Source organism: Salvelinus namaycush, unplaced genomic scaffold (assembly GCF_016432855.1).
Source record: "Salvelinus namaycush isolate Seneca unplaced genomic scaffold, SaNama_1.0 Scaffold909, whole genome shotgun sequence".
NCBI classification, from domain to species: Eukaryota; Metazoa; Chordata; class Actinopteri; order Salmoniformes; family Salmonidae; genus Salvelinus; species Salvelinus namaycush.
This window is the reverse complement of record NW_024061652.1, coordinates 32,082-104,170: the sequence shown is the minus strand read 5'-3', so window position 1 is coordinate 104,170 and position 72,089 is coordinate 32,082. Positions and strand designations below refer to the sequence as shown.

General features: G+C 42.9%; 1 protein-coding gene across 1 annotated transcript; it reads right to left on the bottom strand.

The window, feature by feature from the left end:
* Positions 1–27,215: 27,215 nt before the first annotated feature.
* Positions 27,216–70,582, bottom strand: LOC120043427 (collagen alpha-1(IX) chain-like). Its single transcript, XM_038988008.1, has 33 exons — positions 70,414–70,582; positions 67,137–67,269; positions 64,626–65,022; positions 63,794–63,871; positions 63,217–63,237; positions 61,999–62,061; positions 55,783–55,806; positions 55,451–55,504; positions 54,617–54,670; positions 51,334–51,369; positions 51,180–51,236; positions 50,701–50,754; positions 47,010–47,063; positions 46,158–46,211; positions 45,983–46,036; positions 45,735–45,788; positions 45,539–45,592; positions 45,292–45,345; positions 45,032–45,085; positions 44,671–44,687; positions 41,576–41,629; positions 41,472–41,486; positions 41,154–41,207; positions 40,092–40,752; positions 39,401–39,472; positions 36,152–36,187; positions 34,402–34,446; positions 34,247–34,279; positions 32,484–32,630; positions 31,238–31,292; positions 28,811–28,999; positions 28,634–28,711; positions 27,216–27,412 (listed from the first exon to the last, which is right to left on the bottom strand). Exons 1-33 carry the CDS (start codon positions 70,580–70,582, stop codon positions 27,216–27,218), a joined length of 3,171 nt encoding a protein of 1,056 aa, XP_038843936.1.
* Positions 70,583–72,089: the final 1,507 nt, after the last annotated feature.

Below are 72,089 nucleotides of genomic sequence, written 5' to 3'. Positions count from 1 at the left end.
CAGGTTAGAGTCCCGCTCCTTGAAAGTGGCAGCTCTAGCCTTTAGCTCAGTGCGGATGTTGCCTGTAATCCATGGCTTCTGGTTGGGGTATGTACGTACGGTTACTGTGGGGACGACGTCGTCGATGCACTTATTGATGAAGCAAATGACTGATGTGGTATTCTCCTCAATTCCATCGGAGGAATCCCGGAACATATTCCAGTCTGTGCTAGCAAAACAGTCCTGTATCTTAGCATCTGCTTCATCTAACCACTTTTTTATTGATCTAGTCACTGGTGGTTCCTGCTTTAATTTTTGATTGTAGGCAGGAATCAGGAGGATAGAATTATGGTCAGATTTGCCAAATGGAGGGTTAGGGAGAGCTTTGTATGCGTCTCTTTGTGTGGAGTCAAGGTGGTCCAGAGTTGTTTTCCCTGGTTGTACATTTAACATGCTGATCGAAATTTTTGAAAACGGATTCAAGTTTCCCTGCGTTAAAGTCGCCGGGTATTAGGAGCGCTGCCTCTGGGTGAGCGTTTTCTTGTTTGCTTATGGCGGAATACAGCTCATTCAACGCTGTCTTAGTGCCAGCGTCAGTCTGTGGTGGTATGTAAACAGCTACAAAAAATACAGATAAACTCTCTAGGTAGGTAGTGTGGTCTACGGCTTATCATGAGATACACTTCCTCAGGCGAGCAATAGCTCGAGACTTCCTTAGATATTGTGCACCAGCTGTTATTTATAACCTGCCAGCTGTATGTTGATAGTGTCATCTTTCAGCCACGGCTCGGTGAAGCATAAGATATTACAGTTTTGAATGTCCCGTTGGTAGCTTAATCTTTCACGTAGGTCATCTATTTTATTCTCCAAAGATTGCACGTTTGCTATCAGAATGGAAGGAAGTGCAGGTTTATTAGATTGCCTACACATTCTCAGAAGGCAGCCCGCCCTTTAGCCCCTTTTTCTCTGCCTTTTCTTCACGCAAATCACGGGGATCTGGGCCTGTTCCCGAGAAGCAGTATATCGTTCACGTCGGGCTCGTCAGACTCGTTAAAGCAAAAAAAAGATTCTGCCAGTCCGTGGTGAGTAATCACGGTCCTGATGTCCAGAAGTTATTTTTCAGTCGTAAGAGACGGTAGCGGTACTTATTATGTACAAAATATGTAAAAAATTAAGTTACAAACAACGCAAATAAACAAACAAAAAAACACAATCGGTTGGGGACACGTAAAACGCCAGCCTTCTTCCCCGGCACCATTGTCACGTTCTGACCTTAGTTCCTTTTTTATGTCTTTATTTTAGTTTGGTCAGGGCGTGAGTTGGGGTGGGCATTCTATGTTGTTTTTTCTATGTTTTGTTCTGTACGTTATATTTCTATGTGTTTGGCCTAGTATGGTTCTCAATCAGAGGCAGGTGTCGATCGTTGTCTCTGATTGAGAATCATACTTAGGTAGCCTGTTTTCCCACTATGGGTTGTGGGTAGTTGTTTTCCGTTTTAGTGTTTTCACCATTCGGGACTGTTTCGGTTTTCATTTTGATTCTCTTGTTCTTTTTGTATTTTGTTTCATTCTCATTAAAAGTTATTATGGATACGTACCACGCTGCATTTTGGTCCTCCTCTCCTTCCACCAACGAAAGCCGTTACAACCATTGTTACAATGATACAGAATGTGAATTGTCTATCACTTGCAGAGAGTGTTGGTATTATTATGATACAGAATGTGAATTGTCTATCACTTGCAGACATTGTTGGTATTATTATGATACAGAATGTGAATTGTCTATCACTTGCAGACATTGTTGGTATTATTGTAATACAGAAATGTTATGTCACTCACCAGAGAGACTATCAAGCCATGCCATGCAGAAGACGCCGGCGGCATTTAGCGGCCGCAGGTTCGACAGGGTTTCTCCCGGTCCCCCTTGGCAACGACGGATCCCCAGGGCCTCCAGGGGAAGAAGGCCCCCCCGGCCCTCAGGTAAGAACCCACAGGCTGCTAAAACCACTGGAGACATAAAGTAATGCTCCTCCACACTCTGTCTCACACCAGCATAATAGATCTACATCTGAATAGAATATAAGAAACTAAGTTCTACTCTACTCTACTCTATTCTTATTTTCTCTTCTCTTTTATACCCTTCTCTTCAATTGTCATCTCTTCTGCTCTACCCTAATCTACTCTGCTCTACTCTACTGTGCTCTACTCTATTCTGTTCTATCTACTCTATTCTGTTCTATTCTACTCTAGTCTTTCTACTCTATTCTACTCTATTCTTCTTTTCTTTTCTTGTTTTCTTTTATACTTACTCTTCTATTTTCATCTCATCTGCTCTGCTCTATTCTACTCTGCTCTGCTCTGCTCTACTCTACTGTGCTCTACTCTACTCTACTCTACTTTATTCTACTCTGTTCTACTCTACTCTATTCTACTCTATTCTATTCTACTCTACTCTACTCCTCTCCACTTCTCTCCACTCCACTTCTTTCCACTCCTATTCTCTCCTCTCCTCTCTTCTCCTCTCCACAACTCTCTACCACCTCTCTCCCACTCCTCTCTACTCCTCTCCACTTCTCTCCACTCCTATTCTCTCCTCTCCTCTCTTCTCCTCTCTACCACCTCTCTCCACTCCTCTCCACTTCTCTCCACTCCTCTCTTCTCCACTCCACTCCTATCTTCTCCTCTCCACTCCTCTCTACCACCCCTCTCCTCTCCACTCCTCTCCACTCCTCTCCACTTCTCTCCACTCCTCTCCTCTCCACTTCCCTCCACTTCTCTCCACTCCACTCCTCTCCACTTCCCTCCACTCCACTTCGCTCCTCTCCACTCCTCTCTACTCTGACCACATCTGCTACACTATAACCTGACCTGAAGTAATACATAACAGCCTTTAATACAGGTCAAAGCTACTTTTTGAATGAAGGGAAGTTGTGTATGTGTGCAGGTGTATTCGTGGGTTATTACTGAGTTTGGTGGTGTACTTTAGCTCACCTGAGTACCTGCCTTCAAGCCAGTAGCAGGGGAGCTCAGGTCACTGAGTTGAAACAAAAAGGATCTTACAATCTAAATTGAATAAACAATGTAGCAGTCCAATACAGGCCCCGTAGTTCTGTGTTGTGATGGAGACAGAAGGAAGAGAAAAGTACTACTCTTTTAGGGAAGATGTGTTGCTGAAAACAAGAGAGTGAAATAAAAAGTACTACTCTTTTAGGGAAGATGTGTTGCTGAAACAAGAGAGTGAGGAGAATTGGAAAATATATTTGCTTTCTTTCAGAGGTTGTTTGTGTGGATGTCTGGGGGATTCAATGAAAGTGAATGGACATTTCTGTGTTGTAAGGATTCGTAGGTATTTCTCTCCTGCTAGCCAGATATATCAATACAGACTGAAGGGACGAGATGGAGGGAAGGGGGTAAGGAAAGGAGGAGTGTGGTGCTGTTGGTGAACAACATAGCTGAGCCGTCTCTCTCTCTTTTGTCTTTCTTTCTTTTTTTCTCTCTCTCTCTCGCTCTTTCTCTCTGTGATAATATGAAGACAAATGAAGAATTGGGCGGAGAATAAGAGAAAGTAATATCAGTTTGGACAGAAAAGAGCACCACGATTGATACCTCACTCCCCTCAACTCCACAAAAAAACAAAGCTCTGGTAAAATGTAAAAGGAAAGGAGCGAGGGAGAGAGGGTGGACATCCTTTATCAAACCCTGGGCAACTCTCTGACTGCTCAGCTCACACAAACAACCTCCTTCATCAATAACGACTCTCTGACTGCTCAGCTCACACAAACCCACTCCTACATCAATAACAATTTGATTTGCTACCTCTATAAGACATTGAATAGAATTACCTAGCATGCTGCGCCCACTATGCAATCTCTTCTAGTTCCTCTTGTAAGAGCCATGCAGGTTCTAGTGATGAATTATATTGCTAAACATATAGGTGCTTTGCGGTTCCAATTAGATCCCGTTTGAGAGCCATGTTTATGAAGAGAGTCATCGATTGAACCCTTTTTGGTTCAATATAGTACCATCTCTTCTAGCAGTGTCATGTGTCCTAATGTGTTGGTCCTTATGTCTTAGAGGAGGGGGTGGGCAGCTCCAGTCCTCCAGGGCCTGATTGGTCTCACACTTCTTCTCCATCCCTGGCAAACACAGCTGATTAATCAACTTGCACTCTAAACTGAAGATCATGATTAGGTGATTATTGGAGTCAGGTGTGTTAGCTGGAGCTGGAGCGAAAACTGTGACACCGATCAGGCCCTCGAGGACTGGAATTGCCCCCCCCCCATCTTAGAGCAGGGGCGTCTAGCTACCTCACAGTGTTCCGTTTATCTAACTACCAGTGTTAACGTTGATACAGTGTAACTGACTACGAGTAAGATAATATGCGGCTGTCAACAATTACAATGTAACTACCAAGTGAATGTATTTAATCTACTGTGTCTAGACCATGTTTCCCAAACTCGGTCCTGGGGACCCAGCTGATTCAAATATTCAACTCATCATCAAGCTTTGATTATTTGTTTCAGCTGTGTAGTGCTTAGGGCATAAACCAAAACATGCCCCCCTTAGGGTCCCCAGGACCGAGTTTGGGAAACACTGGTCTAGGCTAATCGTATTCATCATATTAAGTAACACTCAGAATTCAACTGACCTGTTTCTATTGCTTTTATGGTTTTCCCTGTTTATTTGATATGATTCAATGTCCTGTCTGTTTGATGTGATATGATTCAATGTCCTGTCTGTTTTATGTGATATGCTTCAATGTCCTGTCTGTTTTATTTGATATGATTCAATGTCCTGTCTGTTTTATGTGATATGCTTCAATGTCCTGTCTGTTTTATGTGATATGCTTCAATGTCCTGTCTGTTTGATGTGATATGATTCAATGTCCTGTCTGTTTTATTTGATATGATTCAATGTCCTGTCTGTTTTATGTGATATGCTTAAATGTCCTGTCTGTTTGATGTGATATGATTCAATGTCCTGTCTGTTTTATTTGATATGATTCAATGTCCTGTCTGTTTTATTTGATAAGCTTCAATGCTTCAAAGTGGTTATAATCAAAAAGCAAATAATTATTATTTGTTGGGAAAATCAAGAGGAAAATGTTTGTCTCTTGGGGTAAATCGGAAAGAAATTCAACAACTTTTTAAGTCTGCCATTGTTGACTTGTGCCTCCTCTCCTCCACGCAACTGGGGAGAGAGAGAGAGGGAGGTAGAGAGGGAGGTAGAGAGGGAGCGAGAGAGGGAGAGAGAGAGGGAGAGAGTGAGGGAAGGAGAGAGAGAGAGAGGGAGAGAGAGAGGGAGAGAGTGAGGGAGAGAGAGAGAGAGGGAGGTAGAGAGGGAGGGAAGGAGAGAGAGGGAGGGAGGGAGGGAGGTAGAGAGGGAGGGAGAGAGAGAGGGAGAGAGTGAGAGAGAGGGAGAGAGGGAGAGAGAGAGTTTGGGCTAATATTTTCTCATTATGTCTGTCATCCTCCACTGGAGAGCATCTCTCCTCTGGAATATCCAATTTGACTTCCTCTCAAATGTGCCAAAATGAAGAGTTTATGAAGAAAAATAACCCCTCTGCTGGATTCACACTCTCTTCTTGACTCATGGTTTTGATATGACTTGGGGCTATGATCTGTCAAACTATTGAAGTACATCCATAGACATAGACCCATGGATACAGTCTCCAAATGATGTTAATTGTGGGGATGGGGGATTAGGGGGGTTGTAGATGTTCTTACATAACTTGCTCACTGTTTGATGTTATCGTTATTGGGTCATCTTTGCCATTTATTTCACATTTTTTGACTTATGTCACTATTTTTCTTGACCTCTGTCAATGCATTTTTAACTTTCATTGTATTTTATAAGACATTATTGGCTTTCTTCCCGTACACATGTACCATATTCAAGATTTATAAATCCATCATGCTTGTTTTACGTTGACATTTATTTGGCCGGTTTGCCATATTCCGATTGTGTATTACACCTTGCCATACATCTTGGGTTTGTTCATTGTTTTGTTTTGTTTTGTTTTATCTAATATATTCGATGCACTAAGCATTTGCACCTGCTATTTCAGAGAGAGTAAAAAAACACATAAAAGCTAATAAAACGAATACAGTCAGTAGCCAGCAGGTATGAATGCATTGATTGTATTGTAAAGCCGGTGTGAGGCAGGTGTGGATGCTTAGTGAATCAGCCACTAAGTACAGTCTACAGTTCCCTTTCCAGCATCTATGCAGTTTCTTAATCACTGTCATTTACACAGCAGTGTCCCCCTGGCTCTCTGTGCTGCTTTCTGTCGGTCAATGAAGCTGGGAAACACAATGCTGCTTGTCAATATATCTGTTGGATGTCAGTCCCCTCAGTGGATCAATACTTCATATCCTCTTCATTTCCCGTGGGCCTATGCAGTGGTTTGATGTTTTAAAGGTGAAATCTGTGATTTGTACAGCAATTATTATTTTTTTTACTTTAAAATTTATAATTTATAGCCATTGATTGCTAAAGAATATAAGTTATGAATGCCTCATGAGCTTAGTAGAACGTCTTACACCGTCAGTGTAATTGTAAACAAACACAGTGTAGCTTCAGAAGGTGGTTAAAACTATCATGTTGATCTCCTGGCTGGTCAGTTCCTGCATCCATAACTCGTCTAGGAATTTAAGAGTGGTTACATGTATTCAGCCACATCTCTCAGCTGTTATACCAACAAAAGTGGCGGGGCTGGAGCATCTGCTTTGTTGTTGTTTGAATTACGGACTACAGCTTTAAGGTACAGTGCTATTCTTTCCCATGGAATGCTACAGTATGCCAGCTCCCTGAGTGAGGGTTGGAGGTGCCGTGCGTGTCTGAAAGGAGACTCATTATAATCTGCTCTGTGTGGAATGTCTCTCACCAGGAATCCATTTCAGGGCATTCACAAGCCCTTTCTCTCTGAGATGTTCTCTGCCTTGTAAACAGCAGAGCATTTCACAGTTTCCCCTTTGGGCTTGGCTGGACGGCAGTGTACACACTGCTTGATACTTCTCTCAGTCAGTGTTTCTGATAGTTTCCCAACCAGCTCTCTGGACCTGAGACTCAGTTACTTTAAGGTGCATTTTGGGAGGAAATGGTGTGCGTCCCAAATGGCATCCTATTCCCTATATAGTGCACCACTTTTGACCAGAGCCCTATCAAAAGTAGTTCACTATATAGGGAATATGGGTGCCATTTTGGAGGCAGACCCTGTCTCCCTCCCTCCCCTCCAACCAACCAACCAACCAACCAGCTCTCTGGTTCTGGGGCTAAATTACTTTAAGATGCCTTTTGGATAAACCAGTCATCTAGCTCCTCAGCCCCTCTCACGTTTTGATATTGTTTGTGATCTACATTTGCTATTGCAGTGCTGTTCTATAGACTAGTTGTCCTATTCTCTCCAGTGCTTGTCATATTATGAACCTGTCTGCATGGAGAGATGACAGTTGCATTTGTGTACTGTATGTGTTTGTGAATTTGAGAATAGAGTACAAAACTTACCTGCCAGACTCTGGAATATGCTTTAATGTCTCTGTCCTGCTTGACCGGCCTCTGTCCTGCTGCATAATGTGCATGGGCTTGCTTTTACTGTGTTAAAAATCATCTGTTCAGAATTTAAAATGTAATAATGTATTGAGTATATGTCTAGTTATTCGTTCCCCGTCCCGTTGAAAGGATTTGAAGTAGACAGTGTTTGAGGGTGTAAATGGTTGGATGGCTTTTAGTTGGTTAAGGAGTTAGAATTGCTTGTTCAATTCATTACATTTTGGGGTCTACCTTTTTAAAGTGTGATGTGAAATTCCAGGCAGTGGAAGAAGCTACAGTACCACTTCTAGAGGCAGTTACAGTTCCACTTCTTCTAAACGGACCAAACGGTTTTCATGAAATACTGGCAGAAGGTTCAGGAAGTCAACTTCATCCCTTTTAACAAGGCTTCATGCTGATGCTTCTCAGAGCAAGCTTCTTCGTCAGAGCACTTTGTTGATATTAAATGATTGTTTCTCTCTTCCCGTTTCTCTACTAAGAACGTGATTGATCACACAGTGATCACCTTGTTCTGTTGATTCTCCTTCAGGAGGATCTCTGTTTGACTCCTGACTTTGACCCTCTTTGATTAAAACAGCATCTGCATTCCAAATGGTATCCTATTCCTTTTATAGTGCACTACTGTTGGCCATAGGGCTCTGGTCAAAACTAGTGCACTACTGTTGGCCATAGGGCTCTGGTCAAAACTAGTGTTCTACTGTTGGCCATAGGGCTCTGGTCAAAACTAGTGCACTACTGTTGGCCATAGGGCTCTGGTCAAAACTAGTGCACTACTGTTGGCCATAGGGCTCTGGTCAAAACTAGTGTTCTACTGTTGGCCATAGGGCTCTGGTCAAAACTAGTGCACTACTGTTGGCCATAGGGCTCTGGTCAAAACTAGTGTTCTACTGTTGGCCATAGGGCTCTGGTCAAAACTAGTGTTCTACTGTTGGCCATAGGGCTCTGGTCAAAACTAGTGTTCTACTGTTGGCCATAGGGCTCTGGTCAAAACTAGTGTTCTACTGTTGGCCATAGGGCTCTGGTCAAAACTAGTGTTCTACTGTTGGCCATAGGGCTCTGGTCAAAACTAGTGTTCTACTGTTGGCCATAGGGCTCTGGTCAAAACTAGTGTTCTACTGTTGGGCATATGGCTCTGGTCAAAACTAGTGCACTACTGTTGGCCATAGGGCTCTGGTCAAAACTAGTGTTCTACTGTTGGCCATAGGGCTCTGGTCAAAACTAGTGTTCTACTGTTGGCCATAGGGCTCTGGTCAAAACTAGTGTTCTACTGTTGGCCATAGGGCTCTGGTCAAAACTAGTGCACTACTGTTGGGCATATGGCTCTGGTCAAAACTAGTGTTCTACTGTTGGCCATAGGGCTCTGGTCAAAACTAGTGTTCTACTGTTGGCCATAGGGCTCTGGTCAAAACTAGTGTTCTACTGTTGGCCATAGGGCTCTGGTCAAAACTAGTGCACTACTGTTGGCCATAGGGCTCTGGTCAAAACTAGTGCACTACTGTTGGGCATAGGGCTCTGGTCAAAACTAGTGCACTACTGTTGGGCATATGGCTCTGGTCAAAACTAGTGCATTACTGTTGGCCATATGGCTCTGGTCAAAACTAGTGCACTACTGTTGGCCATATGGCTCTGGTCAAAACTAGTGCACTACTGTTGGCCATATGGCTCTGGTCAAAACTAGTGCACTACTGTTGGCCATATGGCTCTGGTCAAAACTAGTGTTCTACTGTTGGCCATATGGCTCTGGTCAAAACTAGTGTTCTACTGTTGGCCATAGGGCTCTGGTCAAAACTAGTGTTCTACTGTTGGCCATAGGGCTCTGGTCAAAACTAGTGTTCTACTGTTGGCCATAGGGCTCTGGTCAAAACTAGTGTTCTACTGTTGGCCATATGGCTCTGGTCAAAACTAGTGCACTCCTGTTAGCCATAGGGCTCTGGTCAAAACTAGTGCACTACTGTTGGCCATAGGGCTCTGGTCAAAACTAGTGCACTCCTGTTGGCCATAGGGCTCTGGTCAAAACTAGTGCACTCCTGTTGGCCATAGGGCTCTGGTCAAAACTAGTGCACTACTGTTGGCCATAGGGCTCTGGTCAAAACTAGTGCACTCCTGTTGGCCATAGGGCTCTGGTCAAAACTAGTGCACTACTGTTGGCCATAGGGCTCTGGTCAAAACTAGTGCACTACTGTTGGCCATAGGGCTCTGGTCAAAACTAGTGCACTACTGTTGGGCATATGGCTCTGGTCAAAACTAGTGTTCTACTGTTGGGCATATGGCTCTGGTCAAAACTAGTGCACTCCTGTTGGCCATAGGGCTCTGGTCAAAACTAGTGCACTACTGTTGGCCATAGGGCTCTGGTCAAAACTAGTGCACTACTGTTGGGCATATGGCTCTGGTCAAAACTAGTGTTCTACTGTTGGGCATATGGCTCTGGTCAAAACTAGTGTTCTACTGTTGGCCATAGGGCTCTGGTCAAAACTAGTGCACTACTGTTGGCCATAGGGCTCTGGTCAAAACTAGTGTTCTACTGTTGGCCATAGGGCTCTGGTCAAAACTAGTGCACTCCTGTTGGCCATAGGGCTCTGGTCAAAACTAGTGCACTACTGTTGGCCATAGGGCTCTGGTCAAAACTAGTGTTCTACTTCTGGGAATATGGTGCCATCTGGGATGCAGACAGCATCTTTGCTCTGTTTTGAATTCTTCAGAGTCTCTCGCTTGCAGTCAGGCAGGCAGCTCTCTTGCTGTCAGAAAGAGCCATGTCACCCCATGATGCCACACACTTCCAACACACACACACTTCCAACACACACACACACTTCCAACACACACACACTTCCAACACACACACACACTTCCAACACACACACACTTCCAACACACACACACACTTCCAACACACACACACTTCCAACACACACACACACTTCCAACACACACACACTTCCAACACACACACACACACTTCCAACACACACACACTTCCAACACACACACACACTTCCAACACACACACACTTCCAACACAAACATACTTCCAACACACACACATCCAACACACACACACTTCCAACACAAACATACTTCCAACACACACACACATCCAACACAAACACACTTCCAACACAAACACACTTCCAACACAAACACACACTTCCAACACACACACACTTCCAACACAAACATACTTCCAACACACACACACATCCAACACACACACACTTCCAACACAAACATACTTCCAACACACACACACATCCAACACACACACACTTCCAACACAAACATACTTCCAACACACACACACATCCAACACAAACACACTTCCAACACAAACACACTTCCAACACAAACACACTTCCAACACACACACACATCCAACACACACACACACTTCCAACACACACACACTTCCAACACAAACATACTTCCAACACACACACACATCCAACACACACACACTTCCAACACAAACATACTTCCAACACACACACACATCCAACACAAACACACTTCCAACACAAACACACTTCCAACACAAACACACTTCCAATACACACACACATCCAATACACACACACATCCAACACAAACATACTTCCAACACACACACACATCCAACACACACACACTTCCAACACAAACACACTTCCAACACAAACACACTTCCAACACAAACACACTTCCAACACACACACACATCCAACACACACACACTTCCAACACAAACACACTTCCAACACAAACACACTTCCAACACACACACACATCCAACACACACACACTTCCAACACAAACACACTTCCAACACAAACACACTTCCAACACACACACACTTCCAACACACACACACTTCCAACACAAACACACTTCCAACACAAACACACTTCCAACACACACACACTTCCAACACACACACACTTCCAACACACACACACTTCCAACACAAACACACTTCCAACACAAACACACTTCCAACACAAACATACTTCCAACACAAACAAACTTCCAACACAAACACACTTCCAACACAAACACACTTCCAACACAAACACACTTCCAACACACACACACTTCCAACACACACACACTTCCAACACAAACACACTTCCAACACAAACACACTTCCAACACACACACACTTCCAACACACACACACTTCCAACACACACACACTTCCAACACAAACACACTTCCAACACAAACACACTTCCAACACAAACATACTTCCAACACAAACACACTTCCAACACAAACACACTTCCAACACAAACACACTTCCAACACAAACACACTTCCAACACAAACATACTTCCAACACAAACACACTTCCAACACAAACACACTTCCAACACACACACACTTCCAACACACACACACTTCCAACACACACACACACTTCCAACACACACACACTTCCAACACACACACACACTTCCAACACACACACACTTCCAACACACACACACACTTCCAACACACACACACACTTCCAACACACACACACTTCCAACACACACACACTTCCAACACACACACACTTCCAACACACACACACTTCCAACACAAACATACTTCCAACACACACACACATCCAACACACACACACTTCCAACACAAACATACTTCCAACACACACACACATCCAACACAAACACACTTCCAACACAAACACACTTCCAACACAAACACACTTCCAACACACACACACATCCAACACACACACACTTCCAACACACACACACACTTCCAACACAAACATACTTCCAACACACACACACATCCAACACACACACACTTCCAACACAAACATACTTCCAACACACACACACATCCAACACAAACACACTTCCAACACAAACACACTTCCAACACACACACACTTCCAATACACACACACATCCAATACACACACACATCCAACACAAACATACTTCCAACACACACACACATCCAACACACACACACTTCCAACACAAACACACTTCCAACACAAACACACTTCCAACACAAACACACTTCCAACACACACACACATCCAACACACACACACTTCCAACACAAACACACTTCCAACACAAACACACTTCCAACACACACACACTTCCAACACACACACACTTCCAACACAAACACACTTCCAACACAAACACACTTCCAACACACACACACTTCCAACACACACACACTTCCAACACACACACACTTCCAACACAAACACACTTCCAACACAAACACACTTCCAACACAAACATACTTCCAACACAAACACACTTCCAACACAAACACACTTCCAACACAAACACACTTCCAACACAAACACACTTCCAACACAAACATACTTCCAACACAAACACACTTCCAACACAAACACACTTCCAACACACACACACTTCCAACACACACACACTTCCAACACAAACACACTTCCAACACAAACACACTTCCAACACACACACACTTCCAACACACACACACTTCCAACACACACACACTTCCAACACAAACACACTTCCAACACAAACACACTTCCAACACAAACATACTTCCAACACAAACACACTTCCAACACAAACACACTTCCAACACAAACACACTTCCAACACACACACACTTCCAACACACACACACTTCCAACACAAACACACTTCCAACACAAACACACTTCCAACACAAACACACTTCCAACACACACACACTTCCAACACAAACACACTTCCAACACACACACACTTCCAACACAAACACACATCCAACACAAACACACTTCCAACACAAACACACTTCCAACACACACACACTTCCAACACAGCCTCCGTTGGCTCGGTGTGATGATGCGTGTTTTGACAGCATGCCAGAAGACAGAGGCTGTATCTCAAACGGCACCCTAATCACTATATAGTATAATACTTTTGACCAGGACTCATCGGGGGGATCCAGTCAGAAGTAGTGCACTATGTAGGAGAATAGGGTGTCATTTGGGATACAGCGAGTGTATTATTATTTAATGACCTGGGATTTCTTTCTGAGCAACATATTTCTACATAAGCTGCAACTACTGTAGTAGTGGATACACCTCACATGAACAGTTACAGTAACTACTGTAGTAGTGGATACACCTCACCTGAACAGTTACAGTAACTACTGTAGTAGTGGATACACCTCACATGAACAGTTACAGTAACTACTGTAGTAGTGGATACACCTCACATGAACAGTTACAGTAACTACTGTAGTAGTGGATACACCTCACATGAACAGTTACAGTAACTACTGTAGTAGTGGATACACCTCACCTGAACAGTTACAGTAACTACTGTAGTAGTGGATACACCTCACATGAACAGTTACAGTAACTACTGTAGTAGTGGATACACCTCACATGAACAGTTACAGTAACTACTGTAGTAGTGGATACACCTCACATGAACAGTTACAGTAACTACTGTAGTAGTGGATACACCTCACATGAACAGTTACAATAACTACTGTAGTAGTGGATACACCTCACATGAACAGTTACAGTAACTACTGTAGTAGTGGATACACCTCACATGAACAGTTACAGTAACTACTGTAGTAGTGGATACGCCTCACATGAACAGTTACAGTAACTACTGTAGTAGTGGATACACCTCACATGAACAGTTACAATAACTACTGTAGTAGTGGATACACCTCACATGAACAGTTACAGTAACTACTGTAGTAGTGGATACACCTCACATGAACAGTTACAGTAACTACTGTAGTAGTGGATACGCCTCACATGAACAGTTACAGTAACTACTGTAGTAGTGGATACGCCTCACCTGAACAGTTACAGTAACTACTGTAGTAGTGGATACACCTCACATGAACAGTTACAGTAACTACTGTAGTAGTGGATACACCTCACATGAACAGTTACAGTAACTACTGTAGTAGTGGATACACCTCACATGAACAGTTACAGTAACTACTGTAGTAGTGGATACACCTCACATGAACAGTTACAATAACTACTGTAGTAGTGGATACACCTCACATGAACAGTTACAGTAACTACTGTAGTAGTGGATACACCTCACATGAACAGTTACAATAACTACTGTAGTAGTGGATACACCTCACATGAACAGTTACAGTAACTACTGTAGTAGTGGATACACCTCACATGAACAGTTACAGTAACTACTGTAGTAGTGGATACACCTCACATGAACAGTTACAATAACTACTGTAGTAGTGGATACACCTCACATGAACAGTTACAGTAACTACTGTAGTAGTGGATACACCTCACATGAACAGTTACAATAACTACTGTAGTAGTGGATACACCTCACATGAACAGTTACAGTAACTACTGTAGTAGTGGATACACCTCACATGAACAGTTACAGTAACTACTGTAGTAGTGGATACACCTCACATGAACAGTTACAGTAACTACTGTAGTAGTGGATACACCTCACATGAACAGTTACAGTAACTACTGTAGTAGTGGATACACCTCACATGAACAGTTACAGTAACTACTGTAGTAGTGGATACACCTCACATGAACAGTTACAGTAACTACTGTAGTAGTGGATACACCTCACATGAACAGTTACAGTAACTACTGTAGTAGTGGATACACCTCACATGAACAGTTACAGTAACTACTGTAGTAGTGGATACACCTCACATGAACAGTTACAATAACTACTGTAGTAGTGGATACACCTCACATGAACAGTTACAGTAACTACTGTAGTAGTGGATACATCTCACATGAACAGTTACAGTAACTACTGTAGTAGTGGATACACCTCACATGAACAGTTACAGTAACTACTGTAGTAGTGGATACACCTCACATGAACAGTTACAGTATTCAGATCTCCTGACATCAGTTGCCTTGATGAAATAGGCCATCGGGCTTCCTGGAAACCACATAGAGAGGAGTTGAAGGCCGTCTACAGGGTTGGGACTATTGTGTTGCTGTGATGTTGACAGGGACAGTCCAGTATTGAGATAGAGAACAGCACTGTTGGTACCAGATGTACACTAGAATATTCCGGCTGCGTAGAGTGGACATGAGATGACTTATTCCTCATCATAAACCACTCATCACAAACTCTTTATGCATAAACACCATGGTATTCATCTACCTCTGGTCCTGTTCTCCTATACCCTGGTCCCAGATCTGTCCATCTCGTTGTATAGCCAACTGGCATGGTGCTGTTTTTGGCATGACAATGACCATAACAGTTGGCAAGGCAACATAAACTGATCTGGAACCAGGCTACCTGTTGCCCTCCTATGGCTGGGAGTGCAGTCCAGTCTGCTGTCTTTGGCTGGGAGTCCAGTCCAGTCTGCTGTCTTAGGCTGGGAATCCAGTCCAGTCTGCTGTCTTTGGCTGGGAGTCCAGTCCAGTCTGTTGTCTTTGGCTGGGAGTCCAGTCCAGTCTGTTGTCTTAGGCTGGGAGTCCAGTCCAGTCTGGTCACTGTCTTGTGTTTCTTTCCAGGGTACAGAGGTCAGAAAGGAGAGAGGGGTCAGCTAGGTCTGGGGATACCAGGAGCTCCAGGTCTGGCAGGTCCACCAGGTAACAGCTAAACACCACACACACACACACACACACACACACACACACACACACACACACACACACACACACACACACACACACACACACACACACACACACACACACACACACACACACACACACACTGCTTTGAAGAAGTGGTGAAATGATGCTAAGCCCTATAGCCATTGAAGGGAAATGGAATGTAAACTTGGAGCAACCCTTACATCATTGTGTTTAGTATGAAGTTATTTCATATTTACACATGAAACTGATGCTTTATGAAAGGGGAAAATACCAGTATACCATCATTGTACGGCTGTAGTTGTAGAATCCTACACTTACGTTGGGTAAAACTTTATTTCTTGAACCCTCCGTTATAAACTTGTTGTCCTCAGAGCACCATCGAAAATGACACCCTGGTCTCAATGGGCTCCCCTGATTAAATACAAGTCAAACATTCATTCAAATAAAAAGCTGACACCAGTGTCATGACTGTTTATAACCTCTGTTATGTCATGTTTATGACAGTGTTATGTCATGTTTATGACAGTGTAATGTCATGTTATGACAGTGTAATGTCATGGTTATGACAGTGTAATGTCATGGTTATGACAGTGTCATGTAGCCCTTATGAAGGAGGGTTCAAGTAAAGTGTAACCGCCAGCTCTAACATGGACATCAGTTCATCCTGAGGTCGTTTGATGTTTTCAGTTTAAAAACACTAGTAATTAGTAAGCCAGCAGAACCAATGAGCAGAGCTACTCATAATGACTGGCTCTCTTACACTGAGGTACCAAGCGGACACAAAACAATTAGTATATCATCACTGATAGGGCGGTTATAAAAGAAACATGCACTTAAATCTCTTATTTCCGTTTGATCAACTCTCTCACTTTTCAGCATGATCTCAGAGAGATTCTTCTCTGCGGGAAGCGAAGCAGCAACATCTTTCATTCTGATCTTCTTGTGCAGAACATGAACGTGTTATTGTGATCTGTATTGAGGAGGGTTTGTGTGTAAAGTATGCACGGCCCTGGGTGTATTCCTCTCCGTTTTAAGAGTTGCAGTTCGGCACATGAAAGCAGTTTTGTTGCTGACTAGATAATACTGTTCCCAGTAACACTGCTCCTCTGGTAACATCCTGTTTTCATTCATGGTTTATTTGATTGATTAAACAATCACCCAAATGGTTGTGTCCCAATAATCTCTACTTCCTACTGAAGTTCACTACTCCCCACAAATGTGAAAGTGTTTTTGTCTGCAGGTGAACCTGGAAGCAGTATCCAGGGGCCACCGGGCCCTTCAGGTTCCCAGGGACCTCATGGTAAATGTGATCCCAGTGACTGTCTCCATCCATCCTCTCACTCCAGACGGAACGGCTAGGGCCCCCCCCCCCTCAACTGATAGGGGACCCTTCAACGAATAAGGGCCCTCTCAATGGCTAGGGCACAGGGGCCCCCTCCACCCATCCAGCCTCCGTCTGAGGGATCAGGGCGTGTGGAGCCTGATCCCTCAGACAGCTCATATCAGACAGACAGTTCCGTCCTTGTGGTCAGTTTTACATTGAAAACACTCATCCTCTGTTACTGCTTTACATGGGAAAGACTCACAACCAGAAATAGATCTCATCACACTGGAGTAGGATGAAATTGCCCATAGATGCTGATCTTGGGTCAGTTTTGCATTTCCCCCACTAATTGTTAAGGTTAGCATTGGGGGAGGGGAAGCTAATCCTAGATCTGTACCTAGTGGAAACTTCACCCTGGAGCGCTTACAACCGCCTTTCGGTTTTCATACGACCATAGAAGCATTGAAATTCAATTATTTGTTACTTTACCTTGATGGTTATTCTATTCATTTTAAATGTGTTATTATTGTCATTATAGCTACGATGATCATATGAAGTACTGTTTAATTTATTTCTTGTTGTCACACAACTCCCCTGCTGTGTCCTGATGCATTCCATATTAATTCACATTAAGTCTTTCGAGGCCGTAAATTAATTTGTTTCTTTAAATAATACTGTCGGGAGAAAACATTTTCTTCATGATTTGATAATGCTTGTTTATGGGGATAGCTATGCACACGTTTGGTCTCATTTGATATTATCGTTGTGTGTGTGTGAGCTGGTAAACAGGCAGTCTGAAATGTGTGTGTTTGTGTATGACTAATCAATATTCTTTGTGTGAACTGTTTATGCATACCAAAGTGAAGGAGGTTCATCTAACATGAAATATATTTATGAATATATATTAATATATGTTTCATCAATGAAGGGGATATTTGTGAAACGTGTTAGAATGAAGCTAGCTACATGATTTGATCCAGTTACATAACATAATGAATATCCTGTAGTGTAATTCATTACTAGAGCTTTGTTAATGAATTTTGTAAAGTTTTGAGAATGCTAAATATTCTGTGTTTCAAAAACTACCAGTCAGATATATTGCATGATACTGTTGTAATTGTAAAGGGATGGTCTGGTATCAAAACAGAATACTGGGTTCCTCTCTCGTCACACCCTACACTCTAGGTACTTTATGTCAGGCGTTACTCAGTGAGATCTCTCCACATACTCTACACCTCAACATGTAGTGTTCATAACAGACTAATTGAGTAGCCTGCTAGATTGGGTTCTGAGTTCTGATATTATTCAACAGGTAACATCGCCTGACTGTTGTCATATCTCAAGACAACCAGCACAACATGATCAAGGGTTAAATACTAGCTTAATGCCAACTGAATGTAGTTTGTGAAGGCTTGGTCAAGTTGACATTTCTTCCATGTACAGTTTGTGTGTAAGTGTGTATATTATGCTAATGTCGTATCACCTCGCGTTCACGTGAAGTTAGCCGCGAAGACTTCAATGTAGATTTCTTGCAGTCATACATATGGCTAACATGAAGTAGGACAGTTTCCTTTTATCCATGGTCTTGTCTCCAAAGAGGGCAGACAAATACATGTCAAATACTACAGCGATTGATTGAAATTGCCCAGTACAATGAAACCAATAGAATATTGTAGGATTGGAGATGTTGTTACACCGCTGCTCTTTTGGCAACATGGTCTCAGTAGAATATGTCATAAAAATTGTGCCATTTAATCATGTCACTTCTGTGGACGTATTACTAATATCTACATGGGAGTATACAGCTGGTTCATACATCAGAACTGTGTGTATGTCAGTCTACATGGGAGTATACAGCTGATTCCTCTATCAGAACTGTGTGTACATCAGTCTACATGGGAGTATACAGCTGATTCCTCCATCAGAACTGTGTGTACATCAGTCTACATGGGAGTATACAGCTGATTCCTCCATCAGAACTGGGTGCTATGTGTATATTTAGATTTTGAAGCCATAAGAGGTGATCTTTCTTATCCAATAAGTACACTGCAATATTTTACTTCTGACTTTTCTTTCTTTGTTTTCTTGGTGGGTCTTTACTTGAACTCTTATTTTCTGAAAGCGTTTTTATTTTGACAATATCTGTACATTACTGTTCAGATAGGTATTTCTCCCTCAACTGTTCGACCATGTAGCATTGTTTGTCACTGTATACATATATATTATGTTGGTGTGTCTTAAGACTGGAGTGGTTTTGTTATGTATTTGTTGTGTTTCTGATTGGAAAGTAATAAGCTAAGAATCACAGACATGAATGAAATATCTCTGTGTTCTTCCTTCACCAATGTTATCAGAATGCTCTCTCTGTCACTCAGGCCTCAATTCAATCTAACCTGCCCTTAGGTGTTTCATTTTGACCCAGTGACCTTTTTGTGAAAAGTCACCGTAAAAACACCCGGTAGACTGTCGTCATAGAGATCGATAAGATGTGTGTTTCCAGACGCATTCAGTAGTTAAACAAAGGTACTATTCAATAACTATATTATTGTCGTCTCCTAAACCCGACCCTAGGCAGTACTGGATACATTGTGGGAGGCAATGCGTCTGCCTTGGGAGACTAATACTAATGTAGGTTTGATTGGATCTGGACCCTCAAAAAGGCAATTATTTAAGTTGGAGAAAGTACGTGGGTGGAGCTGACACTTTGTGATGTTTAAATTGTCTCTTTTGCCTTCTTTTATCGGTCTAAGGCACTGCATCACAGTGCTTGAGGCGTCACTACAGACCCGGTTTTGATCCCAGGCTGTGTCACAGCCGGCCGTGACCGGAAGACCCGTGAGGCGGCGCACAATTTGGCCCAGTGTTTTCTCCGACACATTGGGGTGGCTGGCTTCCGGGTTAAGCGAGCAGTGTGTCAAGAAGCAGTGCAGCTTGGCAGGGTTGTGTTTCGGAGGACACATGGCTCTAGACCTTCACCTCTCCCGAGTCCATACCGGAGTTGCAGTGAAGTGATGGGACAAGCCTGTAACTATCAATTGGATATGACGAAATTGGGGTTAAAAAGGGGTAAAAAATGTAAAACAATGTCACACTGCTGCGCTCCCATTTCTTTGAGTTGGAGATTTTCTCTTAGCATTTCAGAGCCTCAAATTGATTGAGGGTCTTTGAAGATAACTTGGTGACAGTGGAGGCTGCTGAGGGGAAAACGGCTCATAATAATGGCTGGAACGGAACAAATGGAATGGCATCAAACACATGGAAACCATAGAAACCATATGTTTGATGTATTTGATACCGTTCCGCTCCAGTCATTACTATGAGACCGTCCTCCCCAATTAAGTTGCCACCAACCTCCTGTGCTTGGTGATATGTATGGCTCAGGTCATTATATGTCAATGAGGTAACTGCATATTCAACCCTTTGACTTTTACAGAAGAAGCTAATTGGTTAACAACATTGAGGCATTTCTTTATTTCCATGTCACACTGTTACTGCTTGCTCGTTTTGTTGGCATCTCAACGTGAACATTTTATGTGGCTAAATGATACTACCGGAAGTAAGGCACAAAGGCTGCGTTTACTCAGGAAGTCCAATTCTGATTCTTTTGCCCAATTATTGGCAAAAGATCTGATTGGCCCAAAAGACCAATATTACAGCAAAGGATTAGAATTGGCTGCCTGTGTAAACACAGCCATAGGCAGAATGACACAGAATATGGTGAGCTGTGTCTCATGTCCTTACTTCATTTGTGAGTGGACATGGCCCTCTAGTGTTCATTAGAAGATTGTTTGCTATATTGATTAACATTTTATTTAAAATAATGAATCCTCTGATGTGTTGTATTAACTTGTGCTAATTTCCACATTCCAACACCCGTCCTTAGAGGAATGATGATGGCTTGATGTGGTTAGTCTGTTAGCCTTGAAACCAAGCTGAGATGTACCCTTTCACCATTGTGGATTCCAGGCTCGTAGTATGTTTTGGTGTGTGTGTTTTCAGAGCAAACTCTCTTCAAGGAGATTGGTTAAAGGTCCAATGCAGCTGTTCTTATCTAAATATCAAATCACTTTTGGGTAACAATTAAGTACCTTATTGTGATTGTTTTCAATTAAAATGGTCAAAAAGAAACAAAAATTGCTTTTTAGCAAAGAGACATTTCGCAAGGAATAATTTTGCTAGGACTATATATATATATATATATTTGACTGCAGTGGGCCTTTAAGTCATAGTCATGAATGGTGTTTGACTGCAGTGGGCCTTTAAGTCATAGTCATGAATGGTTTTTGACTGCACTGGGCCTTTAAGTCATAGTCATGAATGGTTTTTGACTGCAGTGGGCCTTTAAGTCATAGTCATGAATGGTTTTTGACTGCACTGGGCCTTTAAGTCATAGTCATGAATGGTTTTTGACTGCACTGGGCCTTTAAGTCATAGTCATGAATGGTGTTTGACTGCAGTGGGCCTTTAAGTCATAGTCATGAATGGTTTTTGACTGCAGCGGGCCTTTAAGTCATAGTCATTAATGGTTTTTGACTGCAGTGGGCCTTTAAGTCATAGTCATGAATGGTGTTTGACTGCAGTGGGCCTTTAAGTCATAGTCATGAATGGTGTTTGACTGCAGTGGGCCTTTAAGTTATAGTCATGAATGGTTTTTGACTGCAGCGGGCCTTTAAGTCATAGTCATTAATGGTTTTTGACTGCAGTGGGCCTTTAAGTCATAGTCATGAATGTTTTTTGACTGCAGTGGGCCTTTAAGTCATAGTCATGAATGGTTTTTGACTGCAGTGGGCCTTTAAGTCATAGTCATGAATGTTTTTTGACTGCAGTGGGCCTTTAAGTCATAGTCATGAATGGTTTTTGACTGCAGTGGGCCTTTAAGTCATAGTCATGAATGGTTTTTGACTGCAGTGGGCCTTTAAGTCATAGTCATGAATGGTTTTTGACTGCAGCGGGCCTTTAAGTCATAGTCATGAATGGTTTTTGACTGCAGTGGGCCTTTAAGTCATAGTCATGAATGGTTTTTGACTGCAGTGGGCCTTTAAGTCATAGTCATGAATGGTTTTTACTGCATTGGGCCTTTAAGTCATTGTCATGAATGGTTTTCGACTGCAGTGGGCCTTTAAGTCATAGTCATGAATGTTTTTCCTCTTGTTATGTTGAGTTGCGGAAGCATGTGGTAATAGATGTTGTCATTTGAAAAAGAAATCAGCTTCAATGTTTATCCATTGAAGCTGATTGGTCAAGACAGTCATGAATGTTATTTTTCCTCTTGTAACATCCAAGATGACTGCCTTCGTATTGAAGCTGAAATATCAGTACATTGTTGTACACTTTAAAAGCAGCTTCCAGTCTCAGTACAAGTCCATTTATACTCTGAAACGTTACCATGAGTTCTAGGTTCACCTAATTGTCTGCTTCAGTATGGGTTCACCTCTAGGTTCACCTGCTAGTCTGCTTCACTATGGGTTCACCTCTCGGTTCACCTGCTAGTCTGCTTCACTATGGGTTCACCTCTAGGTTCACCTGCTAGTCTGCTTCACTATGGGTTCACCTCTAGGTTCACCTGCTAGTCTGCTTCACTATGGGTTCACCTCTAGGTTCACCTGATTGTCTACTTCGCTATGGGTTCACCTGATTGTCTGCTTCACTATGGGTTCACCTCTAGGTTCACCTGATTGTCTACTTCGCTGTGGGTTCACCTGATTGTCTGCTTCACTATGGGTTCACTTGATTTATTCTCTATTTTCTCTGCTATTTGTCCATGGTATTCCCTGAACGATAATGAACAATCTGTCCATACTGTAACGACCCTGGGTTTATAAGCGCGGATATCGACTCTGCAGCACGAGCATGCTTTTGCGGCACAGTCGATAGCGTGCTGGACTTCGGGCTAGAAGGTCGAAGACCTGCTCCCTGCCTGTTTCATTACATTGGTGTCAGAAGTGGGATGTGTGACACCAATGTAATGAAACAGGTAGGCAGGTCTCAAACCCTCGACCTTCTAGCCCGAAGTCCAGCGCGCTATCGACTGTGCTACAAAAGCATGCTCGTGCGGCAGAGTCGATATCCACGCTTATAAACCCAGGGTCGTTACACTTCCATAGTAGTAAAGCAAGGGGCCCTAGTTACCATGGCTGCTGCTGTGTAGCAGGGCTTATGAAAGGGATAGAAACAGAACAGCTCTACTAGCACTACCTACCTGGGTTGGGGTCAATTCCATGACAATGCTCTCATTTCAGGAAGTAAACTGAAATGGATTTCAATGACAATACATTTTATTTGTTTACTTCCTGAACTGGGGGGATTTAAATGGGATTAGCCCCAACCCTGCTACCTAACCTTGTTGCCTTCGGGAAAACACCTCTACGGTGTCCATATTAGGACAGCCTCAGTCTCATCGGGAGGTGTGTCTGTCCTAATATGGACACCGTACAAACACTTCAAAAGCTTCATACAGGGAAGTTTGTTCAACTCAACAACCGATTCATTTTCACTGTTCTATTATCTTCATGGTTTTCTGAACTTGTCAGTCAACACTTTGTGGAGAAGAAGACCTCTCCATGTATTTAGTATTTTCTTTTAACAGCGTGTTTTATCTCATTATCTTGGTAATTTATGTACTTTGTTATTTGTGTTTGAGTGTGATAATTGTTATTTTTAATTTGATGGTCTACCTCATCTGAGGCTATACGGCTATACTGTACACATACTAGTTTAGTCAGCGTGATGTTACACTCTAGCCTTACCACTATCCTACTACACTGCTACTTTAAAGCTAACGGTTTAAATTTACCTCAAGACTAAAATGCTAAACGTAATGGATAGAAAATGGTGTTCACTATAGGCCTATTGAATTGGTGCCAAGCTAGTCATCTTTTGTTGATCATTTTTGAAAGCCTATACTTAGAAGTTGTGAACCACTGTTTGACCATATAGTATAGGTTGTACAGCAAGTTGAACATGTATGAAGTGAAATATTTTTCCAACAATTCTTTTGACTTTACAGCATTCTATGAAAACCCTGTTGGTTTTACACTCTGATTACCGATACCTGCCTTAAATCTGTACGACAATAATTTCTTACATTTCATGTGTTTTCTTTGCTTATAATGACCTACTCAGATTACACATTGGTGTGTCACTATCAAAATGTGAATACAATACGATATCTTGCTGAGTTTCTAAATTAGAATATCTGCTTTCTTGGTGCTCCTTATGCATTATTGATAAAGAGACGAAGAAAAGTCAAATTGGTGATTTGGATGATATTGTCATCACATATTTCCAGAAAGGTAGAATTTACTGAATATTTCTATGCATGGTCAATTCCTTAATTAACTGTCACATGTTTGTGTTATATGAAACTATGTTTTGAATACCAGATTGTCTATTATTTATGTCAATAAACTGATTCAAGAGCTTTATAAGATCATTTTTTATATTCTCTTCATCAAGGTTATGTTTTCTGAGAAGATATTGCTTATTCTGGGTATTCCAGCAGTACATTTGAGTACAATGTTTTAAAAACTTCCTGAGAGTTGGAAATACATTTTAAAACTGACCGCGGCATTGCTTTATTAGGAGTGAACAAAGTCACAGAAAAAAATACATTTGAGAATTTATTTGACATTTCTAGATCCTCCTCCTAGATATTTGTACAAACTGTGATGTCACCCTCAAATAGTATCGTTATCATCATCATATAATAAAATAGAAACAACTGACTTCCTTTTCTCCATCTCTCCAAACCCTGTGAGGAATTCACATAGAAATAGAATCGCATTGGAATTGCCATTCTAGTGACTTCATTTCTATGGCTGACATAGTACTCAACAGTGAACAGAATACTGTGAAGGGAATATTCCATTTATATTCAAAATAATAATCTCTCAGAATCCTCCTCACACTCTACAATGAGAACAAGCCTCACATTCAATCATCAGGATAGTTATTTTTGTAGTAAATATAATTAACCACAATTGAAAACAATTTACAGAGATGTACAGCATATATGGAAGGTCAGTCAGTCAGTCAGTGTGGTTTGGTGTCAGTCCTATCTTCTTTCTCTTTATTTAGATTTCTGGAAGGAAAGCAGGGTGCTGGAAATACACCAGGTGTTTTCTGTACAAACTGATATCACTGTTTTCACCAGGTCTATCTTTGGTATATGATACTTCAATACAAAACATGATGCAGTACATTAGAAATACAAAAAAATACACTTTGGGCTAAAGGCAATCCTGGTATTGCTTTATGGTTTTACTTTATTGGGGAGGAATTAGCTGATGTTGATGTGGATGGAGCCGCTGCTGAAATCAACATGTAGGCTACAGTATACAGCTGTTTCAGTGTGAGGAAAGGAGGAAAGGGAACATACAGCCAGATGGTTAATAAGGACAGGTGTTTGTCTGGTGGTTAATAAGGACAGGTGTTTGTCTGGTGGTTAATAAGGACAGGTGATGGTCTGGTGGTTAATAAGGACAGGTGTTTGTCTGGTGGTTAATAAGGACAGGTGTTTGTCTGGTGGTTAATAAGGACAGGTGTTTGTCTGGTGGTTAATAAGGACAGGTGTTTGTCTGGTGGTTAATAAGGACAGGTGTTTGTCTGGTGGTTAATAAGGACAGGTGTTTGTCTGGTGGTTAATAAGGACAGGTGTTTGTCTGGTGGTTAATAAGGACAGGTGTTTGTCTGGTGGTTATTAAGGACAGGTGATTTGTCTGGTGGTTATTAAGGACAGGTGCATGTCTGGTGGTTGTTAAGGACAGGTGTTTGTCTGGTGGTTAATAAGGACAGGTGTTTGTCTGGTGGTTAATAAGGACAGGTGTTTGTCTGGTGGTTAATAAGGACAGGTGTTTGTCTGGTGGTTAATAAGGACAGGTAGCATGTCTGGTGGTTATTAAGGACAGGTGTTTGTCTGGTGGTTAATAAGGACAGGTGTTTGTCTGGTGGTTATTAAGGACAGGTGGTTTGTCTGGTGGTTATTAAGGACAGGTGCATGTCTTGTGGTTGTTAAGGACAGGTGTTTGTCTGGTGGTTAATAAGGACAGTTGGCATGTCTGGTGGTTGTTAAGGACAGGTAGCATGTCTGGTGGTTATTAAGGACAGGTGGCATGTCTGGTAGTTGTTAAGGACAGGTAGCATGTCTGGTGGTTAATAAGGACAGTTGGCATGTCTGGTGGTTGTTAAGGACAGGTAGCATGTCTGGTGGTTATTAAGGACATCTAGGTTTACAGGGACAGTTGAAAAAAAAAATATTGTCTTCAAAACATTAATATCTTAAAATAGAGCACCCTTTTCTGAAAACAACAAAAGAAAATAAGAAAATCTGTCATGTAAAAAACTGTTACACATCCAAACAGGTTCAGGATTATTATTGTTTTGCAACAAAATACTTAATTTTGTTTTGCATTTGTGGAAGTGGAAGACTCCTTCATATCTGAAAGAGATCTGGCTAGCACAGAACACTCTCACAAAACACTGCAGATACCTTAGAATGGACCACTTTACAGCAACAGCCTTCAGAGTAGAGAGGCTGTGAGAATGTTGTGTGCTCCCAGGGTTGGGGTGGGAGAGCTGTCCATCTGCCATCTTAGTCTTTGTCTCTGTCTCTACCCCTCTCTGGGTGTTGGGCAGTGGAAGCTGGTGAAGGGAGGATGGGTCATAGTGAAGGTTGTAATGGAATAAATGGAACCGAATCCAAGGTGTTTGAAACTGTTCCATTCATTCCATTACATCCATTACATCCAATCCTCAGATTTAAAGTGACACCAGCCTCCACTGGGTGGTGGCTCTAGTTTCTAGTTCCCTCCGGGCCCTTGATGCTGGTGTCAATGTCCCCCGGTCTAAGGTTGCAGGACGATGGGTCGCAGTAGCCGTTGGGGCCAGCATTACCAGGAGGCCCAGGTACACCAGCCTGGCCAGGAACACCTGGAGGTCCTCTCTCGCCGTCACGTCCCTCCTGACCATAACCAGGCTTTCCGGGCTCACCTGTGGAGGGAGAAGAGTTAGAGTTAGAGAAGAGTTAACTAGACCATCTTAGACCAAAGTAGAACGTCCAGAACCTCAAAGACTCAAGACTAGAACATTCTAGAGACTCTAAGACCAAAGGCGAGATCAATAAGGCTTCTGTTTGTGGCTTACATGTTGTCAGAGTAACAATTACAGTTGAATGACTTGAATGAACATTACAAAATGTTACGGTGAAACATCAAACAGCTACTTTTTTAAAAGGATTACTGTGACTTTTTAGCGACAATATTCAAACTGAAATGACTTAGCTATTCCTACTAAATATTGTATAAAGTCTACATGGCCACTTGGTTATTTTTAGAAAGCAGTTTAGACCTGAAACAGAGACTTATGTTCTCAGACCTTGTGCTAATGATAGCGAACGGTTGCGGCCAAACTCAAAACCAAATGGAATACAGTATGTTAGCAAACTCTTTCCTTGTTCAACGCACCTCAAGACTAGAATATCTACAACCTCTAAGACCAAGGCTAGAACATTTAGAACCTCCAAGACCAACACTAGAACATCTAATACCGCCAAGACCAAGACTAAAACATTCTAGGAAATGTGTACATTTTACGTTTTAGTCGTTTAGCAACATTTATCCAGAGTGACTTACAATTAGTGCATTAAGATAGCTAGGTGAGACAACAACACATCACAATCATATCAAGAAAATTTTCCCTAAAAAAAGTATTTTTTAGCCAAGTCAGTGCTATTAAGAAAATACTACCTCCAAGACCAAGACTAGAATATCTACAACCTCCAAGACCAAGACTAGAATATCTACAACCTCCAAGACCAAGACTAGAATATCTACAACCTCCAAGACCAAGACTAGAATATATATATAACCTCCAAGACCAAGACTAGAATATCTACAGCCTCCAAGACCAAGACTAGAATATCTACAACCTCCAAGACCAAGACTAGAATATCTACAACCTCCAAGACCAAGACTAGAACATCTACAACCTCCAAGACCAAAACTAGAATATCTACAACCTCCAAGACCAAGACTAGAATATCTACAACCTCCAAGACCAAGACTAGAATATCTACAACCTCCAAGACCAAAACTAGAATATCTACAACCTCCAAGACCAAGACTAGAATATCTACAACCTCCAAGACCAAGACTAAGATTAGAACATAAAGAAAAAGTAAGCTCCATGGCGATCAAGGTCGATGTCACTCACCTGGTAGACCGGGAGGTCCTGGCTGGCCCTTGGCCCCTCGCACCGTGGGACCTCGGTCTCCTCTGTCGCCCATTTCACCTGCGCCACACAGCATGTTAATTACAAGAGTTATTCTAAAACTCTGAATTTTGCTTTCACATTTTCAAATAACAGTAACATTACAAATCCTCTCCCCACCTTTGGGTCCTTTGAGTCCCAGGAGTCCTGGAGGTCCTTTGAGGCCAGGCAGTCCTCTTGCTCCAGCCTGCCCAGGGAAGCCACTGTCCCCTGGGGGTCCGGCAGGACCAGGAGGCCCTGGCTTACCAGGCAGGCCCGCTGCTCCAGACTCCGGCCTCCTTAGACTGGCAGCCAACTGGGCTAGCTGCTCTGTTGGAGCAAGAGGAAAGGGAATGATGAGCAAACAATTAATCAATCAAATGTATTAAAGGCCCAGTGCAGTCCAAAATGGGATTTTCCTTTGTTTTATATATATTTCCACACTTTAATGTTGGTGAAATTGTGAAAATTAGGATAATTCCCTTTTAGTGTAGGACTGTTTGAAAAGACCGCCTGAAATTTCTGCCTCTTTTGGTGGGATGGAGTTTTGGCCTGCCTGGTGACATCACCGGGTGGTAAATCAGTTAATAGACCAATAAGAAAGAGAGTTCCAAACCTCTTTGCCATAACAGCTAGTTTTCAGTTTTACCCTCCCCACTTAGACCACTCCCAGACAGTGTTAGCAAAATTCTTGTTTGAGAAATGTCTCTTTGCTAAATAGCTATTTTTGTTTATTTTTGGCCATTTCAATTTGAAACAATCACAATAAGGTACTCAATTGTTTTCCCAGAAATGATTTGATATTGAGATAAAAATGGCTGCATTGGAACTTTAATGAAGGCCTTTTTATAAATGTTATAAAAATTGTAGTCCCTTCTTATTCTTACACATTCAAGTCTGCCTCAGTAAATTGAGCAGAGTGAAAATACTTATTGGAAAACATTCAGCTCTAAAGGATTGGTGTCCCTAAACCGGGACAGTTGTTGCTCAATATGCGATAATGTGACTAGAAAACATTGTAAACAACAGCCAACCATCCGGGACAGAGACATGTCTTATACGGGCAGAAAGCTTAAATTATTGTTAACTAACTGCAGTGTCCAATTTACAGTAGCTATTACACACAAAACATACCATGCTATTGTTTGAGGATAGTGCACAACAAAACACTTTTATCACGGCTGGTGGTTTGATACATTCACCTCTGAAGGTGATGTACTTACATTCAGTAATCTTGCTCTGATTTGTGATCCTGAGGGTCCCAGAGATAAAATGTAGTGTCATTTTTTAAATATTTAAATGTAGGAACTGGGTTCTACAGTTTAACCCCACTGCTGTCTCTGGCTCCACACCCACCCCGCTCAGCCATCTAGATCCATCATGATCTAGATCCATCATGTATGACATTCCTGGGAGTGTTAAACTTGAATTTTTTATTACCATAGCATTTTTGTATGTTCTCTATAGTTATGTACTTGAAAATGTATAAATTGACCAATTCGGCACATTTGGGCAAACTCCTGGCAGACTTGATGCAAAATATTGTATGGTGAGGTAATTGTTCTCTGGATCAGTCTGAAACTTTGCACACACACTGCTGCCATCTTGTGGACAGAATCTAAATTACACCTAGGATCCTACCTTAATGTATGGCCTTTCTCTTGCATTTCAAAGATGATGGAACACAAAAATAAATAAAAATGTATGTTTTTTTGATTGTATTATCTTTTACCAGATCTAATGTGTTATATTCTCCTACATTAATTTCACATTTCCACACACTTCAAAGTGTTTCCTTTCAAATGTTATGCATATCCTTGCTTCAGGTCCTGAGCTACAGGCAGTTAGATTTGGGTATGTCATTTGAGGCGAAAATTTAAAAAAAGGGTACGATCCTTAAGAAACTGAAAAATATATGTGTGTATTTATGGTGCCAAGAGTTCAACATAAAACTCCTAAGGCTTTTGGCCATGGTATTTTACACTCCAAATTCCAGTCTTTGCTTTTCTGCTTTAGCAAAAGTGCAGGTCCTCTAAAGGTGAAATACATTTTTCAGCACATTGGGTATAAAACATTAACGAGTTTAGGAGGAGAGTAGTGGTAGTGGGAGGAGGGGGTGAGATACAGTAAGAGGGCCCAGGGAGAGAGACAAAAAAAACAGGCTGCAACTTCAGCATTTCTGGGGTTCAGGAGTCTGTTATCCATCAAACTAACAAATGTTGAAGTGTATTTATGATGGGGTTTTTTCTGCTTCCCTCTCTTCAAACTGTCAAGCCAGATAGGCTATATCCCCCAAACTCAACTCTGGACCTCGGTTCTACTGCATTTGTTCATTGTTCGCCTCTAATCCGGGACTGATTTAGACCTGTGACACTAGCTGTGTGCAATTCATTATTAGGTAGGACAGAAAAGCAGCAGGCTCCGGACCTCATAGAGTAAGAGTTGAATACCTCTGGTCTATAGTATAAACAATAAGGGTGGGGATATTACAGTGTTTATACTTAAAGGTAGAGTGGGATACATTGATTTAAAAGACACTGAAGGAATGACAGTGTGCAATATTCTTACCTTGCATAACTCTCATGCAGACTTGTCTGATGTGTTGATCGCTTGGTTCTTTACCCTGAAGGATAACATAACAAAAGGTTAATGATGAGAAAACAGCTTAAATAAACATAGATGTAGCTTCTCATGTTAGTTTAGCTTCTGAGATGCATTTTGTAAGCCCTAGTTGTGTTATGCTGGATACACTGGAAAACTGTTGTCCATGGCCTAAGGCCCAGAAGGAGGGAAACTGTTGTCCATGACCTAAGGCCCAGAAGGAGGGAAAACTGTTGTCCATGGCCTAAGGCCCAGAAGGAGGAAAACTGTTTTCCATGGCCTAAGGCCCAGAAGGAGGGAAACTGTTGTCCATGACCTAAGGCCCAGAAGGAGGGAAAACTGTTGTCCATGGCCTAAGGCCCAGAAGGAGGAAAACTGTTTTCCATGGCCTAAGGCCCAGAAGGAGGGAAACTGTTGTCCATGGCCTAAGGCCCAGAAGGAGGAAAACTGTTGTCCATGGCCTAAGGCCCAGAAGGAGGAAAACTGTTGTCCATGGCCTAAGGCCCAGAAGGAGGGAAACTGTTGTCCATGGCCTAAGGCCCAGAAGGAGGAAAACTGTTGTCCGTGGCCTAAGGTCCAGAAGGAGGGAAAACTGTTGTCCATGGCCTAAGGTCCAGAAGGAGGGAAAACTGTTGTCCGTGGCCTAAGGTCCAGAAGGAGGGAAAACTGTTGTCCATGGCCTAAGGCCCAGAAGGAGGGAAAACTGTTGTCCATGGCCTAAGGCCCAGAAGGAGGGAAAGGCCTAGAAGTAAGTTAGTACATTTGTAAGTAAGTAAGTATGTAAATAAGTTAGTAAGTATGTAAGTAAGTATGAAAGTATGTAAGTAAGTAGGTATGTATGTATGTAAATAAGTAAGTAAGTAAGTAAGTACGTACGTAAGTGAGTTTGTAGGTATATAAGTAAGCAAGTAAGTTAATTAGTAAGTAAGCATGTAAGTATTTAAGTATGTAAGTGGGTAAGTAGGTAAGTATGTGAGTACGTAAGTAAGTAATTAAGTAAGTATGTAAGTCATTAAGTAAATAAGCAAGCAAGTAAGTATGTGAGTAAGTAGATATGTAAGTAATTAAGGAAGTAAGTATTTAGTAAGTTAGTAAGTATGTAAGTAAGCAAGCAAGTTACTATGTAAGTAAGTATGTAAGTTAGTACGTTTGTAAGTAAGTTAAGGTGTATAGTCTTCAAAGGTTTGGGTGGAGGGGGTTTGGTGGTACCTACCGCCGGTCCCTGTGACCCCCTGATTCCTGGTACGCCCCTGTTGCCCTGCATGCCACGTGGTCCAGGAGTACCAGCTGGGCCCTCGATGCCAGGCTGCCCTCTGCTACCCTCTGGCCCTCTGTTACCAGGCTCTCCTGGGTTTCCAACCTGGAGACAGAGAGGGGAGAGACCGCTGGATCAGAACCACATTACATGGGTGGTACTGAACATGCTCAATGAAGACTTCTGAGTTTCGGGGGCGCTGGTGAGCCATGAAATAAACTAATATCTGCTTTTATCTGGAACAAGAAAAACCCGTAAGATGGTATTGCAGAGATCTCGTCCCCAGGCTGGTCTAGCACTTCCAAACTCTCTATATTATTACTGCGCAGATAATATAAGAATCACTGTATTTTGGATGACAGAAAACCCTGATGTTACAGGCCTGAAATGGATGACAGAAAACCCTGATGTTACAGGCCTGAAATGGATAACAGAAAACCCTGATGTTAAAGGCCTGAAATGGATGACAGAAAACCCTGATGTTTACAGGCCTGAAATGGATGAAAGAAAACCCTGATGTTACAGGCCTGAAATGGATGACAGAAAACCCTGATGTTTACAGGCCTGAAATGGATGACAGAAAACCCTGATATTACAGGCCTGAAATGGATGACAGAAAACCCTGATGTTACAGGCCTGAAATGGATGACAGAAAACCCTGATGTTACAGGCCTGAAATGGATGACAGGAAACCCTGATGTTACAGGCCTGAAATGGATGACCTTGGAGATCTCATCCTGTGGCCCCACCTCCTTAGCTGTCTTACTCTGCTCAAAACGTGCATTAGCTGAGCCTGATTCCAAATACAGTTCAGGCTTCATCTGATTTATCTCTACAGAAACTGCACATGGAGCTCCAACGAAATGGAATTCAAATCATTGAAACAACGTCAGTCAATAAAAATACTTATTTTTATGATAACATAGCTTCAGTATTTCACTTTTTAATGTGAAATACCCCGGCCTCCCGGGTGGCGCAGTGGTCTAGGGCACTGCATCGCAGTGCTAGCTGCGCCACCAGAGTCTCTGGGTTCGCGCCCAGGCTGGGCTGGGTTCGCGCCCAGGCTCTGTCGCAGCCGGCCGCAACCGGGAGGTCCGTGGGGCGACGCACAATTGGCATAGCGTCGTCCGGGTTAGGGAGGGTTTGGCCGGTAGGGATATCCTTGTCTCCGTATGTAAAATGTAATGTAATGTAAAAATAAAAAAAAATGTAATAAAATGTATGCACTCTACTGTAAGTCGCTCTGGATAAGAGCGTCTGCTAAATGACTAAAATGTAAATGTAAAAATGTATAGTATTGCTTACTAGGTGTGTCCAATCAATTTTGTAACCACTCCCTCTTCTAATTAGGGCTATTTGGAAAAGCTGTTCAAAAGAGGACATTGTATTATTTTTTTGTACTCCCTGATGAAGGCCATGCAGCCGAAACGCGTCAGATTTTTTAAAACTTTGTTTCTATTGAACATGCCATACTAATAAAAGCATTTTAATTAATTATATGAAGAGTGCCTTGCTCCTGCTTTCTTTTATATGACCGCTTCCCTTCCTCCTCTTTCTACTAGTCAGTCAATTAGTTGTTTAAAAACACTTTTTTTTTTAAAACCCTAAATGTTGGTTAAACTTAGCACTATTACTAACACTCTATGGGTGTAGACCAACTGTCTCCAAGTTATATTCCTGGTTGAGACATGGAACTGCTTCTAGAAAAGTACAGAACTCACCACTCCTTTGGGTCCAGATTCCCCTTGGTCACCCTATTATACAAATGAGAAAAACACAGAGGATTAGTACAGGTGGAGTTATAAAGTGTTGTTTAAAAGGCTCCAATGTGAGGTTGGGTTAGATGCAATGAATCCTTGCTTGAGTGATAACTTACAACATCTCCTTTGTCTCCAGAGGTTCCCTCAGAACCTTGTCCCCCCTACACATACACACCAAACAAACATCAATTATTTGGGGTAAAATCTCTCTTCTGGATATAACAAATGCCAAGGGTAAGTTAGAAACACACACACACACACACACACACACACACACACACACACACACACACACACACACACACACACACACACACACACACACACACACACCAAACAAACAAACATCAATTATTTGGGGTAAAATCTCTCTTCTGGATATAACAAATGCCAAGGGTAAGTTAGAAACACACACACACACACACACACACACACACACACACACACACACACACACACACACACACACACACACACACACACACACACACACACACACACCAAACAAACATCAATTATTTGGGGTAAAATCTCTCTTCTGGATATAACAAATGCCAAGGGTAAGTTAGAAACACACACACACACACACACACACACACACACACACACACACACACACACACACACACACACACACACACACACACACACACACACACACACCAAACAAACATCAATTATTTGGGGTAAAATCTCTCTTCTGGATATAACAAATGCCAAGGGTAAGTTAGAAACACACACACACACACACACACACACACACACACACACACACACACACACACACACACACACACACACACACACACACACACACACACACACCAAACAAACATCAATTATTTGGGGTAAAATCTCTCTTCTGGATATAACAAATGCCAAGGGTAAGTTAGAAACACACACACACACACACACACACACACACACACACACACACACACACACACACACACACACACACACACACACACACACACACCAAACAAACATCAATTATTTGGGGTAAAATCTCTCTTCTGGATATAACAAATGCCAAGGGTAAGTTAGAAACACACACACACACACACACACACACACACACACACACACACACACACACACACACACACACACACACACACACACACACACACCAAACAAACATCAATTATTTGGGGTAAAATCTCTCTTCTGGATATAACAAATGCCAAGGGTAAGTTAGAAACACACACACACACACACACACACACACACACACACACACACACACACACACACACACACACACACACACACACACACACACACACACACACACACACACACACACACACACACACACACACACCAAACAAACATCAATTATTTGGGGTAAAATCTCTCTTCTGGATATAACAAATGCCAAGGGTAAGTTAGAAACACACACACACACACACACACACACACACACACACACACACACACACACACACACACACACACACACACACACACACACACACACACCTCAACAGCTGCTACCAGATTATTATTATGATTGCTAAATACTGCACAATTTAACCACTTGCCCACCAAAACGTGTATAAATATTGGACTATAAATTGTTATTCTACTATGTTGGACTATAAATCTACTGAACCATTTACTTTACGTTCATATTCTTATCTTGTATTATTTCTTATTGTTGTTGCGTTGTCCAGAAGGAACCTGCTAGTAAGCATTTCATTGGACGGTGTATACCATGTGTATCTGTACATATGACTAATAAAACTTGAAACTGGAACGGGCCCATTCACACTCTGCTGGTGGAGTATCAAACTGACTTTAAGATACAGCCAAATATTGTTGTGAGAGATAAACAGACATTTTAAAACATGGATGTTTTACCTGCTCCCCTTTCGGTCCTCCCTCGCCAGCTTCTCCCTGAAGTTGAGGAGAAATCAGTTCAGTATTGAAAATCTTTAAACTACAGTACAGTTAAACAGTTAACTAGTTATAATACTATGTAAAGTTATACAGTACAGTTATACAGTTAGACAACAACACTAGTTATACTACTATGGAAAGTTATACAGTACAGTTATACAGTTAGACAACAACACTAGTTATACTACTATGTAAAGTTATACAGTACAGTTATACAGTTAGACAACAACACTAGTTATACTACTATGTAAAGTTATACAGTACAGTTATACAGTTAGACAACAACACTAGTTATACTACTATGTAAAGTTATACAGTACAGTTATACAGTTAGACAACAACACTAGTTATACTACTATGTAAAGTTATACAGTACAGTTATACAGTTAGATAACAACACTAGTTATACTACTATGTAAAGTTATACAGTACAGTTATACAGTTAGACAACAACACTAGTTATACTACTATGTAAAGTTATACAGTACAGTTATACAGTTAGACAACAACACTAGTTATACTACTATGGAAAGTTATACAGTACAGTTATACAGTTAGACAACAACACTAGTTATACTACTATGTAAAGTTATACAGTACAGTTATACAGTTAGACAACAACACTAGTTATACTACTATGTAAAGTTATACAGTACAGTTATACAGTTAGACAACAACACTAGTTATACTACAATGTAAAGTTATACAGTACAGTTATACAGTTAGACAACAACACTAGTTATACTACTATGTAAAGTTATACAGTACAGTTATACAGTTAGACAACAACACTAGTTATACTACTATGTAAAGTTATACAGTACAGTTATACAGTTAGACAACAACACTAGTTATACTACAATGTAAAGTTATACAGTACAGTTATACAGTTAGACAACAACACTAGTTATACTACTATGTAAAGTTATACAGTACAGTTATACAGTTAGACAACAACACTAGTTATACTACAATGTAAAGTTATACAGTTAGACAACACCACTAGTTATACTACTATGTAAAGTTATACAGTACAGTTATACAGTTAGACAACAACACTAGTTATACTACTATGTAAAGTTATACAGTACAGTTATACAGTTAGACAACAACACTAGTTATACTACTATGTAAAGTTATACAGTACAGTTATACAGTTAGACAACAACACTAGTTATACTACTATGTAAAGTTATACAGTACAGTTATACAGTTAGACAACAACACTAGTTATACTACTATGTAAAGTTATACAGTACAGTTATACAGTTAGACAACAACACTAGTTATACTACTATGTAAAGTTATACAGTACAGTTAGACAACAACACTAGTTATACTACTATGTAAAGTTATACAGTACAGTTATACAGTTAGACAACAACACTAGTTATACTACTATGTAAAGTTATACAGTACAGTTATACAGTTAGACAACAACACTAGTTATACTACAATGTAAAGTTATACAGTTAGACAACAACACTAGTTATACTACTATGTAAAGTTATACAGTACAGTTATACAGTTAGACAACAACACTAGTTATACTACTATGTAAAGTTATACAGTACAGTTATACAGTTAGACAACAACACTAGTTATACTACTATGTAAAGTTATACAGTACAGTTATACAGTTAGACAACAACACTAGTTATACTACAATGTAAAGTTATACAGTACAGTTATACAGTTAGACAACAACACTAGTTATACTACTATGTAAAGTTATACAGTACAGTTATACAGTTAGACAACAACACTAGTTATACTACTATGTAAAGCAACAGCAAGACTGGTCTTATGAATGCATGATTGAACGTGTAACACTAGAGGGGGTCAAAACGATGTATTTCACAAAGTATGTGTCCTTGTCAGGTGCATATGGTAAGACTTTGACTTTCTATTAGCTAGTAATTGAGGCTAAATTGCTGTCTTCATGATTGTACAGAACTGTGGAAAGTCCAATCAAAACTGGTGGTTTCATGAAAATGGGAAATTGTCATAAGAAGTCTGTGGAACCTGAAACGACTAAACACAAGCCACAGTGCTCTTCAGTTGAGCTTACTCTCTATCTTTTCATCAAATATCTGGCCTGCAGAACGTAAACGCTCCAGGGAGACTTAATCCAATGAGAAGTAGTTTGTTTAGTTGTATAATAGTAGTAGTTTGTTTAGTTGTATAATAGTAGTAGTTTGTTTAGTTGTATAATAGTAGTAGTTTGTTTAGTTGTATAATAGCAGTAGTTTGTTTAGTTGTATAATAGTAGTAGTTTGTTTAGTTGTATAATAGCAGTAGTTTGTTTAGTTGTATAACAGCAGTAGTTTGTTTAGTTGTATAACAGCAGTAGTTTGTTTAGTTGTATAACAGCAGTAGTGTGTTTAGTTGTATAATAGCAGTAGTTTGTTTAGTTGTATAATAGTAGTAGTTTGTTTAGTTGTATAATAGCAGTAGTTTGTTTAGTTGTATAATAGTAGTAGTTTGTTTAGTTGTATAACAGTTTGTTTAGTTGTATAATAGCAGTAGTTTGTTTAGTTGTATAATAGCAGTAGTGTGTTTAGTTGTATAACAGTTTGTTTAGTTGTATAATAGCAGTAGTTTGTTTAGTTGTATAACAGCAGTAGTGTGTTTAGTTGTATAACAGTTTGTTTAGTTGTATAATAGCAGTAGTTTGTTTAGTTGTATAACAGCAGTAGTGTGTTTAGTTGTATAATAGCAGTAGTTTGTTTAGTTGTATAATAGCAGTAGTTTGTTTATTTGTATAATAGTAGTAGTTTGTTTAGTTGTATAATAGTAGTAGTGTGTTTAGTTGTATAATAGCAGTAGTTTGTTTAGTTGTATAATAGCAGTAGTTTGTTTAGTTGTATAATAGCAGTAGTGTGTTTAGTTGTATAACAGCAGTAGTTTGTTTAGTTGTATAATAGTAGTAGTTTGTTTAGTTGTATAATAGTAGTAGTTTGTTTAGTTGTATAATAGTAGTAGTGTGTTTAGTTGTATAATAGCAGTAGTTTGTTTAGTTGTATAATAGCAGTAGTTTGTTTAGTTGTATAATAGCAGTAGTGTGTTTAGTTGTATAACAGTTTGTTTAATTGTATAATAGCAGTAGTTTGTTTAGTTGTATAACAGAAGTGTTTGTTTCCCCACCGGACGGCAGGTCTCTACAGAGGGGATAGACACCAGTCAGAATAGAACGTCCTCTTATCTTACCCTCTCTCCCTTCACTCCGGGGAGGCCTGGGGGTCCGGGAACACCAGAAAGACCAAGATCCCCTTTAGGTCCCTACAAAACAAAGGTAGAGAGACAACAATGAGGTCAGAGGTCAACACCACACTACTATATGTACTGTATGACTCAGTTGGTTAGAGCAAGGTGCTTGCAGTGCCAGGATTGTGGGTTAGATTACTGGGACAGCCAACATGTAAAATGTATTGACGCATGACTGTAAGAAGAAAAGCCTCTGCTAAACGGAATACTGTATGTAAATATCTAAACCTACAGAACACTACAGCAGAAAGTAGTGGAAACCTCAGACAGCAGAGTATGGAGAAACTATGCCCACAAGCTCTTCAGTCATTAGGACAACATACACTGGGTTAATGAACTGTTCATGAGACGGCTATATCAGGGTCGTGACTCAAAACGTGCACGAAAGAAAGATAATTTCTAAATACCTGGCTGCAATTTTTATTGTGTATGCTTATGTGTGTGTGTCTCTTTGTTCTCTGTGCTGGGCACACCGTTGGTTGCTGACCGTGTGTGTGTGAGGAATGCCAAAGGAACAGAAGGCTCTTTCAGCCAGCTGGCCCTGGTCCTCATTCTCTCCTGACTGTGAAAATAGCCTCTGTGTGAGATCCTGAGATCCCATTCAGGCCTATTCTCTGGGGAATTTCTCTGTAACCACGGCCAGATCCCCCCTCTCTGTAACCACAGCCAGGTCCCCCCTCTCTGTAACCACAGCCAGGTCCCCACTCTCTGTAAACACAGCCAGGTCCCCCTCTCTGTAACCACAGCCAGGTCCACTCGCTGTAAACACAGCCAGGTCCACACTCTCTGTAACCACAGCCAGGTCCCCCCTCTCTGTAACCACAGCCAGGTCCACACTCTCTGTAACCACAGCCAGGTCCACACTCTCTGTAACCACAGCCAGGTCCCCCCCTCTCTGTAAACACAGCCAGGTCCCCACTCTCTGTAACCACAGCCAGGTCCACTCTCTGTAACCACAGCCAGGTCCCCCTCTCTGTAACCACAGCCAGGTCCCCCCTCTCTTTAACCACAGCCAGGTCCCCCTCTCTGTAACCACAGCCAGGTCCCCACTCTCTGTAACCACAGCCAGGTCCCCACTCTCTGTAACCACAGCCAGGTCCCCCCTCTCTGTAACCACAGCCAGGTCCCCACTCTCTGTAACCACAGCCAGGTCCCCACTCTCTGTAACCAAAGCCAGATCCACACTCTCTGTAACCACGGCCGGGTCCACACTCTCTGTAACCACAGCCAGGTCCCCACTCTCTGTAACCACAGCCAGATCCACACTCTCTGTAACCACAGCCAGGTCCCCCTCTCTGTAACCACAGCCAGGTCCCCACTCTCTGTAAACACAGCCAGGTCCCCCCTCCCCCTCTCTTTCTCTTCTTTTTCTCATTCTTCATCTTCTCTTTGTTTCAGTCTCTCCCTCTCATTCTCTCTCTCTCTCATTCTCTCTCTCTCATTCTCTCTCTCTCTCTCTCTCTCTCTCTCTCTCTCTCTCTCTCTCATTCTCTCTCTCTCTCTCTCATTCTCTCTCTCTCTCTCTCTCTCTCTCTGTGAAGATTCTTGGTGTTCCAGTCTAATGTTGTCATCATTGAGTCGTTGTTACAAAGTATGTTTCCTTTCATTAATCCTCATATTATACCTGGCACGAAGACACACAGCATCACACAGCAACCAGACAACAACAACAACAACAATAACAACAATAACTCACCCTGGCTCCTGGTTTACCCGGTGGACCGCCTGGTCCTTGTTCTCCTCTGTCTCCCTAGAGAGATGTCAAAGGAAATTATAAGAGAGAAGAAGAGGCTTGTTTTATTACACATTAATGCACGATAAAGGACATTAAAATGGAACCCAGAGGGCAAAACTGGTTGCATTGACATCACCGACATCATTGTAACCCAATTACTACCAGTTGTAATCTGGTTGTGATGGCGTCACAAAAACAGCTTTGCCTGCTGGGAAATATAATAAATGAAAGGATACTCACTGGTCCGCCAATGGGTCCAATGGGTCCTAGACCTCCTACTTTGCCTTGCTCTCCCTACACAGAGACATCACAGTGAACAGGTTGTTACTGTATGGACAACTTGAAATGCATTTTAAATAAACTTGGATTTGATTTGGACTTACTGTTTTACCAGCAGATCCCATTGTTCCAAGAAGACCTGCCTCTCCAGAGCTACCCTGAAATAGAGCAACAGAAACAGAGTTTAGTGTCATAATCTCTCGTGGACAGATACACGTACCATAGGATGGTATTGGAGTGTCTGTCAACAGACTGGGATGCCACAACTAACGAGGAACTTTGTCCAATGTGCAGATTTTTTCCTCACTGATTTGGGACATTTGGCCCATAGACTTGCCCCAAACGTACAGAGAGAAGGGGGTGGAGCTACTGCCCGGATTCCACTCCTCAATGTAGAATCTTTTCTAACACATTTCCTCCCAGAACTCAGTTCTGTGTGTCTGAGATTAAGTATATCATGTCAGTGTCAGAACAGTGTAAGAACAGTCAGGTCAGTGTCAGGACAGTGTCAGAACAGTCAGGTCAGTGTCAGGACAGTCGGGTCAGTGTCAGGACAGTCAGGTCAGGACAGTCGGGTCAGGTCAGGACAGTCAGGTCAGGACAGTCGGGTCAGGTCAGGACAGTCGGGTCAGGTCAGGTCAGGACAGTCGGGTCAGGTCAGGACAGTCGGGTCAGGTCAGGTCAGGACAGTCAGGTCAGGTCAGGACAGTCGGGTCAGTGTCAGGACAGTCAGGTCAGGTCAGGACAGTCGGGTCAGGTCAGGACAGTCAGGTCAGGTCAGGACAGTCGGGTCAGTGTCAGGACAGTCGGGCCGGTGTCAGGACAGTCAGGTCAGTGTCAGGACAGTCAGGTCAGTGTCAGGACAGTCAGGTCAGTGTCAGGACAGTCAGGTCAGTGTCAGGACAGTCAGGTCAGTGTCAGGACAGTCAGGTCAGTTTCAGGACAGTCAGGTCAGTGTCAGGACAGTCAGGTCAGTCAGGTCAGTGTCAGGACAGTAAGGTCAGGTCAAGACAGTCAGGTCAGTGTCAGGACAGTCAGGTCAGGTCAGGTCAGGACAGTTAGGTCAGTGTCAGGACAGTCAGGTTAGTCAGGTCAGGACAGTAAGGTCAGGTCAAGACAGTCAGGTCAGTGTCAGGACAGTCAGGTCAGGTCAGGTCAGGTCAGGACAGTTAGGTCAGTGTCAGGACAGTCAGGTCAGGTCAGGTCAGGACAGTTAGGTCAGTGTCAGGACAGTAAGGTCAGTGTCAGGTCAGTTAGGTCAGTGTCAGGACAGTCAGGTCAGGTCAGGTCAGGACAGTCAGGTCAGGTCAGGTCAGGACAGTCAGGTCAGTGTCAGGACAGTCAGGTCAGTGTCAAGACAGTCAGGTCAGGACAGTTAGGTCAGTGTCAGGACAATCAGGTCAGTGTCAGGACAGTCAGGTCAGGACAGTCAGCTCAGTGTCAGGACAGTCAAGTCAGTGTCAGGACAGTCGGGTCAGGTCAGGACAGTCAGGTCAGGTCAGGACAGTCAGGTCAGGACAGTCAGCTCAGTGTCAGGACAGTCAAGTCAGTGTCAGGACAGTCAGGTCAGGTCAGGACAGTCAGGTCAGGACAGTCAGGTCAGGACAGTCAGGTCAGTGTCAGGACAGTCAGGTCAGGTCAGGACAGTCAGGTCAGGACAGTCGGGTCAGGTCAGGTCAGGACAGTCGGGTCAGTGTCAGGACAGTCAGGTCAGGTCAGGTCAGGTCAGGACAGTCAGGTCAGTGTCAGGACAGTCGGGTCAGGTCAGGACAGTCAGGTCAGGTCAGGACAGTCGGGTCAGGACAGTCAGGTCAGTGTCAGGACAGTCGGGTCAGGTCAGGACAGTCGGGTCAGGTCAGGACAGTCAGGTCAGTGTCAGGACAGTAAGGTCAGGTCAAGACAGTCAGGTCAGTGTCAGGACAGTCAGGTCAGGTCAGGACAGTTAGGTCAGTGTCAGGACAGTCAGGTCAGTGTCAGGACAGTCAGGTCAGTCAGGTCAGTGTCAGGACAGTCAGGTCAGTCAGGTCAGGACAGTCAGGTCAGTGTCAGGACAGTCAGGTCAGGTCAGTGTCAGGACAGTAAGGTCAGTGTCAGGTCAGTCAGGTCAGTGTCAGGACAGTCAGGTCAGTGTCAGGACAGTCAGGTCAGTGTCAGGACAGTCAGGTCAGGACAGTCAGGTCAGTGTCAGGACAGTCAGGTCAGGACAGTCAGGTCAGTGTCAGGACAGTCAGGTCAGGACATTCAAGTCAGTGTCAGGACAGTCGGGTCAGGTCAGGACAGTCAGGTCAGGTCAGGACAGTCAGGTCAGGACATTCAGGTCAGTGTCAGGACAGTCAGGTCAGTGTCAGGACAGTCAGGTCAGTGTCAGGACAGTCAGGTCAGTGTCAGGACAGTCAGGTCAGGACAGTCAGGTCAGTGTCAGGACAGTCAGGTCAGGACAGTCAGGTCAGGTCAGGACAGTCAGTGTCAGGACAGTCAGGTCAGTGTCAGGACAGTCGGGTCAGGTCAGGACAGTCAGGTCAGGTCAGGACAGTCGGGTCAGTGTCAGGACAGTCAGGTCAGTGTCAGGACAGTCGGGTCAGGTCAGGACAGTCAGGTCAGGTCAGGACAGTCGGGTCAGTGTCAGGACAGTCAGGTCAGGACAGTCAGGTCAGTGTCAGGACAGTCGGGTCAGGTCAGGACAGTCAGGTCAGGTCAGGACAGTCAGATCAGGACATTCAGGTCAGTGTCAGGACAGTCAGGTCAGTGTCAGGACAGTCAGGTCAGTGTCAGGACAGTCAGGTCAGGACAGTCAGGTCAGTGTCAGGACAGTCAGGTCAGGACAGTCAGGTCAGGTCAGGACAGTCAGTGTCAGGACAGTCAGGTCAGGTCAGGACAGTCGGGTCAGGTCAGGACAGTCAGGTCAGGTCAGGACAGTCGGGTCAGTGTCAGGACAGTCAGGTCAGGTCAGGACAGTCAGGTCAGTGTCAGGACAGTCAGGTCAGGTCAGGACAGTCAGGTCAGGACAGTTAGGTCAGTGTACCCATGCTCTTATCCAGCTGCAGCTCCTCAGTGACACAGATTAGCTCTATTTGTCAAATGGGTTGAGTTTATGGCTTAGAGTAATGCCTATTGGCTGTAGACAAATTGATGTAAGTGGTGCATTGTGGGTGAATTAGGAATTAGAATACTATTTTAATATGATCTCTATGACACCTACCTTCTCTCCACCAGTTCCTTTAGAGCCAGGAGAACCAGGTAATCCCTAGAGAGGAAACACAATATTTGCAATCAAAATGTATCTACAGTAACAAGAATTATAATGTAAATACCTAGAATACATCTGACCAAACCACTCATTCATTTATTATCCATTTCAAAGATGTTGTTGAAAACATGAAAATCTCAAATGTTTGTAAAACAAAAGAACCTACACAATGGTGGTTGTCAGTCAGAAACAATTATCTCATGTTATTATTATGTTATTTCACATCAGGATTAGAATACGGGAGGCTGAGGAGGTTTACACAGGCGCAACCAATCAGAACACCTGTTAGTGTGAGGTCAAAGGTCATACTTACAGGAAGTCCCTGAAGCCCCACCTCCCCGGGAGACCCAGCCTTGCCAATGGTGCCCTGTGGAGAAAGAGAGTTAAGATGACATTTTGACATCACAGTTGTAATCTTAACTTGATTTGACAACTCCTGCTGATTCCTCCATTCAACCAGTTTGAATCCCATTCTGTAGTAGACCTTTCAGAATGCTGTGATCTACATTGCCAAGCCAATAGAAATGGCTGCAGAGTAACATGTAAACATCTGACAGTAGATCCTGTCCATACCTTTCCACCTGGCATTCCAGGAATACCTTCACGGCCATCCACTCCTGACAAACCCTACACATCAAAAAAGAACCACGACAATTATTCCATGACAAGTGCTAATGTTCCAAGAAGGTTCTATGGTTCTATGAATGGTTCTGTGGCTTAAATGATTCTAAGAGTCTATGAATACACAACAGACGCTTACATTTTCCACCGCCAAGCCTGATTGTTTATGCTGTGATACAATAGTTACAGTAATACTTACACCATTTCCCTTGGGCCCAGGAAGACCTGTGATTCCTCTTCCACCTTGAGATCCCTAGATAACAACACAATAGGATAAGGAACCAATCAGGGCATCAGCATTACACCACCACCACCACCACAGACAGTGACTAAACACTAGAATCAATTTGGCCATGTGAAACCATGGTAGGTGTATTTTTTACTCTGATACCCACCTCATCACCTTTAGGACCAGACTCGCCCATCACGCCCCTCTGGCCTTGGTCACCCTAAAAAGAGACAGCATCAACATATTGTAAGACAAAACCTTTTTACAGAGATGTTTAATCATGTCCTTCATTGAGAACACAACACATAATGACATGTGAACAGTGCCGTATTTCTGAAATACTCACCTTTCCAGAGGTCTAACATTAGTGAAATCATAATGAACAGGGGAAGGGGATTATGGGAGAATACTTACAGTGGCTCCTTCAACACCTTGGGGACCTGGATCTCCATCATGTCCTCGTGCTCCCTGTCACAACACCAGGGGTATATTAGCATTAAGATGACAGAGAGGATGTAAACACGAAGCAAATAACATTTTTTAGCGAGCCAGGATTGAAATATAATTAACTTCAAAGAGTGACTCTTACAAGTCCACCTTTGGGCCCCATCATTCCAGTGGAGCCTCTGATTCCCTGAGGACCCTGTAATCACACAACAGCAGAAAGACAAACTGTCACTAACTGTCACTACAGACAGTCTGTTATATTATCACTACAGGCAGTCTGTTATATTATCACTACAGACAGTCTGTTATATTATCACTATAGACAGTCTATTATAGTATCACTACAGACAGTCTGTTATATTATCTCTACAGGCAGTCTGTTATATTATCTCTATAGACAGTCTGTTATATTATCACTATAGACAGTGTTATATTATCTCTACAGACAGTCTGTTATATTATCACTACAGACAGTCTGTTATATTATCTCTATAGACAGTCTGTTATATTATCACTACAGACAGTCTGTTATATTATATCTACAGACAGTCTGTTATATTATCTCTACAGACAGTCTGTTATATTATCTCTATAGACACTCTGTTATATTATCTCTATAGACAGTCTGTTATATTATCACTATAGACAGTCACTTATATTATCTCTACAGACAGTCTGTTATATTATCTTTACAGGCAGTCTGTTATATTATCTCTATAGACAGTCTGTTATATTATCTCTATAGACAGTCTATTATATTATCACTACAGACAGTCTGTTATATTATCACTACAGACAGTCTGTTATATTATCTCTATAGACAGTCTGTTATATTATCTCTACAGACAGTATGTTAAATTATCACTACAGACAGTCTGTTATATTATCTCTACAGACAGTCTGTTATATTATCACTACAGACAGTCTGTTATATTATCTCTACAGACAGTCTGTTATATTATCTGTTAAAGGTAGGTTAATGAGAGTATCAAACCGTTGGGCCCTGGGATCCGAGGTCCCCTGTGGTTCCCTGGTCACCCTCTTCACCCTAGAGAGAGAGAGGTAACATGCAGACATCAGTAAGATGAACAACTGCGTATGACAGAGACATTGAAACATAAGTAGGTACATTTATAGGAGGATAGAAAGATGGATTTCAAATGTAAGCTGTTTCAAAACAACATTAATGGCTGCTAAACAACTCCCATGGACTTTAAATCAATGTTCCTACAGCCTCGTTTACTCAGATACATGACACACTTTTCAATCAAATAGACTCTACCGCTGATCACATTGCCAACGGTGTGAGTGCTGTCATCTGTCAGAGACAACACGCTTTGACTTGTGAGTGAAAAGCATGCATGTTCTACACCAGACACCCTTCAATAGAGCCACTAAGCAAGGCTGGATACATGGAGTCTTGAATCCAGACAGACAGACAGTGAATGGAGTTACAGGCCACTAGGTGATGAAGTGACTTGGGTATAGAACTGAACTTATTTCCTTATATATGGATGTATGTGTCACGTTCCTGACCTGTTTTCTGTTAATTTTGTATGTGTTTAGTTGGTCAGGGCGTGAGTTGGGGTGGGCATTCTATGTTTTGTGTTTCTATGTTTAGGTTAGTGGTAATTAGCCTTATATGGTTCTCAATCAGGGACAGGTGTTTGACGTTTCCTCTGATTGAGAACCATATAAAGGTAGGCTGTTCACACTGTTTGTTTGTGGGTGATTGTCTTCCGTGTTTGTGTCTGTGCACCACACGGGACTGTTTCGTTTGTTCGTTCGTTTGTGTAGTCTGTACCTGTTCATGCGTTCTTCGTGTTTATGTAAGTTCTCTCGTTCAGGTCTGTCTACATCGTTTATTTGTTTTTTTAGTTTGTTGAAGTATTTTTGTGTTTCGTCATTACTTTAATAAATTCATTATGTCATATCACAACGCTGCGCTTTGGTCCAATCCCTACTCCTCCTCTTCTTCCGAAGAGGAGGAGGACAACCGTTACAGTATGGAACCATTACAGGGCTGAGTGTGGATGTGTTAGCATGGCATTCCATATCAACCATAACCCATGCATCACTAACATGGTCTGCGTCCCAAATCGCACCCAAATCCCTATAAAGTGCTCTATTTTTTTTACCAGGGCCCATAGGGCTGTGTTCATAAGTAGAGCACTATGTAGGGAATGAGGTGTCATTGGGGACGCAGCCATGGAAATAGATGACTTTCGGGCAACATATCACTCACAGCCTTTCTAAATGCAATGAGGCATTTTTTTTTTAAACAGTGAGGTTTATGTTGTGCAGAGATCCTATAGCAGGTAGAGATTCTATAGCAGGCAGAGATCATAAAGCAGGAAGAGATCCTATAGCAGGCAGAGGTCCTATAGCAGGCAGAGATCCTGTAGCAGGCAGAGATACTATAGCAGGCAGAGATCCTATAGCAGGTAGAGGTCCTGTAGCAGGCAGAGATCCTATAGCAGGCAGAGATCCTATAGCAGTCAGAGATCCTATAGCAGGTAGAGATCCTATAGCAGGTAGAGATGCTATAGCAGGCAGGGATCCTATAGCAGGTAGAGATCCTATAGCAGGCAGAGATCCTATAGCAGGTAGAGATCCTATAGCAGGCAGAGATCCTATAGCAGGTAGAGATCCTATAGCAGGCAGAGATCCTATAGCAGGCAGAGATCCTATAGCAGGCAGAGGTCCTATAGCAGGCAGAGATCCTATAGCAGGCATAGATCCTATAGCAGGCAGAGATCCTATAGCAGGCAGAGATCCTATAGCAGGTAGAAATCCTATAACAGGCAGTGGTCCTGTCAGCATGGATCTCAGGCCCTTACCGCATGGATCTCAGGCCCTTACCGCATGGATCTCAGGCCCTGACCGCATGGATATCAGGCCCTGACTGCATGGATCTCAGGCCCTGACCGCATGGATATCAGGCCCTGACTGCATGGATCTCAGGCCCTGACCGCATGGATCTCAGGCCCTGACCGCATGGATCTCAGGCCCTTACCACATGGATCTCAGGCCCTGACCGCATGGATATCAGGCCCTGACCGCATGGATATCAGGCCCTGACTGCATGGATCTCAGGCCCTGACCGCATGGATATGAGGCCCTGACTGCATGGATCTCAGGCCCTGACCGCATGGATATCAGGCCCTGACCGCATGGATATCAGGCCCTGACCGCATGGATATCAGGCCCTGACCGCATGGATCTCAGGCCCTGACCGCATGGATCTCAGGCCCTGACCGCATGGATATCAGGCCCTGACCGCATGGATCTCAGGCCCTGACCGCATGGATATCAGGCCCTGACCGCATGGATATCAGGCCCTGACCGCATGGATCTCAGGCCCTGACTGCATGGATCTCAGACCCTGACTGCATGGATATGAGGCCCTGACTGCATGGATCTCAGGCCCTGACTGCATGGATCTCAGGCCCTGACTGCATGGATATCAGGCCCTGACCGCATGGATCTCAGGCCCTGACCGCATGGATCTCAGGCCCTGACTGCATGGATCTCAGGCCCTGACTGCATGGATATCAGGCCCTGACCGCATGGATCTCAGGCCCTGACCGCATGGATCTCAGGCCCTGACTGCATGGATCTCAGGCCCTGACTGCATGGATATGAGGCCCTGACTGCATGGATCTCAGGCCCTGACTGCATGAATATCAGGCCCTGACTGCATGGATCACAGGCCCTGACTGCATGGATCTCAGGCCCTGACTGCATGAATATCAGGCCCTGACTGCATGGATATGAGGCCCTGACTGCATGGATATCAGGCCCTGACTGCATGGATATCAGGCCCTGACTGCATGGATCTCAGGCCCTGACTGCATGGATATCAGGCCCTGACTGCATGGATCTCAGGCCCTGACTGGATGGATATCAGGCCCTGACTGCATGGATCACAGGCCCTGACTGCATGGATATCAGGCCCTGACTGCATGGATCTCAGGCCCTGACTGCATGGATATCAGGCCCTGACTGCATGGATCTCAGGCCCTGACTGCATGGATATCAGGCCCTGACTGCATGGATCTCAGGCCCTGACTGCATGGATCTCAGGCCCTGACTGCATGGATATCAGGCCCTGACTGCATGGATATCAGGCCCTGACTGCATGGATCTCAGGCCCTGACTGCATGGATATCAGGCCCTGACTGCATGGATCTCAGGCCCTGACTGGATGGATATCAGGCCCTGACCGCATGGATCTCAGGCCCTGACTGCATGGATATCAGGCCCTGACTGGATGGATATCAGGCCCTGACTGCATGGATCTCAGGCCCTGACTGCATGGATCTCAGGCCCTGACTGCATGGATATCAGGCCCTGACTGCATGGATATCAGGCCCCGACTGCATGGATATCAGGCCCTGACTGGATGCATACTGACAGCTAAGAAGTAGCAGTGAGATTATTTCTTGTAATGTCTCATCTGAATATCTTGATCAGTCAAGATGTAAAGCTGATCTCATGAAGCATCACATGAAGCAATGAGACCATAGGAGCTACAAAGCTCCAAGCTTATTCTATGTCATGGAAACATCTGGTCTGGTTTTCCAGAAACAGACTAAACCTAGTTCTGGACAAAGTCATTTTAATGTAATGTAGTGTAGGTTTTTGTTCAGTTCTCTGAATGTGTATAAAATGTAAGCCCTTACCTTGTGCCCTTGTTTCCCAGGCTCTCCTCCTTCCCCTTTGACTCCTTTGTGACCCTAGAAAACAGAGGAACATGAAGCTTAAACACCCTCCCCAATCTCTATCACATATCACTGTTAAACTATCATTATACTAACTGTCAAGACAATAGATTTAAACCAATGACTTCTGTGAGGCAGTAGGTTGAAGCAGCTATGGTTACCATTAGCACAATATATGATAACTTATGAGACCAAGCTATCAATACAACACTGGCTATGTTCCAATGCCCTTCCTAGCATACCACTGAGAACGTTTATCCATTACATAAGTTAACCCACTGTTCCTAGGCCGTCATTGAAAATAAGAATTTGTTTTTAACTGACTTGCCTAGTTAAATAAAGGTTTAAAAAAATATATATATATATATATATATGATAACACTAGTGGGGGCATGCATTGTCCTTGGCCCCTGACCCCTGACCCCTGACCCTTGATTCACCTTCATGCCAGGGAGACCGGGATGACCAGGTGTTCCAGGTGGACAGGCACCAGGGCACTAAACAGCAGCAGGATAAATCAACAGGGTCAGATAATCACTCATACGTGTAATGCCAGGCACTGAGTTGTGTGAACTTGAATGAACAAAGTCTTACCAGCTCGGCACTCAAATCCTGCATCCCTGCTGCACCCTGAAAAACACATCATTTTGAGAATTGTTAATCAGTTGATTAGGAAGAGTAGATGACTGTTCAACGTGACACACTAACAGCTCACGATATTCTCTGGGTGTGCTTGTCAACGTATCATCAACTAGGGACGTAACACGGTGACAGTGATCCACAGATGTACTACTCACTCTAGGCCCTGCTGATCCACAGATGTACTACTCACTCTGGGCCCTGCTGATCCACAGATGTACTACTCACTCTGGGCCCTGCTGATCCACAGATGTACTACTCACTCTAGGCCCTGCTGATCCACAGATGTACTACTCACTCTGGGCCCTACTGATCCACAGATGTACTACTCACTCTGGGCCCTGCTGATCCACAGATGTACTACTCACTCTGGGCCCTGCTGATCCACAGATGTACTACTCACTCTAGGCCCTGCTGATCCACAGATGTACTACTCACTCTAGGCCCTACTGATCCACAGATGTACTACTCACTCTGGGCCCTACTGATCCACAGATGTACTACTCACTCTGGGCCCTACTGATCCACAGATGTACTACTCACTCTGGGCCCTACTGATCCACAGATGTACTACTCACTCTAGGCCCTGCTGATCCACAGATGTACTACTCACTCTGGGCCCTACTGATCCACAGATGTACTACTCACTCTGGGCCCTGCTGATCCACAGATGTACTACTCACTCTAGGCCCTGCTGATCCACAGATGTACTACTCACTCTGGGCCCTGCTGATCCACAGATGTACTACTCACTCTAGGCCCTGCTGATCCACAGATGTACTACTCACTCTGGGCCCTACTGATCCACAGATGTACTACTCACTCTGGGCCCTACTGATTCACATATGTACTACTCACTCTGGGCCCTACTGATCCACAGATGTACTACTCACTCTAGGCCCTGCTGATCCACAGATGTACTACTCACTCTAGGCCCTGCTGATCCACAGATGTACTACTCACTCTGGGCCCTACTGATCCACAGATGTACTACTCACTCTGGGCCCTACTGATCCACAGATGTACTACTCACTCTGGGCCCTGCTGATCCACAGATGTACTACTCACTCTAGGCCCTACTGATCCACAGATGTACTACTCACTCTGGGCCCTACTGATCCACAGATGTACTACTCACTCTGGGCCCTGCTGATCCACAGATGTACTACTCACTCTAGGCCCTGCTGATCCACAGATGTACTACTCACTCTGGGCCCTGCTGATCCACAGATGTACTACTCACTCTAGGCCCTGCTGATCCACAGATGTACTACTCACTCTGGGCCCTACTGATCCACAGATGTACTACTCACTCTGGGCCCTACTGATCCACAGATGTACTACTCACTCTGGGCCCTACTGATCCACAGATGTACTACTCACTCTAGGCCCTGCTGATCCACAGATGTACTACTCACTCTGGGCCCTACTGATCCACAGATGTACTACTCACTCTGGGCCCTGCTGATCCACAGATGTACTACTCACTCTAGGCCCTGCTGATCCACAGATGTACTACTCACTCTGGGCCCTGCTGATCCACAGATGTACTACTCACTCTAGGCCCTGCTGATCCACAGATGTACTACTCACTCTGGGCCCTACTGATCCACAGATGTACTACTCACTCTGGGCCCTACTGATTCACATATGTACTACTCACTCTGGGCCCTACTGATCCACAGATGTACTACTCACTCTAGGCCCTGCTGATCCACAGATGTACTACTCACTCTAGGCCCTGCTGATCCACAGATGTACTACTCACTCTGGGCCCTACTGATCCACAGATGTACTACTCACTCTGGGCCCTACTGATCCACAGATGTACTACTCACTCTGGGCCCTGCTGATCCACAGATGTACTACTCACTCTAGGCCCTACTGATCCACAGATGTACTACTCACTCTGGGCCCTACTGATCCACAGATGTACTACTCACTCTGGGCCCTGCTGATCCACAGATGTACTACTCACTCTAGGCCCTGCTGATCCACAGATGTACTACTCACTCTAGGCCCTGCTGATCCACAGATGTACTACTCACTCTGGGCCCTACTGATCCACAGATGTACTACTCACTCTAGGCCCTACTGATCCACAGATGTACTACTCACTCTGGGCCCTGCTGATCCACAGATGTACTACTCACTCTAGGCCCTGCTGATCCACAGATGTACTACTCACTCTAGGCCCTGCTGATCCACAGATGTACTACTCACTCCGGGCCCTGCTGATCCACAGATGTACTACTCACTCTAGGCCCTACTGATCCACAGATGTACTACTCACTCTGGGCCCTGCTGATCCACAGATGTACTACTCACTCTGGGCCCTACTGATCCACAGATGTACTACTCACTCTGGGCCCTACTGATCCACAGATGTACTACTCACTCTGGGCCCTACTGATCCACAGATGTACTACTCACTCTGGGCCCTGCTGATCCACAGGTGTACTACTCACTCTAGGCCCTGCTGATCCACAGATGTACTACTCACTCTAGGCCCTGCTGATCCACAGATGTACTACTCACTCTGGGCCCTGCTGATCCACAGATGTACTACTCACTCTGGGCCCTGCTGATCCACAGATGTACTACTCACTCTAGGCCCTGCTGATCCACAGATGTACTACTCACTCTAGGCCCTGCTGATCCACAGATGTACTACTCACTCTGGGCCCTACTGATCCACAGATGTACTACTCACTCTAGGCCCTACTGATCCACAGATGTACTACTCACTCTGGGCCCTGCTGATCCACAGATGTACTACTCACTCTAGGCCCTGCTGATCCACAGATGTACTACTCACTCTAGGCCCTGCTGATCCACAGATGTACTACTCACTCCAGGCCCTGCTGATCCACAGATGTACTACTCACTCTAGGCCCTACTGATCCACAGATGTACTACTCACTCTGGGCCCTGCTGATCCACAGATGTACTACTCACTCTGGGCCCTACTGATCCACAGATGTACTACTCACTCTGGGCCCTACTGATCCACAGATGTACTACTCACTCTGGGCCCTGCTGATCCACAGGTGTACTACTCACTCTAGGCCCTGCTGATCCACAGATGTACTACTCACTCTAGGCCCTGCTGATCCACAGATGTACTACTCACTCTGGGCCCTGCTGATCCACAGATGTACTACTCACTCTGGGCCCTGCTGATCCACAGATGTACTACTCACTCTAGGCCCTGCTGATCCACAGATGTACTACTCACTCTGGGCCCTACTGATCCACCAGGTCCTGTTGGTCCTCTCACTCCCATAGCACCCTGTGGTAACGGACACAGAAAGCAGATCAAACAAACAGGTATGGTCCATTTTCATTCACCTTTTGATTGATGTTCCTGACAGAGGAGGTACTGTACATCACAGGAGGTTGGTGGCACCTTAATTGGGGGGGAGGGGCTCGTCCACTGGCTGGAGCGGAATTAGTGGAACGGTATCAAATACATCAAACACATGGTTTCCATGGTTTCCAGGTGTTTGATGCCATTCCATTCACTCCGTTCCAGCCGGTATTATGAGGCATCCTCCCCTCAGCAGCCTCTTATGCTGTACATCCAATCAGCCATATTTGGCCCTAAGACTCCAGCTCCCAAACTATCTACATGCAGTGCTTGAAGTGGACTGAAATAGGAGCTGGTACTCAGGATTTTAGGGTCCAGTACTGTTTATATTCAGCTGCCGGAAATCAAGCAGGAGAAAAGCACCAGTCTGTTCCGGCCCAATTCAAGCTCTGTCCACATAGAGAATCACTATGTCCTGACTGAGGATCTATATGTCCTGCGGATCGTTAGGTGATGAGGAGTGTGAGGTGATGAGGATCGTTTAGGTATTTTGTATTTTGTATTTATTAACGATCCCCATTAGCTGCTGATCGTTAGGTGATGAGGAGTGTGAGGTGCTGAGGATCGTTTAGGTGATGAGGATCGTTAGGTGATGAGGATTGTTAGGTCATGAGGATCGTTAGGTGATGAGGGTTGTTAGGTCATGAGGATCGTTAGGTGATGAGGGTTGTTAGGTGATGAGGGTCTTTAACTGATACTCACATGGGGTCCACCTTTTCCCAAATCACCTGGAAGTCCTCCTGGCCCCGGGGGTCCCTGTTCAGAGAAACACGTATTAATTCACCGAAAATTATGACTTGTACTAATTTATCACTCACACAAAAAATATACTCTTTTTTTTCTTAATTTTTATCGTTTTGAAAGTTTTTCAACAATATGTCTGTTTCCCATACAGTTGCCTTCCGAATGCATCAAAGGTATCTTACCATGGCTAATGTGAACGTTAACAGACATTTTACTAGATACTGTACTGTAAAGATGTAATACATGTGTCATGTGTGAATGTGTAATTAATAATACTGTAAAAGACTTACAGGGGGTCCATCGTCTCCAACACCCTATGGAGGAAAACAGAAACACCAGACGAGTCAATGCCACTATAGCATCTTACTATAGCATCTCACTATAGCATCTAACTATAGCATCTTACTATAGCATCTTACTATAGCATCTTACTATAGCATCTTACTATAGCATCTCACTATAGCATCTAACTATAGCATCTTACTATAGCATCTTACTATAGCATCTTACTATAGCATCTCACTATAGCATCTTACAATAGCATCTTACTATAGCATCTCACTATAGCATCTCACTATAGCATCTTACTATAGCATCTTACTATAGCATCTTACTATAGCATCTTACTATAGCATCTTACTATAGCATCTCACTATAGCATCTTACTATAGCATCTTACTATAGCATCTTACTATAGCATCTTACTATAGCATCTTACTAAAGCGACTTAATAGGCTCTATGAAGGCTCTATGAAGGCTTCATTAATAAGCCTTAGAAGCTATGTTTCATGTGATGTGAGAAAGCAGAATATTCTATGGCTGGGCCCTCTGAGTCTTCAGTATGGACTGATTCCACTAATGAATGAGTGGTTCATAGAGAATGATGTAACTCACAGCTAGTCCACGAGGTCCTGGTTTCCCGGGTTCCCCCTGAAACACAGTAAAATAGCATGTAAGTTTGAAAACACAGTGAACATGAGACAACTGTAAAGAGAATATTTAATATGCACTGTGAGTTAATCATCCCCCATCCAGCACCCAAAGCAAACTATGCATGTAGAAGACATAAAAGTATTTTCTCCATAAAGACATGTTTTTAGCTTGTCATGTACACAGAAACAGAATTCAGTATCGTGTCCTGTTTCCCCCAGGACCACATACACATACTAAACATGTAAGATGCTTTGGATAAAAGCCTCTGTTGCATATATTCACACATGACTTGTATTCTTATACTGTAATAGTCTAGCCACTGTTCCAAATCCTTAGACATTGTCAAACACACACCAAACACACACCAAACACACACCAAATACACACCAAACACACACTAAACACACACCAAACACACACCAAACACACACCAAACACACACCAAACACACACCAAACACACACCAAACACACACCAAATACACACCAAACATACACCAAACACACACCAAACACACACCAAACACACACCAAACACACACAAAACATACACCAAACATACACCAAACACACACCAAACATACACCAAACACACACCAAACACACACTAAACACACACCAAACACACACCAAACACACACCAACTAAATTCTGCAGCTGTTTGATTCCTGTGCTGTAATATTCTCGCGAATTTCTTTTCCTTCTTAGACAAATTAAGCCATCTGAGTAAAATCATTAACTAGAGACTCAACAAACTATGTATGAGGAAAACATCAAAGTATTTCTCCATAAAGACCTGCTTTCATCTCATCAGAAACACACAGCAACAGTATCCTACTCCGCATCCTTTTGACACTTCCACTGAATATTCTGGACAATTTCCTTCTTAGACAAATGAAGCCGTCTGAGTAATTACTTAACTAGAGACTTCACAGACTGAATTAACATTCCTCCAGTTTAATCCTGTGACTGAGAACCTGAGCCAGGCAGGGTACACACCAAAACGAAGAAAAAAATAGGGAGGGATTTAATGAACTCGTCCAATAAGAAACACTAATTTTGTTCTTCGTTGCAAATCGTTTTAATTTTTTTCCCCTTGCTTGCCCTAATGAACACAACTCTGATGCTTGGGCCTGGTTCCCCACAGAGATTACCCAGAACTCTGGCAGGGAGGGATCAGGGATCAGGGATTAAAGCTCATTTGTCATGAGGAATTGCTTTACGCGTTGTAATTGTAATTCCTGCTGTCTTGCCTGCCAACACAGTGGGCGAATGGATGGTCAGCAGCTTGGCTCAGTCACCTGACTGAGAGTTACCCTGGTCCCAGATCTGATTGTACTGTCTGGTGTGACAATGACCAAAGGAATTGACAAGACAGCACCAACACATCTGGGACCAGACTGTCTGAGAGTCTATGAAGCAGAAACATTAAAGGGCTCATTAGTGATTAGTTACTCACTTTCTGTCCAAGGGGACCATCAGGGCCTTCATCTCCAGTAGGGCCAGTCAAACCCTGCAGAGAGAGGAAGAGAGGAGAGAGAGACCAGGCTTCACTAATCCATCACAACAAAGACAGAAATGTCATCCAATGTCAGTAGGAGATCAGCTGTACGCTAGAAAACCATAAGAGTTAGTTGATACCTTTTCAAAAGCGATCATAACAGAAAACCTTTCTCTAAGAAATGTTTTTGCAACTTTACAAACTTTAAGGTGTGCTTTAAGCCTTCCTAATCTCATAATAATTCCAGCTGTGTATGTACATGATGTCATAAAATAAGTTGCGTACAACACAGCTAATGGGGTGGGAGGAGCTCAGAAGTAGGCGTGTGTACGTGGGCAGGGCTAAACGATGCCCCTCCCACAAGGAATGAATCGGTAAACACTGTGCATTAGTAGAAACGGGTATCCAGTACTTTTCAGCACAGCTTGACAGAATGGCAAAGCTCTGAAATACATGCTCTTTTCCATTCTCTGACTTATGTTGGCATTTTCAAAATAGTTTCAACAAATGCTTCCTTGGATTATATTGATTTAAGATAGATCATGTTTAGTTTGAATAGATGGTGGCATCTAGTCTAGAATAGGAAATATCTCCACAGACACCACGGTCAGGACACTGAGAGCATCTGAGACAAACTGAGACATCTCTGTGAGACAGTTAACTTACTGGGAGAGTGGTTAACCCAAACCCACATTCCTCTGGTCCAACTCAAACAAGATCCATTGACAGGTATCATTCCACAGCAGCCTGAGGATCCTCAACTGGAGAATGGAGACTGGAGACACCCACAGCACAAACACTGCTGGGTACTGTTTCACTAAGGCTTTATGGGCGTGAGAAAAAATATTGCCAAAATAATAAAAACACTTCACAGCAATCATTTTCTGGACAAAAATAATATCCAGTTGAACATGTACACGGAGTTTAAAAACATTAAGAACACCTGCTCTTTCCATTTCACAGACTGACCAGGTGAATCCGGTTGAAAGCTATGATCCCTTATTGATGTCACTTGTTAAATCCACTTCAATCAGTGTAGATGAAGGGGAGGAGACAGGTTAAAGAAGGATTTTCAAGCCTTGAAACAATTGAGACATGGATTGTCTATGTGTACCATTCAGAGGGTGAATGGGCAAGACAAAATATTTAATTGCCTTTGAACAGGGTATGGTAGTAGGTGCCAGGCGCACCGGTTTGTGTCAAGAACTGCAACGCTTCTGGATTTTTCACTCTCAACAGTTTCGCTTGTGTATCAAGAATGGTCCACCACCCAAAAGACATCCAGCCAAGTTGACACAACTGTGGGAAGCATTGGAGTCAACATGTGGAATGCTTTTGACACCTTGTAGAGTCCATTCCCTGACAAATTGAGGCAATACTGGCAAAAGGGGGGAGCAACTCCATATTAGGAAGGTGTTCCTAATGTTTGGTATACTCATCCACTTTGATATCTCATCCGTATGCCTTTGTTCACACTCTATAGACCTACTAGTCACTTTGATATCTCATCCATATGCCTTTGTTCACACTCTATAGACCTACTAGTCACTTTGATATCTCATCCATATGCCTTTGTTCACACTCTATAGACCTACTAGTCACTTTGATATCTCATCCATATGCCTTTGTTCACACTCTATAGACCTACTAGTCACTTTGATATCTCATCCGTATGCCTTTGTTCACACTCTATAGACCTACTACAGTCACTTTGATATCTCATCCGTATGCCTTTGTTCACACTCTATAGACCTACTACAGTCACTTTGATATCTCATCCGTATGCCTTTGTTCACACTCTATAGACCTACTACAGTTACTTTGTTCACACTCTATAGACCTACTACAGTCACTTTGATATCTCATCCGTATGCCTTTGTTCACACTCTATAGACCTACTACAGTCACTTTGTTCACACTCTATAGACCTACTACAGTCACTTTGATATCTCATCCGTATGCCTTTGTTCACACTCTATAGACCTACTACAGTCACTTTGATATCTCATCCGTATGCCTTTGTTCACACTCTATAAACCTACTACAGTCACTTTGATATCTCATCCGTATGCCTTTGTTCACACTCTATAGACCTACTACAGTCACTTTGTTCACACTCTATAGACCTACTACAGTCACTTTGATATCTCATCCGTATGCCTTTGTTCACACTCTATAGACCTACTACAGTCACTTTGTTCACACTCTATAAACCTACTACAGTCACTTTGATATCTCATCCGTATGCCTTTGTTCACACTCTATAGACCTACTACAGTCACTTTGTTCACACTCTATAGACCTACTACAGTCACTTTGATATCTCATCCGTATGCCTTTGTTCACACTCTATAGACCTACTACAGTTACTTTGATATCTCATCCGTATGCCTTTGTTCACACTCTATAGACCTACTACAGTCACTTTGACATCTCATCCGTATGCCTTTGTTCACACTCTATAGACCTACTACAGTCACTTTGATATCTCATCCGTATGCCTTTGTTCACACTCTATAGACCTACTACAGTTACTTTGATATCTCATCCGTATGCCTTTGTTCACACTCTATAGACCTACTACAGTCACTTTGTTCACACTCTATAGACCTACTACAGTCACTTTGATATCTCATCCGTATGCCTTTGTTCACACTCTATAGACCTACTACAGTCACTTTGTTCACACTCTATAGACCTACTACAGTCACTTTGATATCTCATCCGTATGCCTTTGTTCACACTCTATAGACCTACTACAGTTACTTTGATATCTCATCCGTATGCCTTTGTTCACACTCTATAGACCTACTACAGTCACTTTGTTCACACTCTATAGACCTACTACAGTTACTTTGATATCTCATCCGTATGCCTTTGTTCACACTCTATAGACCTACTACAGTCACTTTGACATCTCATCCGTATGCCTTTGTTCACACTCTATAGACCTACTACAGTCACTTTGATATCTCATCCATATGCCTTTGTTCACACTCTATAGACCTACTAGTCACTTTGATATCTCATCCATATGCCTTTGTTCACACTCTATAGACCTACTACAGTCACTTTGATATCTCATCCGTATGCCTTTGTTCACACTCTATAGACCTACTACAGTCACTTTGATATCTCATCCGTATGCCTTTGTTCACACTCTATAGACCTACTACAGTCACTTTGATATCTCATCCGTATGCCTTTGTTCACACTCTATAGACCTACTACAGTCACTTTGTTCACACTCTATAGACCTACTAGTTACTTTGTGAACCTACAGCAGAAGTGTGACTGAAATGCAAACTACCTACAAAGTGATACATGAACCATGTACACTTGATAGTATGCTTTAGGATATTAATACAAACTAATATCCTAGGAGTGTTTTCCTAACCTGCTTTTCTCCCTCCAATTTGGATGGAAGCTACAGTTAATTAAGTGCAGGCCTTCCTTCTCTCTGCCTGAACAAAAAGGCTGTTGTGTTACAAAGGAAACTGTCAATTTCTTAGCCTTTTCTTTGCTCCCGAGTGGCGTAGCGGTCTAAGGCACTGCATCTCAGTGCTAGAGGCGTCACAACAAACACCCTGGTTTGAATCCAGGCTGTAACCCAACCGGCCGTGATTGGGAGTCCCATAGGGCCGCGCACAATTGGCCCAGTGTCGTCCAGGTTTGGCCGATCTAGGCCGTCATTGTAAATAAGAATTTGTTCTTAACTGGCTTGCCTAGTTAAATAAAGGTTACTATAAAGGTTAATATATATATTTGGCCTGCTTGAAAATTCTTCACATTTTTCTCCGATTGGCTCCTCTCTTGGGTAAGATTGATTGGCTCCTCTGTTGGGTAAAGATTGATTGGCTCCTCTCTTGGGTAAAGATTGATTGGCTCATATTTTTAAGGGTAGAAGGTGTACATATTGAGAAGTTCCACCTCCTAGCTACTGTACTGCTGCTATAACATGAATATGACAGTCATCATGACTAGTTCACTATTACTATCATCAAAGATAACAAAAAAGACGCCAATGACGACAAACAGGAAATTGAAGGCAGAGGATGAAACAGGATACTCACATCATCCCCGGGCTCGCCTGGCAACCCGGCTGAGCCTAGTTTACCTGCATCTCCACCAGGACCCTAACAACACAACAACACAACCACAATAGAAAGCATAAGAACAACAGCATACAGTCAAATACAGCAGAATTACTAGATGATAATGACATAGTATTGTGTCAACAATAAAATAAAGTTTATAATTACAGCAGGGCCATCCTCTCCGTCGTCTCCCCTCTCACCCTGAAATAGAAAAAGGCCTACATGTGAAATGCACAGATAAATATATATCTATATATATTCACATATGTAAACATATGTGTTTATACATAATTGGTCTAATTCTAAATCTTCCGCATGCAGCCGGTTTATGGTTGTAAAAAGGGTTGTGCTCGCCCACCGTACAAATCACATAATCGCATAATTATGAACAAGTGTTGGGATGATTGTGATAGTGACATGAGGTGAGCACATCCCATCTTACAAATCAATTATGAACATGAGTTGTGATAATGCTCTTTATCATTTGGAAGATAATTCAAGTTAATAGAGGAGAGAACGTACAGCGACACCATCAATTCCTGGGACACCTGCGGGTCCTGGAGGGCCGACGGGGCCTGAGGCCCTCTGGACAAAGAGACGGTCAAACAAGGCAATCAGCTATGGATATCATTGCTATACATAATGAACATCTGTATGGGACATACTGTATGTCTGAAAATGAAGGAGAGGCAGAAGTCTCCTTTAGGCTTAGCCAATAATAATTCATTCAAGGAATAACAGGTGCATAATTGCCATAGCAAAGCAAACATAAGACACCAACACAACTGAAGCAAATACCCTTCGTTCTGAGAAATATGTTCAATCCATGTGGTAGTAGCTACCCACTGGGCACAGACATCAATTCAACGTCTATTACATTTTGGTTCCAACGTCATTTCATTGAAATGATGTGGAAACAGCTTTGATTCAACCAGTGTGTACCCAGTGAGTACATGATGTAAATAAATACTGTATGCTCAGTCACAGTCACCCAGTGAGTACATGATGTAAATAAATACTGTATGCTCAGTCACAGTCACCCAGTTACAAAAAGGAAATGATCATCCTTTGATTTGTTTCAGTATTTCTTATAGAACTTCACGTACATGACTAGACCAACTATAATCTGGCCATTCTGCTAGTTGATTCCACAACAATAAATCCATGAGAATAACATCATGTAGATACACTCACCTGAAGTTCTGCTTCATCAACCTGAAAGCAGAGGTACACAGAGAAGGACTTACTTGTGTGGAGCAAATAAGGACAATCTGCACCAAAAGTACCCAAAAAAGTGGCCCGCGAGCCATGGTCTCTCCTGCTCTTCCCTCTCCCGGACAGCAAGAACGGGTAAAAATGTTTTCCTTTTTCTTGGATGAGTTGGGTTGATGGACCCCCGACAAAAAAAGTCACCCAACTGAATCCGTTTCTACCAACTGAACCGCCAGAGGTACCATAGGCATCAAAGCCTTATGCATATTCATGACCTGCTTAGTTATAGGAAGTGATTGGCAGAATTCACGGACTGCGCCAGAGAACAGACTGGGAGGGGTTATTATGGGTACAGAGGGTAAATGGAAAATTGAAAATAATAGCGGGCAATTTAAATGGCTTGGGATTTATTGAACCACCTGTTTAGTGTTAATCTTTCATGTTGTTTATTTACAATGGTTGCCTGGGCTAGATAATACCAGCCTCTTTACTGGCTATTTTGATCATTTAGTTCAGTAATTTGACAATCGTTGCAGTCTGTTTTGTCAATGGTTCTTACCGACGTCCTGACTGATAGGTCATTGCAGGTCTGTGGTCGCCCCACATCACAATGAATGTGCATCGATTGGAGCTCAAACTGAAAAATAAACACAATAATAATAATCACTCCGACATAAGTCACATTCACAACCTATGTATAATATAATTGGCAAAATAGTGATCGTTAAATCCTTAGTTATCGTCACCAATCCTCAATCGGCTAAACCATCATGTAGGACTAATCCTCACATCACATGCATGATTCTCAACTAATCATAGTAATTTGACACTAACAGTAAGATAACTACTGATTGTAATGTTATTAATATATCTTTATTGTGACCACGAATAGAGTGAACCTGCCTGATGATAAATATTTTTTTTTTAAATACATCCCAAACCACAATTATTATCAAAGGGCAATTACGCGCGATATTACGCGGACTTTTACTCTGTGATTTGGTTTTGGGACTATATTACAAACATCTCCCTATAATATTGCACTGCCATCATAGAAACTTTGCCTGGTCTTCCCTAGACACAGCCAGGTCATCTTCTGGACTAGAACCTCTGTGTTACAATTCCCACTTATTTGTAGAAATTGACATGGCGGAGCGCCACGCATTCCTTATAGGCCGCATTCGGCTAAAAAGTCACTCTCGGAGTAGGTCATTTACAGTAAAACTCTCCAATGTAGGCTAGAGTGTATGCCGAAAAACTAGGTTTGAATATTTGGAGTGGTCCTGTCGTTACTCACTATTGTGCCTTAAAGTCCCAAACCTCTTGTACTTGCCATAGGACTAGCCTTATGAAAGGAGGCTAAGCACAAGTTCACAAAACAATCAACTTACTGGCACTGCTAAAACGGGGTTATCCTTCAGCTTTCCAATCAACGTGTATCCATCCAGGTTGACTATACCTCTCTGGGGTGTGTTCTGAGAGTCCACCATAATGCAATCCACGAACAGAGTTACAGAACGCTTGCTGACTTTCAGTAAGATATTGTGCCATTGAGAGTTGAAGAGGAACGGTAGGAAAGGGAAAACGGCCGTCTCTCGTGTTTTATTCAATGTTGTGAAGGTAAATTCAAGAGACAGCGATTCTCCGTTCAGTCTAACGGCAAGCTGCTCTTCGCCGTTCAAATCTTGCATTTGCCAAATATTCCAGTTCTTGGTTACGGCACTGCGGTTCATTCGTAAAACTGTCACAAACGCAAATTCCTCCGGTAGTCCAAGGGGATACGCTGATCTGAAACATGGAGAGAAATAGTCACTTATCTTGTACATATTAGCCTTTGATAAGTTGGCTAATATCGCCAATGCTAACATCACCATGCATAGTAGGACTAGATGTTAAGGCCTAGTTGTCTATTCATCTACATGCTTTACACATCGAGTCCAGAGTAATTTACCAAAAAAAGTGTATATAATTGTAGTTAAATTATACACAAGTGATGCTATGGCTAAAATAATGTATACTTCTCCTAAAGTGAGCAGTGGCCCTTCATGTGGCCTATTAGCGCGGGAGGTAGCCCAGCGGTTAAGAGCGTTGGGCCAGTAACTGAAAGGTCGCTGGTTCGAGCCAACTAGGTGAAAAATCTGTCGATGTGCCCTTGAGCAAGGCACTTAACCCGAATTCCTCTTGTAAATTGCTCTGGATAAGATACTGCAATGTGCTGCGAGTTACCCTGATTCAGCACCATGGACAGGGACATGACCGGTAGATGGCAGTGTTCACCAATACTGCAGCTCTCTGGCCAATTACTGCAGAACCGTTGACCTACAGTATATATTTAATTGTACTATTGTTCCTGGGGTTATCCCTAAGATCTGGAAAGTGGAACCGTCCAATCTCCAAATGATCTTGCCTTTCCAAACTTTTAGAATCCCTGACCAACTGTCAGATAAGAACTTCTCGTTCTATTCTTAATGTGAATATAGTTTTAAACCTGGACATACTGTAGCACCGGTTCAGCTGCTACGCTCCTTTTAGATAATGTGTTAAGTTGCTTGGATCATAAAAATCATTGTGCTGCCTTATTTATAGACATTCCCAAGGCCCTTGACACTGTTGACCATCACACTCTCATTCAAAGGTTGACTGAAATAAGCCTGGATCAGGCTTCTTGCAAGTGGTTTGAAAATGATCTGTCAGACAGGGTACAGTGTGTGATTTCTGATGGTGTCAAGTCTAGGTTCCTGGATATTAGGAAAGGTGTACCACATGGGTCGGTATTGGGACCTGTTCTCTTTACTTTTTATATACATAATATTGGTCTATTTGTTCAAACTTGTAATATTCATCTGTATGCAGACGATCCTGTTATGTATGCCGTTGCCCCAACTGTAGACCAGGTGTTGTTAGAGCTGCAATCTGACTTTGTTGCCTTACAGAATGCCCTGTTTATTTTTTTAAAAGTTGGACTTAATGTGGGCAACACTAAATATATGTTTTTCTCTAATTCTCACACTTTTTTTCCCGATGGACTATATATTTATTAATTAAATGGTTCTCCCATCAATCAGGTTCCTGCCTATGAATATCTGGGCTTTTGGATTGACAAGGATTTATTGTTTAAAAAACATACTGTGGCAGGTAGCCTTGTGGTTAGAGCGTTGGACTAGTAACTGAAAGGTTGCAAGTTTGAATCCCCGAGCTGACAAGGTAAAAATCTGTGGCTCTGCCCATGAACAAGGCAGTTAACCCACTGTACCTAGGCTGTCATTTAAAATGAGAATTTGTTCTTAACTGACTTGCCTAGTTAAAATAAACTTGTTAAAAAGCTAAGATTTAAAGTGGGCTTCTTTTTTTGAAATAGATCTTGCCTCTACCTAAACAGCAGGAAACAGATTGTACAGTCAACTTTCCTGACAGTTCTTAACTATGGTGACACAATACCCAGAATGCAACAAGCAGCCACTAACTACTCTTAACCCTTAGGATGCTGTCTACCATAGTGCCCTTCACATTATCACAGGTGACAGTTTTAATACTCACCACTGCATCCTGTATCAAAAGGTTGGCTGGTACCCATTGAAGTCCCGTAGATCAATTCATTACTCCTTTTTTGTTTACAAAGCTTGTTTACAATTAGATGTTCTGGTGCTACTCGGGCAGTTTAGAGTGTTAATTGAATACCTAGTAGCTGAGGACTGTAACTGTTTTTCATAAATGTTGTGTTTGTATTGATTGCCGTTTTGTTTGACATTGTATTGGTTGTTGTATTGCTGTGATCAGGGCACTCTTGGGATTCAGACCATGGTCACAATGGGTTTTCCCTGAATAAATAAAGAATAATAATTTTATAATAATAATACATTACATCTACAGCACTAGCCGCCCACTGGATCTGTGCTATTTACCTTGTGTTAATTCTGAAGTTGAATGCTGGCCCTATTTTGTAGGCAACATGCTGAGAGGTTGATCCAGGCCCCTTTTGAACTGTTCCTCTTCTGGCCAGCTCAGCAATGTGAAACTGGGACATTATATAAAAACCTGTTGGTAGGATAATGTACATTAGGGATACTTGTTGACATGGATAGTTTTAATTTGTTTTTTAAAATTGTTGTTTTTTATCTAAGTAGTTTGAACTCTCACCTGGGAAACTATCCTCTCCGACCTTAATCGGAGGACACAGGCCCTGCTCAGTTTGAATGTCAGCTCCAGAGGAAAAAGACACCCCTGCAAAGAGGAAGAGACAGACTGACTTGTCTTGGCTGAAGTAGGATATGTGTGTGTGTGTGTGTGTGTGTGTGTGTGTGTGTGTGTGTGTGTGCGTGCGTGCGTGCGTGCGTGCGTGCGTGCGTGCGTGCGTGCGTGCGTGCGTGCGTGCGTGCGTGTGTGTGCACATCCATGTGCCCCCTTCTTCCTAGCCTGCACCAGTGCTGATTGCCTTGTAGCCCGACCTTCACACTGAAAGAAGCTGCTACTGCAGTGATTACAGTACGTGGACAGACAGACATCCAATCACCCATCCAATCATCCAGTGTTTGGAAAGCTGCTGCACTGCTGTACGTAGCCCTGCTGTGAGCACTGAATAAATATTATCCCTGAGTATTGGTTGTTTCCTCTTAGGCCTAACACCCTGGCTCGAGACTTGACATCTTGGCTCACTGATGCAGTCCTACCTAGCTGCACCATTGTATCAATCAGTTTCTTACCATCATGAAATGTTGAAATAAGAACTGTTCAAGAGTCACGTCATCATCAATTGGGAATTCACATCGCCTATACATTCAGCTTTTGCCAGGGTTTAAGAAGATATTTAAACGCACTACTCTATTGTCTGTATGTCTTCTACAGAGTATTAAACAATACTTACTCTGCGAGTGAAGGCCTGTGCTGAGGCATTGTGGGATCACATAGCATAACAAGTAGAGGAGGACCTCCCTAAAATACAAATGGCATGTCATCACAGATGTTAGGAACGCAGATGTTAGGGACACAGATGTTAGGAATGCAGATGTTAGGAACACAGATGTTAGGAGCACAGATGTTAAGAACACAGATGTTAAGAATACAGATGTTAGGAACCCAGATGTTAGGAATACAGATGTTAGGGACACAGATGTTAGGGACACAGATGTTAGGAATGCAGATGTTAGGAACACAGATGTTAGGTTAGGAACACAGATGTTAGGAATGCAGATGTTAGGTTAGGAATGCAGATGTTAGGAACACAGATGTTAGGAATGCAGATGTTAGGTTAGGAATGCAGATGTTAGGAACACAGATGTTAGGAATGCAGATGTTAGGAACACAGATGTTAGGAATGCAGATGTTAGGAACACAGATGTTAGGTTAGGAACACAGATGTTAGGAATACAGATGTTAGGAATGCAGATGTTAGGAACACAGATGTTAGGTTAGGAACACAGATGTTAGGAATGCAGATGTTAGGAACACAGATGTTAGGAATGCAGATGTTAGGAACACAGATGTTAGGAATGCAGATGTTAGGAACACAGATGCTAGGAACACAGATGTTAGGAATACAGATGTTAGGAACACAGATGTTAGGTTAGGAACACAGATGTTAGGTTAGGAACACAGATGTTAGGAATGCAGATGTTAGGTTAGGAACACAGATGTTAGGTTAGGAACACAGATGTTAGGAACACAGATGTTAGGTTAGGAACACAGATGTTAGGAATGCAGATGTTAGGTTAGGAACACAGATGTTAGGAACACAGATGTTAGGTTAGGAACACAGATGTTAGGTTAGGAACACAGATGTTAGGTTAGGAACACAGATGTTAGGAATGCAGATGTTAGGTTAGGAATGCAGATGTTAGGAACACAGATGTTAGGTTAGGAATGCAGATGTTAGGAACACAGATGTTAGGAACACAGATGTTAGGTTAGGAATGCAGATGTTAGGAACACAGATGTTAGGAACACAGATGTTAGGAACACAGATGTTAGGAACACAGATGTTAGCAGATGAATAAGCCCTCTTTGTACCAAAACAGAATCCTATATATAGAATCCTATATCATCAACAGCAGGGTTCTGCAACCCTCTTCCTGGAGAGCTACCGTCCTGCACGTTGTAACTTCCAACCCTAATCTAGTGCACCTGATTTTAATCATTAGCTAGTTGATAAAATGAATCAGGTTAGTTACAACAGGGGCTGGAGCAAAAGTCTACAGTAAGGGAGCTCTCCAGGAACAAGGTTGGAGACCCAAGATCTACAGATTTGCAGTTCAGTTCAAAATGTATAGCCTAGTCTGTGAACTTTAATACATGAATGACTGTATAATAGCAGCATGCATGCATAATGCAAAGCAATACCTACATACATCAATCAATAAATGAATGTTTACCTTTTGAATCCACCCATTCAGTAGGCCTTTAGCAGGTTTTTTTGTGGTTGGAAGAGTCTGTCCACAGGTCCCAGCTGTGTGAGGAACAAGAAGAACCTACAAAATACCACCTCTGGTAAGACTGGCAAACTGAGGAGGTTTTCTTTGAGGCGTGACTTATACTGTTCTCTGGGGGTGGGGAGTGGGTCCTCTGGTTAAACACTGTACTAGGGTTAGTATCCCATATCAAATCAAATTGTATTTGTCACATACACAGTTTACAGCAGGTATAAAAGGTGCTCCCTCAACAGTGCAGTACAATATCAATATCCATAATAATCAAAAGTCAAGAAGTAGTAAGAAGGTAGTATGCATAGTAATGAAACAGTTATGTACACAATCAGATATACAGTATAAATTATGAATGTACTATGTCAAGTATGACTGTTTTTACAATTATAAAGTGGATAGTGTCTTGGTCACACAGGTGAATAAATAGTGTATAAATAGAACAACAGCATTGACTGTGTGTGTGTGCGTGTGTGTGTTAATGTGTTTGTGTGTGTTAATGTGTGTGTGTGTGTGTGTGTGTGTGTGTGTGTGTGTGTGTGTGTGTGTGTGTGTGTGTGTGTGTGTGTGTGTGTGTGTGTGTGTGTGTGTGTGTGTGTGTGTGTGTGAGAGAGAGAGAGAGAGCTTCTGTGAAAGGGATGGCTGTATGGAGAGTCAAGGCAAATAGTCTCTGAGCAGATAGACAGCTAGGCTTAGCTGCTCAGCAGTCTGATGGCCTGGTGGTAGAAGCTGTCTCGGAGCCTGTTGGTTCGAGACTGGTTGCTACGACACCGTTTGGTCTGGTGGCAAAAGCTGTCTCGGAGCCTCTTGGTTCGAGACTGGATGCTCCGACACAGTTTGGTCTGGTGGTAGAAGCTGTCTCGGAGCCTGTTGTTCTGAGACTGGATGCTCCGACACTGTTTGGTCTGGTGGTAGAAGCTATAGGGTATCCACATGGTATCCATAGAGTATCCATAGGGTATCCATAGAGTATCCACAAGGTATCCATAGGGTATCCATAGAGTATGCATAGGGTATCCACAAGGTATCCATAGGGTATCCATAGAGTATCCATAGAGTATCCACAAGGTATCCATAGGGTATCCATAGAGTATCCATAGCGTATCCATAGAGTATCCATAGAGTATCCATAGGGTATCCACAAGGTATCCATAGGGTATCCACAAGGTATCCATAGGGTATCCACATGGTATCCATAGGGTATCCACCACGTATCCATAGGGTATCCATAGGGTATCTATAGGGTGGCCCATAGGCTATCCATAGAGTATCCATAGAGTATCCATAGGGTATCCACCACGTATCCATAGGGTATCCATAGGGTATCTATAGGGTGGCCCATAGGCTATCCATAGAGTATCCATAGAGTATCCATAGAGTAATCATAGAGTATCCATAGGGTGGACCATAGGTTATGCCATAGGGTGGCCCATAGGTTATCCCATAGGGTGGCCCATAGGGTATCCATAGGTTGGCCCTTAGTGTATCCATAGGGTGGCCCATAGGGTATCCATGGAGTATCCATAGGGTGGCCCATAGTGTATCCATAGGGTATCCATGGAGTATCCATAGGGTGGCCCATAGGGTATCCATAGGGTGGTCCATAGGGTATCCATGGAGTATCCATGGAGTATCCATAGGGTGGCCCATAGGGTATCCATAGGGTATCCCTAGGGTGGCTCATAGGGTATCCCATAGGGTATCCCTAGGGTGGCCCATAGGATATCTATAGGGTATCCCATAGGGTGGCTCATAGGGTATCCCATAGGGTATCCATAGGGTGGCCCATAGGGTATCCATAGGGCTCTGGTCAAAATAAATGCACAATTTGGTGCCATCTGGGACATACTCCATGTCTTTATCACATGCATTACCGTGTACATACAAGTCAAAGATCAAATTAAAGTAGAATGTAAACAGACTATTGGCTCCCAATATGATATATTATTTTGTAGCCTATAGCCTGCATTAATGTGTAATACATAGCCTACATCAGGGGTAGACAACCCTGTTCCTAGTGTGCCACAGGTACTGCAGGATTCTATCCCAACTAGGCAGCACGCGGAGCTGAGCAACGTAGTTAATTGATCAGTTCAGTGATGGCCTAAATTCAACACACTTGGTCTTCCAGGTCGGTTAAATCAAAAACATGAAGTTTCTGCGGCCCTCCAGGACCAGGGTTACCTACCCCTGGTTTACACTATAACATTACAGATATCTTTGGGAGTTGCATCATTCCGTTTTCACAGTATCCAATAGGTGTCAGAGATCACATGTCAACAGAAAGTTAACAGAGTAGTCTAAAGACTACTGCACGTCTGCGTCTGCAAAGCGGCCAGGGCTTTTATGGCACAGGTGGTCGCCACCCTACATGGTCACTGGTTCAAGCCCTGTTCTGCCAGTTCCCCCTCAACCACTATAATAGATAGGAGTTATAGAATA

Coding starts and splice junctions, on each gene's coding strand:
- LOC120043427 (XM_038988008.1), bottom strand. CDS start 70,582: ATGTGGATACCCTATAGCTTCTACCACCAGACCAAACAGTGTCGGAGC. Junction 51,370..54,616: donor GTGGATCAGTAGGGCCCAGA/GTGAGTAGTACA, acceptor TGTGTTTTTCAG/GGTGCAGCAGGGATGCAGGA. Junction 27,413..28,633: donor AGGACCTCCCGGTCTACCAG/GTGAGTGACATC, acceptor CTCCCTCCACAG/GTGAGCCCGGAAAGCCTGGT.